Genomic DNA, 72,089 nt, shown 5'->3' on the forward strand with positions numbered 1-72,089 from the left:
GGAAATGGAACCATCCTAGATGTCCCTGAACTGATAAGTGGATAATGAAGATGTGGTACATCTACACAATGGAGTTCTACTCAGCAGTAAAGAAAAATGAAATTTGTAGGAAAGTGGATGGATCTGGAAAGGATCATACTTAGTGAGGTAATTCAGGCCCAGAAACTTCCTTTGCTTATTTCAACCCATGTTAGCCCATTAGGACTTTCTTGTGTTTTGTGATCTTGACACATTGGAGGGACACTGGCTAGGTAGAGTATCACTGAGTTTGACTGCCCTTATGCTTTCTCTCATATTTAGACCACAGTGGTACTTTTGGCAAGATTGAAATAGATATGATAAAATTTTCTCTGTACAATGACAGGGAGTGGATATGCCTTCTTTTCTGGCAAGATTAACCTTGATCACTTGGTTAAAATCACTTTGTATGGACAGGGATTTCTTTTGTAAGCTGTAAATATCTTGAAAAGGTGTCTGAGATTATTAAATACTATTTTTCCTTTTTTTTTTCCTTTTGAATGCACTGATTTCATCATGTGCATTCGTTGCATGTTTTGCTGGCAATAATTATTGGGTTCTAATAATGGCTATTCAATTTCCCTTATTCCTTTTACCAGTAATATTATTATTGTAATAAGAGAGACATATCTGTTCTCTGTTTTTTTCCAGTTATGGGATTGTGAATGCTTTTAATGAACATTTATTTTATACTGTGTTTATAATTAAATATGTTTGATCCATAACTGTTTATTTTACTGAAATTGTTTCAGTCTTAGCTATTGGAAATGTATCTGTTTTAGGTCTTCTGCCCTTTTGACTTGTTCCATCCTTTCTGAGTCCTTCTGTAGTCGCAGTACCAGAAGGTGCCTCTCTTGACATATAAGCAGAAGCTATCATGGCCATTGAGAACAGAACACATGTCATGTTTTTATCTTTTATATAAATGCCAAAACCAGGAAAAGAGTATCCTCTGAGACCACATGAGAATAATTAATGTCAACAAATATCTTTACTTCAATAGCTTATCAAGAATTTTCTGATGGTTAAGCTAAGCTAGTCATATTGAAGAACCTAAATGTTCCAATACTATGTATAAACGTGATGGTTCTATAAGTATTGGCCACTGGAGTAATTTATTAGCTCCATTCCCCCTCCTGATTTGGTGAGGTATATGGAGAGAGCATCCAGTATCCAGTAATGTATATTTTGGTATATAAATTGAATAAAGAGAATTTTACTCACTTGATGCTACTCACTACCACTCCTTAGTTCTCCTGGATCAAGAAGTTTGAGTTCAAGCCAAATAAAATGCTATTTCCAGAAGTCTGTTCAGTGGACTTGTTGGCTCTGTTACACATTTTGGGAGAATTAGAAAAACATATCCATTCTGCAGAAGGGAGGATTTAGTGTAATTAGCCTGTAGTCTGTATCTTCTAAGACAGAGGTCAGCAAGCTACAACCCATGGGCCAAATCTAGTCAGTTGCCTGGTTTTTTACAGCCCACAAGGTGTTTGTTACATTTTCAAATGGTCATATTTTACAGCTATATAAGTCCCTAAATAATATCCACAATTTTTATTCTTGGCCCTCAAAGCTTAGTATATAGTGCTTGGCTGTTACACAAGACTCTGTTGGTCTCTGTTCAAGAAACCATCCCTTCTTGCTTTGTGCAAACCATTTACTTTGATCGAAGTAGTTTTTTTCTACTTTACCCATTTAACTCATGCCTACTTCCCCATTATCTATAAACTCAGGATTTCTGGTTCTTTTCTTGACCTCATGCACAGAGGCAGAGGTCTCTCATCTATAACCACCTTTATTGTGCACTTACAGTGTAATGGCTCACCTCTTTTCAAATTTAGTAGCACTAGCTGGAAAGAGCCAATTGTATGCATCTTCCCAACTTCCTAGTTACCACATACTATCTTAATTTTAACCACAGTAGAAATTGCTATGGACACCAATAAGAACTCTAAAGCAAGGTATACCCCTTCTCTTAGAGAATGTAGAATTTAAAACCTTACTAGCACAACATTACTTAGCACAGTGTGTTTTGCTTGTTTGAGTTGGGTGGTGTGTATGTGTGTGTATGTATGTGTGTTTAATTTCTCTTACCCTGAAAAAAGACCTTCAAATACTAAAGGAATGAGTCTAGGTTTTACTCATCTTTGGACTCTATTGTACCTTATATAGAATGGGTAAATCATACTTTTGGATTTATTAAGAAACTAACTATGAAGTAGATGTTGAACACCTGGGTCTAAGCAACCCTTTTCTGAATTTTCTAGCTCAAAGGAACATAAAGTTAGTGATATAAGCTAATGTGTATAAAAACTGTTACTTAAGGGCTGGAGAGATGGCTTAGCGGTTAAGCGCTTGCCTGTGAAGCCTAAGGACCCCGGTTCGAGGCTCAGTTCCCCAGGTCCCATGTTAGCCAGATGCACAAGGGGGCGCACGCATCTGGAGTTCGTTTGCAGAGACTGGAAGCCCTGGCGCGCCCATTCTTTCTCTCCCTCTATCTGTCTTTCTCTCTGTGTCTGTCGCTCTCAAATAAATAAATAAATAAATAATAAATTTTTAAAATATTTAAAAAAAAAACTGTTACTTAAGATAACCAACCTTCAGAGCCTCAACAAAATTGAATGAAAAAGTGAGGGAAGAAGAAGTGGAATAAGATGATAAAAAAAAACTACCCAGATGTTGGGATTCTTATGAATCATAAGTTCCATACTAAGTCTTCAGGTTTGTTGCTTTTATCCACAGCTTGTACTGCTCTCCTGTGAGCCAAGGACTGCACCAAGCTTGATCAGAGAGAGCACCATCTTCATATCTGTTATGTCTATATTTTCCCTATTCTTATGCTGACCTCTCCCATTTAGTTTCATCCTCTATTACTTAATTTAGGCAAATAAGCTGGGAGTGAGGATGGCAGAGCATTAGTGTAAAAACTAAGTCCATATCTTCTCCACAAATATTGCTGAAATAATTGGGAATTGGGTGAAAAGAGGTAAGGGAAATGTGTGTGTGTTTTTTTTTTTTTCACAACCAAACATGAAGCAATGTGTTTATATTCTGGAACATTATAATCGAAATTTTAATTTCTGACTAATGTGCCCTTAGTTTATGCAAAACAAAACATACCAAGATGTATCCTATATTACTCAGGGTATTGTGTGGCTTTATGTAGTCCCATGATTTCTAATAAACTGAACATTTTCAAAAAGCAAAATGATTTCTCCAAAATGCTACTCAGTCCCTTTGTAGCTCCAAGAGACTTCTGGGACTTTGGTTCTTGAGTCCTGTGACTATAAACATAATTTCAATCCTGAAGTGGATTCTTCCCATTTCTTACCAATTAAAGTAACATTTGCTTGGTATAATGTGGTACATTCAGATTAAAGTGTAGTACATAGTTTAGATCTAAAGTTGAAAAGTAACAATGGTTATTAGAGAGTCCAGAGGAAAAAGGCTGTCTGTACAACTTAGCAGCTCTGAGAAAGCTTGGAAGAACTGAGGCTAGAGATGAGGGTGCCTGTAGACATCTGAAGTAAGCACTGGGATGTTTCTCTATGTCTTGTAACCACTGAATCCTTTTCAATCTATACAGAGTCCTATCGATATAGAAAACATTATGGAATTTGAAATTCTTGATATACAAAAGCAATAGTTTGTGGTAAGTGATGAATTTTCATTGCCACATGCATTCAAATGAATAATGGCCAGTATGTGGAGTGTGTTTGTTTAAAGAACTTACTGAACTTCACAAAAAGCAGCTGGAAGATGAATTGTGCAAAGTTAAATGAAATTGCTTTCCAGTTTTAAATGGAGAATCTTTTGTGTAGTCCCAATACTCATAAGTGCAACTAAAGCTGTTTCACAAGTGCAGTCCCAAATCTTCAAGTAGTTCTATAGTCCGATCTGTCTCAAAGCAAAATACAGACAGTCCAAATGATGGAGTTGCCAAAGCAAGGGGGTTGTATTTGGCTCCTGAGTTTGAAGGACAATCTAGCTACTGTGAAAAGCCTGGGAATTTAACTTCTGTTATAATTGGATCAGATCTTTCCAGCAGCTCCTTCAAGGGGATATTAGTTTCATATGGAACCTGCAGTTCTTCCAATTTGAGGCTTTGATCATACAAATAAATGTTGAAACGATTCTGATTCTGTCATGCACATAGAATTGGAGACTAGATTTATATTTAACTGTGTGAAAGGCACATGGGTATGGGCAAGTAACCAAATGGTTCATCTACTGGAAGGCACTAGGTTGGCCTGAAAATGACAAAATGATGGACCAACATTGAGATTTCAGGAAATTTGCTTTTATTACTTAAATTAATAGCCACCCTGTATTATCATAAAATGTGAAGTTGCTACTGAGCTGTGAAAGATCAAGCTGCAGATATCTTGAGGAAATGTTTTGTGGTGTTAACAGCCTCTTGGAGATATCTGTCTCCTCATCATTCACTCTGTGGTTAGGGCCCACGCATCTGAAAAGTGTGTGGAATCCTCTTTCAACATGTTTTATATGTGATGACTGTGCTGCAAACATCAACATCCCATTCAAGAACAACTCACGATTTAAAATGATGTTTTGTTTTCATACATAATGCATATCTTTTTTAAAAAATACTTTTAAGATTACAGAAAAGTTATAAAACTCATATATTTTCCATATACAATGCTACTATTTTGTCCAATAGTTAACGTCTTATGTCAGTGAGATAAAAAAAAAAAAACTGGATGCATGACTATCAAAAGCCAATTTTATTAATTATATCATTTTAGGATTTGGCTTATGTGTTTTCTTTTTTCTGGCTTACCATTCAGTATGCTACACTACATTCAGAATTCATGTTTCTTAGGCTCCTCTTTAATCTGATTTCTCAAATTATTCTTATAATAGCCTTAACAGTTTTGAGGAATTCTAATAAGGTGTTTGGTAGACTGTCCATATCTTTGAGGTTATATGATGGTTTCCTTATGAATAGGATAGGAGGACATACCCTACCTAGTAAAGTAGTACATGGTAAACTTCTTTGCTGTAAGCTTTCCCTTCTTCCCTTTCCTGTTCTGAAGTCTACAGGAGGTCAGGCTCCACATGAAAATGTGTACTAGTCTGGGAGTTATGATATCTGACCTTGAGTAAAGGGTATCTGTGTAAATGGAATTGTTTGAATTATTTAGCAATTTTTACATGCAATATTAGTCCATTTTTCCTATTTATTTTTTGACTCATTTATTTATATGACTACAGAGTGTAAATATTTTGCAGCCCAATATGTTATCTGTTGTGTTACTAAAATTACTTTAGCTTTGGACAATGGGAACTCTTGGTTTATGTACCTCTTTGACTCCCCACCTACACACACACACACACACACACACACACACACACTCACTCACACACGCATGCATGCATGCATGCACAAACACACAACATGCTATTTTGTTCCAATTGCTTTCTTTGTGACACTACAAAATCATCCACACTCATCTCTATATTCCTAGACCCAGTTCTAGAATTATCCATAGCATGGACAATGGACATTCAGTTTCAAAATCAAACTTCAATGAAAATTTCATCAATCAGTTGGTGCATTTTAGTCTCTATTGGTCATCTGTATAATCCATGTTTATAATAAAAAAAAATTGTCTGGCTAAGTGATTTAAAAAATCTGTCTGGTTAACAGATTGTAGTTTAGAAAAATAATCTGGTTAACAGATTTATTTGGAAATTGTTTTTTACTTGATGACTTTTGAAATCATAAAGTTCTATGTCTAACCCCAATCAGTTCTGTTCAGATCTGAAGAGTAATTTGAGTATTACAATAAAAATCTGGTGTAATCATGAGTCTAAAGGTGGAAAATTCAATTATTCTATGAAACAACTGGGAATATGCTTCCCTGACACAAAGAGCTAGCTCTTCACAAGTTATAAATATATATGTAGTAGATAATGTAGCAACCTAGGAGGGTACTACTTAGTGTCCTAAATCTATTACCAACTTTAAACCACAAACCTAAAAGTGATACTGTGATATCTAACCTAAGGAGATAGTCTCAGAAACACCCTACAGAATGCTAAAGAAATATAGAGTGATATCATAGTTAAAATTCATCTCTATTTTTTAGTTTTTAATTTTTATTCTTATTTTTAATAAGCTTACTTAAGTAGCAATACCATATTTTATTTAGCATTTGCATGAATACCATATATATGCCAAGCATCATTCTCACTTCCACTTCAATATCTCCTGAGTTTTCCATTGTCTTCTTAACTCCCAGAAGGCCTGTTTTTTTCCTGTTTCATTGCTTCCTTTCTAGGTTCTAATTTCCTCACCTTTGCCTACAATAATTCCAATATACATAAATACACATTTAACAGTTAGAAGCTATAATCTGCCTAAAAGAGAGAACATATGTAGCATTATTTTTCTGAGCTCGAGTTAACTCAATATAGTATTTTTCTAGCCCCATAAATCTTACTGCAAATTTCATAAATTCATTTTAATTTACAGCTGAATAAAATTCCACTGTGTATATGTATCACATTCTCATTATCCATTAATCTGTTGAAGAATATTTAAGCTATTCCATTTCCTAGCAATTTTGAAAAGAGCAGTGATAAACATGGATGTGCAAGTAGCTATGTAAAATCCTTTTAGTATATGCTCATTTCTTTAAAATAAGAAACCATTATTTTGGAAAAAAAGATGGAGGGGGAAGAAACCATAAACAGTGTCCTTTGCTAACTTATTGTCAATGATACCCTATGCAGTTTTTTCCATAAAATTTAACACTAGTAATTAATTTCTAGTTGTATCATGGTGATGAACTATCTCTTAAAATGAATTTTGTCATAGCAGTTACTTGGTATTTATTAAGCTAATTTATTCTATATTTTAATCATTTTCTTTTAAGGTAAACTCCTATCCTTTTGGAATTATGTCACATTCAACATTGCTTTGTCATGGAGGCTGCAACATTATTATAAAGCTCTAGTTCTGGCCCCTCTTTATCCCTTTAAATAGTTTTCAAAGAATGGTATGTCAACTAAATGTTAGTCAATGTTTTCTTTGCAACAAAGGGTATACCTTTTTATTTTTTATTTATGTGTTTGCAAGCGGGGAGAAAGAGAGAGGAAGAGGAGCGAGAATGAGAATGGGCACACCTGGGCAGCTAGCCACTACAAAGGAACTACAGATTCATGCACCACTTTGTGTGCCTGCATATGTGGGTACTGGAGAATCAAACCTGGGTCATTAGGCCTTGCAGGCAAGTGCTTTCACCACTGAGCCATCTCTCCAGCCCAGCTGTACCTTTTATTTTAACACTTAGAATTATTTCTTTTCATTATGTGTATAGTTTTAAGAAAATTCCTAACTCCTAAAAGATAATATAGCAGCTTGAACCTAAGAAAAAACTTTACTTTTAGACAATGCCTTAGAATGTTTAATAGAATGAAACTAGTTGACTGACTAAAATCTATGGCATACTTATAGGTGTCTATTGACAACATTTTAAAAAATATTATTTATTTATTTGAGAGACAGGGAGAGAGGGAAGAGAGAGAGAGAGTGGGTATGTAAGAGAGAGAGAGGGAGAAAGAGAGAGAGAGAGAAAGGGCACCCCAGGGCCTCCAGACACTGCAAATGATTGTGTCAAACAATATGATGTTCTCCAATCGTTATGTTACCTAACTTAAGAAACTAAAACTGAAATGAAATGAACTTATAAACTAACTCGTGGTGTTAGAAAGTAAAAAAGAATGTTTTTAGCTTTTACACTAAGTCAAAACTTTGACTGAAATTTACACATTTGTGACATCTATGTTCTGTATGCTTAACTGAAGATTTCTTTTTTATTAAAAACATATTTCATATGGATACATCATGTGTTGGTACCTTCTTTTCCCTTGTCCCTGCCCCTATTCCGCAAGGGGTGCTCCTCAGTGGAGTTGCTGGTATTCACCATGGGGTTGTGGGGTATGAATTGTGGGAGCAACAGTCAGTTATTGGGGGGAGGCAATGCCTCTGGACATGACATCCCAACCTGTGGCTCTTACAATCTTTCTGCTCCCTCTTCCACAAAATTCTCTGAACCTTGGTGGGTATTTTAAGTCTACTTCAGTGATGAGCTTTTACAAGTCTATGAATTTCTGCTTTGGTACGTGTTGAGTATCCTCAGGGTCTGTCTCCTTCATCTTGTTGCTGCTTATCATGCTCAGCATGGAAGGTGCACTCTTGTTCATCTCTCCACTTCCTCTATGGTTTTGCCTGGGTCTTGACTGAGATGCAAGGGGTGATTTATCTCCTCAGGTCTTCTTAGCTTTCTGCAAGTATGCACCATCTGGAGCAGGGCAATTTCTTTAAGTTTTTTTTTTTAATTTTATTTATGAGAGAGAGAAAGAGATGTAGAGAGAGTAATGAGACAGATATATTGAGATAATGGATGTGCCAAGGCCTCTACCCACTGCAAATGAACTTCAGATGCATACCACTTTGTGTATCTGGCTCACAAGGGTACTGGGGAATTGAACCTGGGCCCTTACGTGTCACAGACAAGTGCTTTAACTGTTAAATTATCTCTCCAGCCCAAGGATCAATTCTTTAAAGCAATTCCATCTCTCCATGCACATATATATTGCTGTTTCTCTTTTGTATCTGTCTCCCTACATGAGTATCACAAAGCTGCATGTATGTGTGTGAATTCTATTTAGCCTGATTCTTTGGAGAACTTTGACTAATGAGGAGTTATACATATGCCTTCTCTCACTACTGAGGGAAACTAGAACAGTAATTATCAGTAACATTATGTATAACTAGGGTTAATATCTTGGTTTCTAATTGTCATTCTATAAAAGACCCAAGTTTCCTTGAAAAAAATGATGGTTATGATATTATGGGAAGTATGAGAAAAAATGGAATGTTTGTGGTGATTGAATTTTTTAATTATGGACACAATTAGCATGGAAACATCATGTGTTGGTACCCACTTTTCCCTCATCCCTGCCCCCATTACATTGGGGTAGCTCCATAGGGGTTACAGGTATTCCCCATGGGGTTGTAGTTTATACATTGTGGGAGCAGCTGGCAGTTATTTTGGGGATGGATGGAGGGAATGCCTGTGAGCATGATGTCTCAACTTGTGGCTCTTACAATCTTTCAGCCCTTTCTTCTAAAAAATTCATGAAGTCATGGTGGGTAAGTTTTAAGTCTACTTCAGTGATGAGCTCTTAGGAGCCTCTGGATCTCTGCTTTGGTAGGTGTTGAGTATCCTCAGCATCTGTCTCCATCACCCTGGTGCTGATTGTCAGGCTCACCATGGAAGCTGCATTCTGCTCATCTCCCAAACTCCAGTCTGAGGTTTAATACATTGCATAGATACAGTGAACAACTTGAAATTCTACCATGGTCAGATTTAGGATAATTTGAGCACCCATTAAATAACATCTAGAAGCCAGGCATGGTGGTGCATGGGTTTAATCCCAGCACTCCTGAGGCAAGAGGTAGGAGGATTGGGGTGAGTTCAAGTTCAGCCTGAGACAAAATAGTGAATTCCAGGTCAGTGAGACCCTACTTCAAAAACCAAAAACAAAATCTAAAAAATAAAATACCTACTGGTTCTCGTTAAGAAAAACATTGCCAGCACTTGGGAGGCAGAGGTAGGAGGATCGCCATGAGTTTGAGGCCACCCTGAGACTCCATAGTGAATTCCAGGTCAGCATGAGCTAGAGTGAGACCCTACCTCGAAAATAAAAAAAAAAAAAAAGAATGAATAAATAAGGATAGGGCAGTTCTTCCATAAAGAGCCTCAATAAATGAATGCAGAAGGAATCAGGCTAATATGAAATCATAATTGTCACAGTAACAAATGTTGAAGGCTCGAATCCATGGTTACTAAAGAAACAGTAATAAAAATTCCATTTGCATAGTTGCAAAGTATTGGCTTATAAGATATTTATCAATTGCAGATAAAAAAAAACACTGAGACAGCAGCAGTGAAATTATAAAAATCTGATAAATGCTGCTATTGCCAAATATGGGACACATAGGTAGTGGATGTTTAAAGTGTCCTGATATACCAAGAAGATACAGAAAAGTTTCTGTGGCATTTCTAGCAATGATGTATAAGCAAGTGTTAACTAAACATATTAAGGTATAATTTAGACAAGTACTTCTGTTAGTTTTTCCATGTGCATGAATAATTTTTACTAAGTTTATCACCAGCCAAGAATATTCTTATCTAATTTCCCTGGTAAATACAAATACAGTTAATACTTGGTTCCTAACCCTTCACCTCAGGCAATAACTAAAATATATAAGTGGAATCATCTCTTATGTTGTCTTCTGTGTTTAGGTTTTTATATTTATAATTAAAATTTTTAGATCTCCTAAATTTTATATTTTTTTTCATTTATTGCATAGAGTATATTTTATTATCTATTCCCCAATTGAAAGGCATTTGTCTTATTTTATCACATATATATCATATATACTGATATTGACATGCAATTATATACATGCAAGTCTTTTCATGACAAGAACTTTTCACTTTCTAGTGTAGAATCCAATAAATGGCATTGCCATATTATATAGTAAATAGATGTTTGAAATAACCTACCAATTTGTGTGCCAAAGTTCATAACACATTTTAAATCCCACCAACAATGTCTGTAGTTTCCAGTTGTTGCATACTCTTACTGATCATTGATATTGTCAATTGGCAACTTTCCTTTTCTTGTGTGTTTGTGTGTGGGGGTATTATTGTGTTGTGTGTGTTAGAGATGTGGTATGGTGTAGTATGGAGCCCATATGCTCACCTATGATGGCTGGAACAGTAGGTCAGATATCAGACTTCATCACTCTTGCTTTCACCTGTTTGTTTGTTTGTTTGTTTGTTTGTTTGTTTGTTTGTTTTGTGTGTGTGTGTGTGTGTGTGTGTGTGTGTGTGTGTGTGTTGAGGTAGAGTCTCATTCTAGCTCATGATGACCTGGAATTTATTATTTAGTCTCAGTGTGGCCTCAAACACGACAATCCTCCTATCGCTGCCTCCTGAGTGCTGGGATTAAAGGTGTGTGCCACCATGCCCGGCCCTTTTTACCTTGTTCTCTTTCTTTCTTCCCTTCCTTCCTTCCTTCCTTCCTTCCTTCCTTCCTTCCTTCCTTCCTTCCTTCCTTCCTTCCTTCCTTCCTTCCTTCCTTCCTTTCTTTCTTTCTTTCTTTCTTTCTTTCTTTCTTTCTTTCTTTCTTTCTTCCTTTCTGTGTGTGTATGTGTGTGCCGGAGTCTTACTGATTCTGGAGGTCATAGAGTACCAACAATTCTTGGGTCTCTGTCGTCATTTAATCACTGAGCCATCTGTCTAGCCCACAGCCATCATTTTATGACAAGATATACAAAATCACTGATTCCAAACTGTGAGTCTTTTGAGTTTTCCACAGTCAGAACTCAATTCAAGGCTCAGCCCTGCTAATTTATGTTACATGGATAAGCTAATTAATCTTGTGGACTTTCACTATTTCTCCAGGAAAATTCTTTGATTATAACTAAAATCTCTCATCTCAAAGATCCTCATCTCTGCTCCATTATACTCTTGTGTTTTTAGGAGTTCTTAGCTTAGCTATGTGTATGCATATACCCTGTTATAATAGTGTGTCTAGTGTTTGACAGTTGAGTAAAAACTCAGTTTTTAATTGCTACACTCACCAGGTGATTATACTTATGTTCAGTTACCTATATTTAAAAAATAATTTATATCTAAATATTGTAAGAAAAACAATTAATAATGAGCATTTACTAGGTGTCCTGCTAAGTTTTTCAAAAAGATAGTCATTTAATTTTCATTATAACTCTAGGAAATAGCTACTGTTTGCTCTCTATCTGAGAGCTGAGGACTCTGAGGTTTAAAGAGATTGTTCACCCGAGGAGGCTAGGGGTTTTGGTTTTCATGATCCAACCCCAGGACTCTTTATTCCCTCTGATATACTGTCAGTGCCAATATTACCTGGCTAGTACCCTAATCCATAGTTTATCTAGTCTTTTGTCTTGGAGCATTGATTGTTGTCATGAGTATTTTATCAGTTATTATAAAATAAAAGATTGTCCTTACACATTGTCTCCCATGAATGTTTAGACCCAAACCTGTTACTTTGTTTCACCACCATATTGGTGTTCACTTAACAACAAATCTAGATCTTTTATTTGTGATTTATCCACTGCCCCACCACCTACCTTCACTGGACCCCTTATCCCCAAGAGAAAACAAATACTGAAGTGAAGAGATCCAAGGAATTAAAGTGGCTTGAAAATAATCCATTTTATTGATAGCATAATTGAAACTCTTAGGACAAGGTAATCTTCTGGATAGTATTGCAAAACATTATATGATTTCCAGGGAAAAATGCTTACTGTATTTTTTGGTAACAAGTAAAGGAAACATAAATTCACATCCAGGTTAAGTAGATTGCCTTTTGAAGATTTTATATGTGGTGCATCTGTTCAGTGTCACCAGACTTCCACAGCAAATATGGCTGTGCATTCCTTCATAAAGAACTTACATCAGGCTCACTGGAGTAGATTTACATCATCAACCCCCACAAAGCATTAATCACTGTTTGAGGTCATTTTGAGTTAGCAAAGTGAGTTTGAAAAAAGAAAAGAAAATGATTGTCAAAACTGCCTCCAAGCCACATCATTTTGTTAGCTTTCAGATGGTAGAGAAGCAATTTTTGAAAATTGACAAAATAAGTTTTTTGGAAGACAGAGTCTGAAGATGGAGAATCAGACAGGAATGTGGCCATTTCTTAACACACCTACAAACTGAGGAAAAGTAAATCACACTTGAAAGCAAGTAAACAGATTTATCAGCCTGGTTCCAATTTTGAGAGGTTTCTAATGTTCCAATATTGAGAGATTTCAAATGTCTGAATGAAATACTGACAAGACCATCAACTCATGGCTGGGCTGATGTGTCATTTTGTCAAGCTTTAGGAAAAGTCTGAGGAGACAGATACTCATTTGAAGTTTGGCCAACTTCAAAAGAACTGTGTTTTTAGATTTTACCTTTGTAGATGTTAAACAACTGCCTAGAGTTCTTGGTAACTGGTGAATAGCTTATTAAATATCTTTTATGATATCTTTTTTTTAAATCTTTTTTTTTATCTTTTTTTGCCAGGTTGAGAACCCCAATATTAATCAGGATTCACCCATTGTCAAATGCTTTGGCACTTACTAACTGAAAGGCTTAGAGACCTGAACTACACAGCAACCTGGGCTTAAAAGATGTAGTTAGTAAGCCATTTAAAACATCTAAGAATTTTAAGCCCAAAGGACACAGACTCCTCAAGCATTTATTTTAGACTTCTGTTGGTGAGTAATGGGTGATATGTGGTGTGATTATGGGCTTGTGACTTCTTTAAAGAAATAGTTTCGGGGCTGGAGAGATGGCTTAGTGGTTAAGCGCTTGCCTGTGGAGCCTAAGGACCCTGGTTCGAGGCTCAATTCCCCAGGACCCACGTTAGCCAGATGCATAAGGGGGTGCATGCATCTGGAGTTCATTTGCAGTGGCTGGAAGCCCTGGAGCGCCCATTCTCTCTCTCTCTCTGCCTCTTTCTCTCTCTCTGTTGCTCTCAAATAAATAAATAAAATAAACAAAAAAAAAAATTTAAAAAAGAAATAGTTTCTAGAATCTTGTACAAAAGCCTTTTTTATCTTATACATATCAGAGTGGGTTATCTCACAGTTTCTGGAAAACCTAGTTGGTATATTAATACAATATTCCAAGTATATTTGTATATTAAAGAAGTTTTCATAATAACCATACTGTAATAAATAGGTCTCAAAAAATCAGAAAGAAAACAGTGAGTACAGCCCATGATGTAGGCATAGGGAAAGACTTCCTGAATATGACCATAGTAGCACAGGAAATTAGATTAACACTCAACCACTGGGACCTCCTGAAACTAAAAAATTACTGTACAGACAATCAAAGTATCAACAGAGTCAATAGGCAACCCACAGAATGGGTGGAAATCTCCACCAGCTGTGCCTCTGACAAAGGTCTAATATCTAAAATTTACAATGAACTCAAAACACTAAGCAATAAAAAAAAAATCAAACAACCCACTCAAGAAATGGGGTAGAGACTTGAACAGATAATTCTCAAGGAAGAAATACAAATGAAATATTCATTCATCTTTAACCATCAGAGAAATGAAAATCAAACAACTCTGAGATTCTATCTCATGCCAGTCAGAATGACATTTATCAAAAAGTCCAATGACATTCTCTCTCTGTGTACTTCTTCCTCTCTCTGTCTCTCTCTCTCTCTCTCTTTCACATGAATAAAATACTTTAAGTAAATGAAGGGCTGGAGAGATTACATAATGGATAAGGCACTTGCCTGTGAAGCCTAAAGACCCAGGCTCAATTCCCCAACACCCACATAAACCAGATGCACAAGGTGGCACATGCATCTGGAGTTTGTTTGCTGTGCCTAGAGGCCCTGATATGCCCATTCTCTCACTCTCTATCTTCCTCTTACTATCTCTTTCTTTCTTTCAAATTAATTAATTAATGAATTAAATAACAAAATAGGTTTTTAAAATCAAATGACAATAATGCTGGTGAGACTATAGGGAAAGAGAAACCCTTATACACTGCTGGTGGGAGTGAAAAATTGTATAGCCACTATGGAAATCTGTATGGATACTCCTGAAAAAGTTGAAAATAAAGATGCCATTTGACCCAGCAATACGAGTTCTGGACATAGACCCTAAAGACTCCAGTCTTAACTACAGAGATACTTGCTCAGTCATGTTTGTGGCTGTTCGATTCATAATAGCTAGAAATGGAATCAGACCAGATGTCTGTCAACTGATGACTGGATCATAAAGATGTGGTACAGATACACAATGGAATTCTGATCAGTGGTAAGGAAAAATAAAACAATAAAATTTATAGGTAAATGGATAGTTGGAAAAAAAAGTAAAACCATTCTAAGCAAGGTCACACAAGCCCAGGAAGACAAATGTTGCATACAGTCTCTCACTTTCATTTCTTTTTCTTTTCTTTTCTTTCTTTTTTTTTTTTTCTTTTTTTTTGAGGTAGGTTCTCACTCTAGCCCAGGCTGACCTGGAATTCACTACGTAGTCTCATGGTGGCCTTGAACTCACAGCTATCCTCCTACATCTGCCTCCTGAATACTGGAATAAAAGGCATGCACCACCATACCGGCCTCACCTTCATTTCTTAACTAGGATCAGTTACACATGAGTGGAAATGGTAATCAGCACCAGAAATATGGGCATACAACTAGAATAAAGCCAGTAGAGAGAGAGACTAAGTAGAAAGGAAAAGAGGAGCTACCTGAAAAGTTAGGGCAGGGTAGAATAATGGGGTAAGGGATCTAGAGAGACAGAGGATAGGGAGGGTGAGGAAGGAATTGCACAAAAGTTAAGACAATATGAATCAGACCCATAAAAATCCTAATTCCGACTAACATCTACAAGGTGCAACCACAAATAAAGGGAGAGAGGGGCAGTCCAGACAGAAGGTGGAAAAAGCTTAATCTTCTTGAAACCATGGACTCTGGCCAGGAATTCCTAGGCCCAGAATTGGGTGCTACCCCCCCCCCCAACACACACACAGTGAGCTGTTGGCCAGGGAGACCCAAAACAATGTAGGCCATTGCCAAAACACTTCATTACCTTCCAAAGCTAAAAGTTAAGACCATATTGCTGAAGACACCACAGGCTGCTGTCAGAGGACACTGCATTACCATGATGGAAACTAAAGAGAAACTAGATTCCCCCCCTGACTAGCCCCCATAGTGCTCAAAAGCACTATGTAAATGGCTAGAAGAAAATGGATGGTCACCAACAGCATAAATAAGCAGGGGACCCTGAAGGCTGTGAAATCAACCAGCAAGACAAGAAGTACACACTTGTGCTTTGAGGGTAACCAACTGTTCTCTGATTGGACATGAAGCCTGCTAAGTGGGAGAAAATGCATATCTGGTACTAGAAACCAAGTCAGAATCCGATAGTCAGGAAACACAAACTTCAGAGAGAAGGTCTCACTGCTCTCTGTAGAAGAAGAGTGGGCGTGCACACCAAAAATCTCTCAAACTAAGGACAATTGGCGAAACAAGCAAGGGTGATGTTTTCCTGTGAACCGGATACCAGCACAAAGGGGAAGGAGACCGACACAGAGAAAAATCAACTCCTACCAAATCAGAGAGCCAGAGCCTCAGAGGCCCCCAACACCTCAGCACTGAAGCAGACCAAAAATGAACCTAACATGGCTCAGGGAAATTTTGCGGAAGAGGGGGCGGAAAGAATGTCAGAGTCACATGTTGGGTCATGATTTGCAGAGACAATTATCATACCAATAACTGTGGGCTAACTCCACAATGCACGACCCATTTACATCAACAAGGAGGGTCCAATGGGAGGGGGTAGATCATAGATGAGCCTAAACAATGGTACCAAACTGCCTGTATTTGCTGAAAAGAAAACTAATAAATTAAATTTTAAAAAATCTCTCAAATAGTTTTGCATACCCCTTTTAACCTGAGCTACTCGCACTCTTGATGATTTATTTTATAGATGACAGAGGAAAATGGAGGAGAGTTGAAATCCTTTGATAAGATAAGAAGATAAATGACTGCCCACCACAAGATTTTCCACGTTTTCCACATCTTCCAGTGGCACCATGAACACTGCCCTTACTGTAAACCTGACAACCAGGGTTCACAGGAAAGTACTTAACAGCTAAGCCATCTCTCCAGGACCCTGTCAATGTTTTCAAAGATAAGCCTAAGGGCCCTGGTTTGAGGCTCGATTCCCCAGGACCCAGTTAGCCAGATGCACAAGGGGGCGCACGCGTCTGGAGTTCATTCGCAGTGGCTGGAGGCCCTGGCACGCCAATACTTTCTCTCTCTCTCTCTCTCTCTATCTGCCTCTTTCTCTCTCTGTCTGTTGCTCTCAAATAAATAAAAATAAGCAAAAAAATATAATAATATATATATAAATATACATAGTTATATATATTATACACACACACACACACACACACACACTCACGCATGTACTTGCTCATGTATACTGGCTGCCTATATAGTTAGGTAATTAGGTTTGGTACCTGGTAAACCTATCAATTGGAAAAGAGTAAACATACTACTAGGCATAGAATTAGTTACACAACTAAATCAGTAGTGGATCCCATAAGCCACAGGGCAACACTAGACAGATGCACAACATCACTTACCTAGTATATATGAGCGCCAAGAGGAAATGATCCATACAGAAAGCTCCCATATGTAATGCCGAACTCCGTATATAAGATAGGAATATCATTCCTTCTCCTCCTTTCTTCCTTTTTGATCCAGTTGTGCTTCCATGGAAAAGCTATCAAAGTGAAAGTAATATGACTACTTTTCCCTATCATAAATATTTAGCTACATATCAGCTATATTTATAACAGTGTATAAGGGAAATATGTGGGGTGAAACAATATAGTTATCTATTCAAGAAATCCATCTACTTACGTTTAACTTGCATGTGGTCTAGAAAACTAACCCAATTTCTCACTGGTCCATGACCTGCTTTCCTAACTAGAAATATGAATAGCTGCTAAAATCTATGTTTTTAGGGGCTGGAGAGATGGCTTAGCGGTTAAGCGATTGCCTGTGAAGCCGAAGGACCCGGGTTCGAGGCTCAATTCTCCAGGACCCACGTTAGCCAGATGCACAAGGGGGCGCACTTGTCTGGAGTTCGTTTGCAGTGGCTGGAAGCCCTGGCGCGCCCATTCTCTGTCTCTCTCTCTCTCTTTACCTATCTGCCTCTTTCTCTCTGTGTCACTCTCAAATAAATAAATAAAAATGAACAAAAAATTCTTCATGAACATTTAAGGAATGAATTAATAAATACTTCTTTGCTTTCTTACTATTATATACATTTTTTACACTATTCCTATCATGTAAAGTAATATTAGATCTATGGCTTTTTTACAATAGGGAAAAGTCAGACTCCTGCAATACCCCTCAAATGGCATCCTTTCTTTTCCCTCAGTTTTTGTTCCTTATTCCTCTTCTTCAATTTTTTATTTGATTCAATCTTGTTTGCTGTTTAAACCTATATAGCTTGTACCTTTTCTTCAGGATATTGACTCTGCTAGTCTTCATTAAATAAATATTACAAACGCATTCATGATTGCATATTTCTTTTTTATAATAAACCATTGTCTGAGAGACTATAATATTCTAGCAGTAGAAGCTATCCTAAATTTGTTTTGGGAATTTAATTTATGCCCAATAAATGTTTCCTTGTGAAAATTAAAAAAAAAAATGAACAAAAAAAATAAAAATAAAAAAAATCTATGTTTTTAGAAGATGGGCTATTTCTGCACAGTTGTTTAAGTATTGTATGTATGTACAGAATTTTTAAAGTCCAATTATATGATGCCACTTTATTTTCATATCATCTTCATAAAAATATGACACAGAATTTAAAATTCATTGAAAATTAAGCAAAGTCATTTTAACACTGCACTTTTAAAAGTCTCAGATATCCTGAAAAAATATATTACTGATTTACTAATAGCTTTTATAAAACCTCACTACAAAGATGTACATTAATTATGAAAAATATACCAAAGTTTTGTAAGTATTAAAATGTAAAAATATGTAGGATTTATAATCATGGAAATAGGATAGTTTTTTTTTTCTTTATACACTGCAAGTTTTTACTAGACATGCTATTAAATCATACTGATTCATAAATATATTAATACCACCCACTCACACTATAACAATACTTTATTATTCTGGGTGGTCAGTTATACAAAATCTTGGGAAATGGGGTACCAAGACAGAAAATCATTGTGCTTTCTACTATCCAAACTTGTTCTTGGAACAAACTTGCTTTGAACACTTTAATAATGCTGAGGTTCATGAACCTTCTCTGTGTCACTTCAGGAACCCATCCAGATCTGAATTTCACCATCTTTCACAAAATAAAAGGTGGGGATATGGTCAGGTTTCCTGAGGCCAGTTCCCAGACTGTTAAGGTTATGTCAATAATAGAGTTGACTGTAAGAATGAGCCATCCTTTTATTAAAATAGAAGGGAAAGGTATTCAACTAAATGGAAAGGTTTGCTTTGAACATTTTCTCTGTGTTCTGTAGAGACCTGGAGCTACTTCAATCACCACACCCAATCCCACAAGGATTTTCATTGACATGCCTGATAATATTGTTTTAAATTTAGTAGGGAAGGCCTCCCACTTTTAACGGTTTCTATAGAGTATTATTGAGCTCTTGGGGAATTTTACTTCCAAAGAAAACATGGAATTCCTTTCTGAAATATTTATTTCTCTAGGACTCTAAACAAAGTGTCTGGAATAAAGAGAGAGAATATGAGTAAGGAGGAAGAATGACAGAAAGACAGAGACAGACAGACAGAGAAGGGAAGAGTGAGAAATGCAGGTTCTCAGGAAGTGATCACTTTCCATTACAATTTGTTTGGTTACTACACTGTTACCTGTCAGAAAAACAGTAAGGCTATTTGGGCAATTTTAAGGTTTGTCATGGAAATTTCACATGTGCGTTGGCATTCCATTGCTAGTAGTCATGGAACTTTTGCACATTTGTATTAGCCCAAGAATGTATTTGACACTTGACAAGTGAAATTGTAAGACACATAAAAAATTTTTCTAGTGGGAATGAAAAAATCTACTGATCATTCCAAATATATTTAGAAATGCACTCATCTCAAACTCTCTAAAACTGAGAGAGTAAATAGCTTTTTTCAACAAATCCCTGAGCCTAAAAGGACCTTTCTTCTTGAACTTCCTGCTTGCTTCTCATGTCCATGTTGAAGCCCCAAGCATCTCACTTTGAGTCATGATGTTACTTGTTCTGATAGTAATTTCCCAGCTGCATCTACATGTGTTGCTATGTTGTACCATGAGTTGCGATATCCTCAACTCTGCCATTTTGATAAGTAATAAGCTACTTCCATGTCTACCCTTACTGAAAGGATCAAATTTTCTCCATTTCTTTGGATATCCTTCTTTAGTGTGAACCTTTATTTTTGTATACTTTTAGGAAATGTACACCCATTTTGTTTTCTTCTTATATATCCAATATATACATTCAAATGACTTCATGTGTCCCACATTCTTGCTTACATTTTACAGAGATCATCAGCCAGGAATGGAAGTTAGGTGATGTAAATGAAACTCATGCAAATGAAGAATGAGAACCAAGTCCTGATACCTTTCCTGCCTGCTGTCACTCTCTAAGCAGCCTGCTCATGGATCCAGGTAACCCTTGGGCCTTCAACCCCAGATTGAAAACACCTGCCAGAGGAATTATCAAGCAGTCTTGGAACACTTAGTCAAATTCACAGGGACTGCATCTGGGGCTGGTGATCCTTACCGCTTTCATAGCTTTAATGGTTTCTAGCACCTCTGCAGATCAAAGTTCTCCCCATAATCCATTCTTTCCATCATGGCACATTTACCCATTTTATATCAAAATATATAATCTTTACCATCTGGTTTTGTAGGGGCATATAAATCTTTATCAAACTAGATTAACATTTAAGTAACTTTTTTCAGCTGTACTTGCATGTATTTCTTCTCTATGGATAAATGTAAAAAACATTGTTCCCTCTCCTGTCATATACTTTAAATTTAGAAACAGGCTTCCTGGGATTTTTCAGGCTGTGGCACGTTTTTATATGCATCCTTTTCCTCTAATTTAGAGGCACAAAGAAAATCTGAAGGTTTTTTAAATTTAAATTTTATTTCTTTTTCTATGTAAGAACTTTACATATATATGTATATATATATATGAAACCATTAAAATACATATCAAACAACTTTGGTTATAATTTTGCACATTCATAAATATATGTCAAAAATGATGAAAACATGATTGGATTTATAATTTTTGTATTGGGTATAGTGCCTGGTTCATGGTAGGTATTCAGCAAATTATGCTAGCAATATAATAATATGCTTATGACTACTCAAAAAAGTGAAGAATTTTTCTATAGTAAAATGAAAGTTGTAACTCAGCTAATAGTGGTAGAACTGCAAATAACAGATGACCAAAATTTTACATATATACCAAATACTATGTAATTGTCTTATTCAAATAAACAAATGCATTATTCTAGCTGCTATCATTATTGAACTCCTATAAAACATTATGTATATTTGTATATTTTCAGGTTTTGTCTCAATGAAACATTGTTGGTATTCTCTTACCTTTGCACACCCAATGTACCACATTCCCTTATGTGCACAGTGTAGAGCTTATTGTTTTAATCCTTTGCATTTCTTTATCATGCACACCATCTGGATCATTAATAAATAGCACATTACTCATGAAAGGCACATGATGTTTAATTAAATCTTAAGATGTTTATACAATCATTTCTTCTCAGTGGCTATATATTCTAGAGCCAAATATATTTTCAACAGCATTGGTCATTCCAAAAGTATAGATGAAATTCTTATAATTACTGTTAGTTAGGGTTTCCCAGAGGTATGGGATAAGTTCAGATAGATAGAAAATAGATGATAGATAGATAGATAGACATACAGACAAATTACTGTTAGTCAGGGTTCTCTAGGGATATGGAATCAATTTATATGTCAGATAGATAATAGATGGATAGATAGATAGATGAAAGATTATAGATCGATATACATACAGACAGATGATAGATATATAGGTAATAGATAATAGATGATAGATTATAATAATGATTTGGATAATAGAATTATGGAGACTGAGTAGAAGATATGGTCTCTAAACTGGAGCCGAGAAGACCAATCATATTCTCCCAGTCCAGATTCAAAAGTCTAAGATCTAGGACAACCAGGAGCATAAGTCCAAGGCCAAGTCTAAAGACTCATGAACCAGGAGCATCAACGATTTAATGCAAAAGAAGACGGATGTTTCTTCCCTCTCCTAGAGAGCACCTTCACCTTTCCTCCAATATTTTCTGGCATCAAACACATTGGTGAGTTGGGTGATGGTCCTCCCACATTGAGGAAGATTATCTTTTTTACTCATTTTGACAATATTACTGTCTTCCAAAAACACCTTTAGACACACCGGGAAACATTTTATCAGAAGATCTGGGTATGGTTTAACATGATAAAGTAGACACATAAAATGATCATTACAGCACACAGTAAACAGTTTATAATCCTTGGGTTGGAGAAATAATTTAGCAGTTAAGGTGCTTGCCTGTGAAGCCTAAGGGCCCAGGTTAGATTCTCCAGGTCCCACCTAGGCCAGATGCACCTGGTGGAGCATGTGTCTGGAGTTCGTTTGCAGTGGTTAGAGGCCCTGGTGTGCACATTCTCACTCTTTCTCTCTTCCTCCCACCCCTCTCTCTATCTCTAATAAATAAAAGTAAATCTTTTTTTTTTAAAGTTTATAACCCTCATAAAATATCCAACACCAGAAAACAAGCAAAGACTTAGGAAAGACTTCTAAATGACATCCTCTTATAAAAAAGATTTAAGAAGTTGGTAGATGGCCTTTTTCTTTATGTTAAATAGGTACTGGTACCCAAATCTTAGTATTAAAAATAACACCTAAATCATATTCTTATCCACAAATAAATAAATGTGACTTTCTAGAGCAAAGGCCCAACCTTTTCCAAAAAGTATTCATGAATTCTAAATACACCTCGTTTCTTCCTCTATGATGACACATGCTACTGGGAACTAGGAGGAATGAGCTAATTTTAAGATACAGACCTGAAACAGAGGATTGTATTTCTAATAATTACATTATTTTTTTTTCTAGTGAACTTCAAACTGAGAAGTATTTTAAGAGCAAATTTCAAGGAAGTGATAAAGGAATTTACAGAGAGAAAACAAAAGACATATCTAAGCATAAGAACATGTGAGTGCACTAATTTTTGTTAAAATTATAGTTCTTTAAAGCTTTGGAATGTTCCCTTTGAATTATATTTACTTTGAAAAATCAAAGCAAAATATTTGTACTTTCACCATTACATTTGAAAATGCAAAGGTGTCTAAAATAAAAAATATATATATACAGGGGGCAGAGTGATGGTTTAGCATTTCAGGTGCTTGCCTGTGAAGCCAAATGACCCAGGTTTAATTCCCCAGTACCCATATAAGCCAGATACACAAGATGGTGTATGTGTCTGGATTTTGTTTGCAGTGGCTGAAGGCCCTGGCACTTTCATTCTTATCCATCTGTCATCTATCTGCCTGCCTATCTGTCTGCCTATCTATCTATCTAATCTATCATCTATCTATCTAACTATCTCTTTCACTCTTTTATTTTTAAGTGAGTAAACAAATAAAAATATTTTGAAAGAAACCTAGGATGATAATGTTTCATTGTTTGAATTGGTCCAGGCTAGTAGATGCAAAATAAAGTAGATGCAACATTGTATTAGGAATCCAAAGTGTTGTGTTGTAGTTGATTAAATATTTAGAACTACACTAAAATTATGATCAGAAGCAGTATGTTTAATTACTCTAGGGCTCACGTAAAATGAAGGGATTGGATTATATGACTTCTAACACTCCTTTTTTTTTTTTTCCTTGTTTTATAGCTTTATTGGCGTCCAAGTCTGGGTGGCCAGATGGAATGGGAGGGATCGTGGACTTAGGTGGACGGCAAGAAACATAGTTTTGTTTTTGTTTTTGTTTTTGTTTTTCCAGGTAGGATCTCACTCTAGCCCAGGCTGACCTAGAATTCATTATGTAGTCTCAGGCTGGCTTTAAACTCAGTGATCCTCCTACCTAGACTTCCACACCCATCTCTTTCTTCTCCCCTTCTCCCAGATAGGGTCTCCTACCTCTACCATCCAACTGCTGGGATTAAAGGCATGCGCCACCAAGCTCTTTGTTTGTTTTTCAAGGTAAGGTCTCCCTCTATCAAAGGTTGAGCTCGAATTACTCTTAGGGTGGCCTTAAACTCTCAAGTGATCCTCCTACCTCTGCCTGTTGTGGGCTGGGATTAAAGGTGGGCACCACCACACCCTGCTTCCTATTTTTTGTTTTTTCGAGGTAGGGTCTCATTCTAGCCCTGGCTGATCTGGAATTCACTATGTAGTCTCAAAGTGGCCTCAAACTCAGGGCAATCCTCCTACCTCTGCCTCCCGAGTGCTGGGATTAAAGGCATGCGCCACCACGCTCAGCAAAACACAACTTTGAGAATATTTGCATGTGGGTGTGTACCTGTTTGTGTTTTATGGGAGAGACAGGTTTCCTTGCTGCTAGAAACAAATCCCTGTCCAACTTTATATGGGTGACTGGGGGACTGAATGTAAGCCAGCAGGCTTTGCAAGGAAGCACCTTTAACAGCTCAGCCTCTCCCCAGCCCTACACAGCTTCAAGGTCAAAGATCTCCCTGTAAGCAATTGGGAACTCCAGGAAAGACTCTGGGTCCAATGCCAATGGGGACAAAGTGACCCTATTCCTACAAAGTTCAGGACAACTTCTGAGACAGATGTAGCTGTGGCAAAGAACTCTACCTTAGAACTGAACTAAGGCAGGTTCTTTTCTCCAACAGGAGACATGACTGCGCAGAGACTGTATAGACTCAAGCAAGGCCACGTTGGCCCGCTACAAGCCCTTTGGGCAGGGACACTTCCAATCAATGACTACTGCCAGTAGCTTGAGCTGGTATGCCCCACAAGAGGTAACAGAGGGTAGTCACTTGAGAAGCTTCACAGAAAGCCGGATGTGAACGTCACACAGGAAAATGTCCATGAGGTCACGGCCTACCTCCCTGGCAATCTGGGAGATCAGATGGCCCTTCTGACCAATCAGGATCCTCACATGAGATTCTTTGGGCACCAGAAGGTTTTGTTGAATCACCAGCTCCCCGCTTGGTCCTTCCTCCCATATCACTGTCTTCTGCTGCACACTATAGGGCACCTCCTCAGGCAGGTATTCTAGGAGCTTCTCCCGGATTTTGTTGGCACAGATCTCTTCAGGTGTCTGGCTAGTGAGGACGTTGCTGTGGAACTCCCAGGCCCCTGGCTGGGCCTGTGACAAGAGGTATTGCTTTAGTACTTTCACATCCTCCTGGTTTAGGGCTGATAACATGAAGCTCTCTTGGAAGTGGGGCCAACCAGTTCTTTGAGGTTTTCCTACAGACTGTGTATTCGGGTCCTTAGCTGCGGGGCTGGAGCAGTGGTTGCCAGGGTATGAGCGGAAGGCCTGCCTCATATTGAGCTTCTTGCCATTGACTACACCTTCAGTGAGAGCTGTTGTGAGCTCCAGGAGAACTGACTTCTGCTTCAGGCAGTCCACCTTGTTCAAGACAAGGATGCTAGGGACCTGGGAAAACTGAGTCAAGCACTGGAGTACCTGGGGGCTGAGCCGGCCTCAAGTCCAATCCACAAGAACAACAACAAGATCAGCAGATTTCATGCTCTTCCAAGGATCTTCTAACAAAGGGAGCTCCAGATGGTGCCTCTTCTGTTTAATAGGACTGGTGATTCCAGGTGTGTCAAGTAGAATCACCTGGGTCTCCTTCTCTGTGATAACTCCCAGAGCTTGGCAGCCAGTAGTGTGTACCTTCTTGGAAACAAGAAACAGCTCGGTGTATTGACACGGAGGGGAAGCTAGGAGGAGGCGAACTGTCGTAACACTTCTTTTTTAATGATTTATTTATTTATTTAAGAGAAGGGAGACAGATTGAGAGAAAGAGGCACATAGAGGAAGTGAATGCCCCAGGGCTTCCAGTTGCAACTGCAAATGAATTCTAGATACTCATACAACCTTGTGCATCTGGCTTACATGGGTACTGGGGGATCAAACCTAGATATTTAGGCTTTGCAGGCAAATGCCTTAACCATGAAACCATCTTTCTAGCACCCTAGCAATTCTTTATATATGAAAATTCTATAGCCCAAGACAGAAAATATTTAGATAATATCCACTCCACCCAAAAAATACACATGAAACACTGGTACCACCCCAACAACTTCTAGCAACTGCTGAGCAGGAGCCTGGAATTCATCCTCATGAGGCTGAGTGAGATGAGATGTCCTAATGCCCTCACTGTGGTGATGGCAGGAAATCCAAACAGCATGGTGAAACTGCCATCCCCACCTGCCACAAATGAACCCTCAACCTAAGACAAGTGTAAATGGAGAATAGACCTGATCATTCACACCTACCCAATAAGGAAGTTCTTCCGCCTCTACAGGTTAGGGCATCAGAGGACACCAAGTGGAGTCCTAACCCCTATGCTGGAATATTAAAGGACTGTTTCTTTTTGCATTGGTGGGAGATGTGTGGGCAATGTGAGCTGTACTGCCAGCTCATAGTAAGAATGTCTTTCCTTTCCTGCCACAACAGTGTTAGTGAAGTGTTTAGTGCTATAGCAAGCAGCATGACAATCTTATAATTAATGGAAAAATCATTCAAAACATATGAACAGATGTTAGAGTGATCTGACAAGTATTTAAAGAAGCTATCATTTAAAAAAAAACTTCTCAATGGAACAGAAAATAAAAGGAATCACATTGGGAAACTTAATACTAAAAAAAAAAAAAAAAGAAGAAATAATTGAAAACAAGAGGCATGTGAACAGGCTCAACAGAATGGAGGGTACAGAAGAAAAATAACTATAATTAAAATTAACCAATAAAAGCAGCATAGACCAGGTCAATTAAGCATAAATGTGAACATCATGGTCCAGTGGGATTACAGTGAAAGATTTAATGCCATTTAGAGTCTCAAAGAAGAAAAAGAGGGCAGAGATTGTAAAAGTACACAAAGGAGCAATGACTAAAATTTTCCCAAATAAAGAAGAAAGAAGAAGAATATGATTTATGTAAAAATATAAGTAAATGATGCCAGTTTTTTTTCTTAACTTGTCAGAATTATTTTTGACATATAAAGCAAAAATGGCAGTTGTAAAACATAGTTGTAAATACATAGTTGGGAACTATTTAAGACAATTATATTATAAATGATCAAGATATAAAAAGATAATATTTTTATACTTAAACTAGGAAAGTGAGGACATCCATAAAATATGATGTTATAGGCATATTATTGCATTTACCTAAATCAATCACTAAATAATTGTATATGGAGATACACTCAAAGCAGTATGGATAAATAAAAATATAATTCTAATTAGTATTAGGGACCCACAGATGTGCATGAAAAGAAAACAGAAATGGGGCTGGAGAGCTGGCTTAGCAGTGAAGACACTTGCCTGCAAAACCAAAGGATCAATTCACAAGTACCCATGGAGGACAGATGCACAAGCTGGCGCATGCATCTGGAGTTCTTTGCAGCAGCTGGAAGCCCTGGTATACCCATTCTCCAACCCCCTCCTTTTTTCTCTCTCTCAAATAAATAATTTTTAAAAGATAACAGGAATTAAACCCAAAGAAAGAAACAAAACCAAAATGGTAAACCAAAGTTCAAATATATTAGTAATCACACTAAATGTGAATTATTTAAACATAGCAATTAAAGAGTGATATTGAATTTTAAACACCCAACTGTTATGTGTGGAGAATAAAGTAAGTTCAAATATAATGTAGATGAGGTGAAAGTAAAATATGAGAAATGGGGCTGGAGAGGTGGCTTAGCAGTTAAGCGCTTGCCTGTGAAGCCTAAGGACTCAGGTTCAAGGCTTGATTCCCCAGGAGCCACATTAGCCAGATGCACAAAGGGGTGCACACGTCTGGAATTCATTTGCAATGGCTGGAAGCCCTGGTGCTCCCATTCTCTCTCTCTCTCTCTCTCTCTCTCTCTCTCTCTCTCTCTCTCTTTCTCCCTTTCTCTCTCTCCCTCCCTCCCTCCCTCCCTCTCCCTCTTTCTCTCTGTGTCACTTTCAAATAAATAAATAAAAATAAAAATAAGTGAGAAATGATATATCATGGAAATATTAATAAAGGGGAAGCAAGAGTGGCTGTATTAGTGTCAGATAGACTTTAGAACAAAATAATTACCAGAGACAATAAGAGGTATTTTATAGTTACATAAGTTTCAATCTACAAAGAAAACATAGCAATCCTAAATATACAGTAGAACATAAAAATCAAATCATGTTTCCACGATGGACACATAGATTATTTAATGAATGCTCCTAAGAGATGAATATTTATTCTTGTAATAACATTTGTGTACACCAAATTACTTGTGGGGGGTGAACTAAGCTTCAAAATTTCAATTAAACAAATGCTGGAAAGCACTACATGAGCTACTGGGGGAAAGTGACCAGCAATATTGGTCAGAAGCAACCCGCCTGACAAGATGTACACACCAGTGCGATGGTGGCTCATTGCCTGGGTGGGTAGCCAAAGGCTTTCTGACTGGCTAAGAGACCCACTCAGTGGAAAGGAACTCATTTCTGGAACTGGGAACCAGGTCTGAATACTATGGAGACAAAGATTATGTTCTCCAATGTGAAGCTCCCAATAGTCTTCAGCTGAAAGAGGGGCTACATCCATGAAACTCTCTCTAAACAATACGTATTCAATTTAATCTATGCTGACTTTACTCTCCATTGGAGAATCTGTTATTCTTTTTCAGAAAGTAGTGAGACCCAAGGAGATAAAACATCCTGCACATCTCAGTCAAGGCCCAGGAGAAACCACAGAGGAAATAGGGGAATGAGCAAGAGCACTGCTTCCATGGTGAGCCTGACAAGCAGCGCCAGGGTGAAGGACACAGATGCTGAGCATGCTCAACACCTACCAAAGCAGAGGTACAGAAGTTCCAGTAAGCTCATCACTGAAGTAGACTTAAAACACACCCAACATGGCTCGGGGAACTTTGTGGAAGAGGGGCCGGAAAGATTGTAGGAGTCACAAGTTGGGATATCATGGCCAGAGGCACTGCCTCCAACTAATAACTGACTGCTGCTCACAAAACACATAACCCACAACCCCATGGGGAATACCAGCAACCCCACTGAAGAGGGTCCCCTGCAGAATAGGGGAAGGGAGGAGGAAAAAGATGGTACCAACACATGATGTATCCACTCAAAATATGTCCTTAATAATAAAACAAAGAAAATATAAACTAAAGGTAAGAAAGAAGAAGAAAAGTATTTGGTACATCAGCTCCTCTTAATTCCTAATTTTCTATAAGTTCTAGCTATGGTGTTTGTGATGGGTTTTGGCATTCCTGTGTTGCTACTAAGCACAGAGAGAAATCTAAACAGCTGTTTACAATGAAATCAATAAAATAAGGTCTACTTGATTTACTGCTTATTGTTATCGGACTAAAGAGAGGAATAAATTAAAACCATTCTCTTGCAAAAAACAGTCATAATAGATAGGAAACAATCTCGCTTTGGGTTCAAAAGCATTGTTTTTGCAAATGGCAGTGAATCCCTGGGAGATGCAAGACTCAGGAAGATGACACCAAGAAGGGGCAGTCGAGCGCCTAACACAGGAAATGTCATCCCTGTCACAGCTGCCAGGCTGCAGGGTCTCTTGCAGAGGGATGGCTGCGTGAAAACTGGTGCTCTCACGGCAAAGCAGACAAGCTTCTCTATGGAGATGCAGTGGATACTAGCAGAGCAAACAGTCATCAAAGTGCTGGAAATAAGGGGCTGTTGAGAGCTCAATGTTTAAATGAAACATCTCCATCATGCCCTCCAAGGCTCAGGGTACATGAGGAAGACATAATGGAAAGAATGTAAAAGCCACAGGGTGGTAAGGAGTACGATCAGGATAGCAGGATCATATGCTCCAGACATAAATGGAGCCATGCATTAATGACCTCGTCGTAGAGGTACTTACCCGTACCAAATCCACACAATATTTGAGTCCTCAAAATCTTGACGTAGAGCATGGAGGAAGACAAAAAGAGGATCCCAAAATAGGAGGACCATTTGGAAAGAGGTGGGATCTTAGTGGAATGAGATGGGGGGGGGGAGACCAGTAGGAGGGGAATGGGATCAAATTATAATTACGTTTTAAATTTATCAATTAAAATATATGACAAAGATAATAAAAATAGAAGTTCCTTGTGATTAAGTAATTCAAATTCTGGTATATATCCCAAGAAATTGAAAGTAAGTTCTCAGAAAGGGAATTTTACACCCATGCTCATAGCGGCATTATTCACAGCAATAAAAACACAGAAAAAAGGCAAGTGTACACTGGCAAATAAATGGACAATCACAACTTAGTATATCCATGAAATGGAATAATACTTAGCCTCATAAAGGTATTGTATATTACAACACTGCTGAACCTTGAGAACATTATGTGAGTTGAAAAATCCAGTTAGAAAAAGACAACAGCTGCATGATTCAACTTATGCAGTGTACTGAGAATAGTCAAAAATCATTGAGCCAGGAAGTCGAATGGTGTCTGCAGGCACTAGAGAGAGAATAGACAGTTATTGTTCAATGGCTACAAAAGATCAGTTTTATAAGATGATATACATTTGAAGGTAAATAATGGTTACAGTCACATAATACTAGTCAGATTTCTATTGATGTGACAAAATACCTAAAGAAAAATAACTTTAAAAAGATATATTTTGGCTTTTGCTTTCAATCCATGGTCAGCTGGACCCATGGTCTCCTGGACCCATTGTTTCTGGCCTGTCATAAGGCAAAGTATTATAACAGAAAGACAGGTGGCCATAGAACAGAGAGGTTGACGGAATGGAGCTAGAGACAAGGGGAAAGAGGATACCAACACATGATGCAGCTGTATGAAATGTATTGTTAATAATAATAATAATAATAATAATAATAATAGAAAAAGAAGAACATTTCTTGAGAAGTAAAAAAAGAATGAAAGAGATATATTACAGCAAGCCCTCATCAAGTGAATAGAAATAACCTCTCCCTTTTCTTCTGAACATTGCTACATTGGAGAGCAAGCTTTCAATGCATAAGCCTGAGGGACATTCTAGACCCAAACCACAACATATAGCATTATAAATGTATTCAGTTACATGTAACTATATTTAAAATAGGCATGATGTCAAGTGCTGTCTATTTTATGATAATATAAGTACGGGATATTAAAAATGATAAGCAAACCTTACATAGTACTTAATGATGTTTATCTCCAGGAAAAAAAGAGAAGAAAGTGTAAGATAATATCTTTAATAATATCATTCTTTATTAATTTTTCTCATTTCCCTTCATCATTTGAACTCTATCAAATAATATTGTTTGGGAATGCTTATGATGATCATTCTTTTCTTCTACCTAATAAACATAATATATAGAGCCCCCTAAGTAAAGAGTACCTATACATTATTATTAATTATATCAGTTAATGTTTTATTGCTTGCACAAAACCCCTGACTAGGAGCAAGTTATGAAAAGGAAATGGTTTAATTATGGTGGGGAAAGCATCAGGAGCAAGGGCTGGCATCACACAGTCACAATCCACATGGAGGAAGTAGAGACACTCAATGCAGCAAGCCGGGCTGGGCTTAATACCCCAAGGCCAATGACAGACTTCTTTCAGCAAGGCTCCATCTCCTTAAGGTTCCACAGCATTTGCAAAGAGCACTACCAATTGGGTATTAAGTATTCTAATGCACGAAGTTACAGAAGACATTTTACATTCATGTTACCACAGTGGCATACACAGAGAGGCATATATCATCAGCCACTTTACTTGCTTTTGCCCCCCACCCCCTCCTCTCCTTCACTCCCACTTTCCTTTTTAATATCCATACTGACTTTGCAACTTATCTATAAAATGTCTTGCTGGTGTCACATGAGGCTTTCACAGCACATAAGGTTTTTCTCCATCATGACTTTCTCATTTCAAAGACCTTTTAGAACATGTAAAATAAACATCAGATCACAGAACAGCACAATAAACAAATGTGTCTAGGATGTCAAATCAGGTGCTGTTGATGGCATTTGGGTCTTATTCATACTCTGTTTATTGCTACACCTTAGGGATTCAATATCACGGCCTGAATGTTCATGGAAAGAAGGGTCTTTGTACACCTGGATTTTTCTTTTCATTTTGAGATAGGCTATAGATGTTTTATTGTTTAAAATAACTAAAGCAAAATAAAATCACTCTAGCAGGGTGATATATTACATGTTTGTAAAGTATTAGATTCATACTTAAGCAATTTATCATTCCTGTATAAGTGCTAAGACAGTGTACAGAGACACTTTCATTGTGAATTCTTTTTTTTTTTTAATTTTTCTACTCTTTAGATTCATCCCCATTCTGATTTGTAATTAAATAAGTTACTTCTTGACATATATAATTACTCTTGTCTGAAATGTGAGAAAGAATTTCTTTCAAGAAGAATCACATTTATCTCAACTACTGAGTCATTAAGTTTCATTTATGTTGCCAAATGCACATTACCCCATATTCAATATGATATGCTGAATCCAGAAACTTCAGCATGCCAAAAATATCATCTCCTCTCTCCACACTCTTCCTCGAGGGATAAAGGCATTCCTGCTCACTCACCTCAGCTCTGATTGATGTGCCTGCTATTTCCATCCCAGCCACCTCCATGATATGCCAATCATACCACATTTGGCTGGAAAGCTTGAGGCTTTTGTGTTTGTACAGCCAAATATCCAGAGACAATTTTCACTCCACCCAACACTTCTGGATTTTGATTTTGGCATTATTTTCCACACAGACTTCCAGAAGTGAAAGGCTGTTTTCCCAAATCCCCCGGCCACCTGGCTCTTCCTATTTATTTATATTTTGCATTTTCCCGGAGCAGTCAAGTGAGGAGGGGACAGCAGAGCACTCTGGTGGTGCACTGAGTTTCACACTGCATGCACACTGCCTGCGTGATGACTAGAGCCTTTATTTACTGACAGGCTTTTATAATTTTGCGTTTCCTCTAGGCTACTTCAGCAGAGCTTTTCTTTATTTGTGTCAGTGGTGAGGGATGATAGAGTGATGAGTGTTTAGATGCTGTAGCCTTTATCAAGTGAATAGAAATAAGCTTGAATATTTTGAAGAAATTACATTGAAGCTATGGATATATTCCCCTGAAAATTCTGAGCAGTTCAACTGAGGGGCACTTATGGGATGGATACAAAATATCTCCCTTGGGCTAATGTATTTGAACACTTGATTTTTAGCTGATGGTTCTGTTTTGATAGGTTATGAAATCTTTAGAAGGTGGTGCCTCACTGGAGGAAGTGGTCACTGTAGGGGTGGACTTTGAGCATTATATCTTCACCCTGGTTTGAGTCTAGTCTCTCTGCTTCCTGATTCCAACAAAATGTAATAAACAGTCACCTCATACTTCTGCTGCCACAAAAGTATACTGATTATGCCTCCCCTGCCATATGCCCTTGTACCATGGGCCAAAACAAACTTCTCCCCTGCACTCACCCTCCATTAATTTGTTTCTATCAGGTATTTGATCATAGTGACAAGGAAAGTAACCAATACAAAAAATTAGTACTGAGAAGTGGAATTGATGTAGTATTTTGGGACCCAAGAGAGGTCCCCCAGTATTTATGAACCCCAAGTTTTGGGTTCAGTCCTAACTTTAATAATTAATAAATATTGACTCAAGAATAATAATTTATGAATTATTAAATGTGTTTATGGAGAAGTCACAGTTTGTGACTTTTTTTAAAATTTTTATTTATTTGAGAGAGACAGACATAGAGAGAAAGACAGATAGAGGGAGAGAGACAGAATGGGCGCGCCAGGGCTTCCAGCCTCTGCAAACGAACTCCAGACGCGTGCTCCCCCTTGTGCATCTGGCTAACGTGGGACCTGGGGAACTGAGCCTCGAACCGGGGTCCTTAGGCTTCACAGGCAAGCACTTAACCGCTAAGCCATCTCTCCAGCCCATTTTGTGAAATTTATTAAGGGAAATTCGGATCTAGGAAGAAGGCAAGAGCAGCATCATAGGCCCATGGGAAGCAGGAAACATGCCCTCATGTGGAAAACACTGTATGCTCCTTGAGAGTCATTTTAGAGAAATTGAAGTTTTAAGGAATAAACACATGGAAGAGGGAACTTAGGTGCTTATATAGAGATATTTAGAAGAAACACCCTGAGTTTTCTCATTGAAGAAAGTTAATGGGGTGTTGACTTAAGGAAGAATAGCAGAGAGAAAATGTTCAGATGAGAAATGTGTAGTAAAAAGTGTTAAGCCCACGGTTACCCCAAGTTTAGAGTAATTACACAGTTAACAGGCCTAGAGTTAGAGAAAGCACCCACATGGTATTTCTAGAATGTAAGAAAAACACACACATGGTAGGTACACAGACCAGAGGAAAATCATACATGTAATTAAGGTGCAAATTTACCCCAAACTATAAAACAGAGGAAAGCAGAAAAATCATTCAAAACAAGAAATCTGTCCACCACCACTACCCACCTCCCACAGTCAGGATGAGTAAGAAGAAAGACACTCACATGTATCCAAGCAGAGAAGAGAGGGAATCCAGAGCAAATGGACAGGAAGATGGCTACAACCTTTGTAATGTAAAAAATAATGATTTTTTTTTTTCATCAGATTCAGGTATACAAGGGGAAGATCTGATTGGTTTAGAGATTTGGAGGTCAGACTCCAGAGCCATCCCACCTGGGCCATTTATTTAGGTAGTGTGCTAGACTAGGCAGCAGAGAGTGTTGTAGATCAGTCTCAATAAGGCATGAGTTCTATTCCTACCAAGAGTTCCATTCTTGTTCCAGGGTGAGGTGGCATGTGGGGTGGCATCTCCTGGTTCTCTTTGGACCTCTGATTCTAACTAAAACTGCCTAAAAGAAACTAGCTTTCTTCTATCCTCTTTCAGAATCTGTTCGGTTGCTAAAGAAACCTGACCATCAGTTTTGTAAGCCTTTGGGAATAGCATACAAGAGAAATTTATAAGTTTGGAGTTGTGTGTGAAAGCAGCCCTAGAATTGTATAAGCATAGTTTAGTAGACCATTTTTATGGGAGTGAGGAATACTGATGCAAGAGGGAGCTCCCAAATATACAAACTCCCAATTTTGTGTCCTTATCTTATATTTAACAAGGAATTGATAAAACCAACTCAAGAAGGAAAGCTATAAATTATTGAGTTTATTTATGGAGAAATCATAAGTGATGAGGTTTATTTAAGGGGAACTGGGAACTAGGAAAAGGCTGGAGCAGATTCACAAGCATGTAGAAGACAGGATCTAGAAGCCCATTGAGAGATATTTAGAATAAATAGGCACTCTTGTAAGAAAGTTAAGAGAACAAGTGGTGATCGTGTAAGAAAGAAGAGCAGAGAGTAAGTACCAAAGCAGACTAGGAAATTCAGATGAGAAGTAGGTACTAAAGAGATTTACACCCACAGTTACCCCAACTTTATAGAAATTATACATGTAAGAGGCCCAGAGTTTAGAGGTAGATTAAGAGTTTAGAGAAAATACACATGGTAGACTCAAAGATCAAAAGAAAATCATACATGTAATCAAAATGAGAAGGTACCACAAAGCATAATGCAAAGAGAAAGCATGCTCAGAGCCAGGTGTGGTGGCACATGCATTTAATTCCAGCAGAGGCAGGAAGATCACCTTTAGTTCAAGGCCAGCCTGAGACTACATAGTGAATTCCAGGTCAGCCTGGGCTAGAGGGAGACCCTACTTCAAAAATAATAATAATAATTAAAAGCCATATAGAAAACTACTCAAGACAAGTAGTGCTCTGCTCTCCAGACTGGGTAGGGGAAAGCCAGACTTACATGTATCCAGAAAGAGATCACAGGGCAGAGGGAAAACAGAGATCTGCATGGACAAGCCTTAATAGTCAATTAAAAATGGACTCTTTAATCAGATTCAGGCATGCAAGAGGAAGATCTGATTGATTGGTTTGTGGGTTTAGGGTGGCCCAGGATGGGCAATGATCTGATTGGTTCATGGATTCTGGGGTTGACCCAGAGAGATTGAGCAGAGTAAGAAACAAAAAAAATCTTGTTGGTCCCTGGTAGCCATCTTGGATAAACATAATCAGACACAAGCAAGTTTCAGTTGTGCTAGGGTGGACAGAATGGCATCTTCTTGTTCCTTCTGTCCCTAACTCAATGCCTAAGAGAAGCTAGCTTTCTCCTGGTTCTCTTTCAAGACCGGAATGCCAATATCAATGTGGACAGTGAAGTCCAAGCTTATGATACTTCAGAGGAGGGAAAAGATCACTGGGAATTGGACTAGATGCAATTCTTAAATGAGATATATTCCTTCCTGGGTGAAATGTCTGCACATTAGCCCATTAATTAATAGCATAGGAGGTTGTATTTAATTTTTGTAGTTCTTTATACATTCTACATGTTATAACCATTACTGAAATATAGGTAGCAAGGATTTTCTCCCATTATGTAAAAGTGTCTATTTGCTACGCTGATAGTTTCTTTTCCTTTGCACATACTTTTTAATTTCATGTAATCTCTTGTCAATTCGTGAAATTCCTGTGCTATTGGAATACTTGTCAGAAAGTTTTGCCTATGCATTTATCTTGAAATTTTTTCTGTTATCCTCTAGCAATTTTATTAGCTCAGATTTCACATAAACTTCTAGTATATGTGGGATTGATTTTTGTGTAAGGTGCAAAATAAGGCTCTAATTTCATTTTTCAGTGTGTTGAAGTTTTCAAACATCATTTGTTAAACAGGCCATCTTTTCTGCAATATCTGTTTTTGACAGCTTTGTCAAAATTTAGGTGGCTGGGGGCTGCAGAGATGGCTCAGCAGTTAAGGCACTTGCTTGAAGCCTAAGGACCCAGGTTCAATTCCCCAGTATGTCAAATGTGCATTGTGGTAAATGCATCTGGAGTCCATTTGCAGTTGCTAGAGGACCTGGTGTACCCATTCTCTCTCTTTCTAATCAATCAATTAAAAAATAAAATATTTTTAAAAATTAAGTGGCTACAGTGTGGATTTATATCTGTGTCTTGTGTTTTATTCTGTTAGTCTACATGTCTACTTCTTACCAGTTCCATTTGATATTTGTCACTGTAGCTCTATAGTATAAGATCAGTTATTGTCAGCTTCAGCATTGTTCTTTCTGATTAGGATTGCTTTGAACATTTGAAGTCTTTTATATTTCCATATGAATTTTAGAATTGTTCTTTGAGTGTATGTAGCAGACAGATTCAGGTTCACTGAGATAAACTTTCAGACCAGGCACAGTTATGGAGGAAGGAATATTTATTGAAGCTTACAGATCCAGGGGAAGTTCCATAAATGGCAAAAGAATCTGGCCTGCCTTCACAGGCCCAAGCAGACAGAGAGAAAAGCACAAGCCAAAAGTCAAAAGCCACAGCACACTTCAGGAACTCCCGATAGGCACACTTTGCATATCTTTAGATTGAAATCTGAAACCCACCAATACACTTTAAGATAGACCCAGTGACACTACCTCCATCTAGGTGGCTAAAGATACAAACTACACACAAATAAACAACTGAATATATTGGGGGCCATCTATTCTATTCAAACCACCACATTCCGCCCCTGGCCCCCAATAGATTTATTACCATCACATATTGTAAATTGTACTCAGTTCAATTTCAAAGGTCCCCACAGTCTTGACCAATTTAAGATATTAAGACCTGTAAAATCAAACAAGTTAAACATTTCTAACACATAAAGGCACAGAGTAAACATTTTCAACTGGTATAATGCATAGCAAGGAGAGACTAAAACAATGCAAACTCAACCACCATCAAACAAACATCAAACTTCTGCAGTTCAAGTCCAATACAACAAAGACTGACAGTCTCCAGATTTTCCGGTTCCACCCCTCCAGCTGGGCACTGTAGCCAGGGAACACTTCCATCTCAGGCTAACAGTGCACTTTATGGTAGCACTTGCATAGTCCTGGTATATCCAAAACATCTTGAGGTCTTCATGCAAACCACAGTCCATCTTCCGAAGGCTCTTTCAGCCTATCAGGACATCATGCCCTGCCTCATGCTGCATCTCAGCAGCAGCTCCTGGAACCGTGTGAAATTCATGACCACTCCTCACATCTTCCAAGGGCTCTTTCAGCCTATCAGGGCATTAGGCCCTACCTCATGCCGCATCTCAGATTCAGCTCCTGGAGCATGTGCAATTCACAGCTACTCCTCACATTTTTCATGCTTCTGAAACCAATACCAGGTGTGTAGGACACAGTCATATTCTTAATTCACAGATAAAATAAATCATAACCTTGAAAAGCAGGTTCCTTCTCCAGTCAACTCTTTCCAACAGTGTTTGCATTTCTATGGTAGTCTTTCCTCAGGCATCCTTTCCATGGTAAAGCAATTTGACCATCTTCCTTTAAGATTGCTAATGTGTTTGACAATAGCAGATTCAGTTAGCTAAAACCAGTCTCAGTGCCTGTAATTTTAACTTGCTTGAAGTTTTCCAGTTTAAAATCTTAAAATCTCTCAGTCCAATATCTTTGGCCAAGCACATCAGTCCATTACAAATTTAACCTTGATCAAACTCTCTGGGCCTGGGCGGCAGGATGCAGCCAGCCCTTATGGTAGTAGCCCAATTTCAACAAAGTCCTCGATAGTCTTTCCTTCTCCAAAGAAAGCTCAGAAGCCAAGCCTCGAAGTTCAATATTGTCTGCACTTAGAATTCTCAAACTCTCATCAGAATAGTCCATAAAACTTGGCTTATCACTCCAGAAGGCATCTTAAGTTGCAAGCACCAAATCCATGCCTAGTCCTCCAAAACAAAGGTTCCAAAAGATCAACATCCATATGGTCAGGTTCATCTCAGTCCACTCCTTGGTACCAAGCTCTATAGCAGACAGATTCAGGTTCACTGATATAAACTTCCAGACCAGGTACAGTTATGGAGGAAGGGATATTTATTGAAGCTTACAGATCCAGGGAAAGTTCCATAAATGGAGAAGAAGCTGGCCTGCCTTTACAGGCCCAAGCAGACAGAGAAAAAAGCACAAGCCAAAAGTCAAAAGCCACAGCACACTTCAGGAACTCCTTCTAAGCACACTTTGCATATCTTTAGATTGAAATCTGAAATCCACCACCACACCTTAAGATCAACCCAGTGACACTGCCTCCTGCTAGGTGGCTAAAGATACAAACTACAAACAAATAAACAACTGAATATATTGGGGGCCATCTATTCTATTCAAACAACCACAGTGTAGTAAAAAATGCAACTGGAATTTTGATGGAGACTGAACTGAATCTATAGACCAATTTTTGCATGTAGCCATTTTTTTAATTGAAAGCAACCTCTTCATCATCTAATGTTATCTCCATTTTTTTTAATCTGTGCCATCAACAAGTATGTTCTTTTCCTATTTGATGAGAATGTTCTGTAAATATCTCTAAATCAAATGGATGAATGGCATTATTTTTGTCTGTAGTGTATGGGCTGGCTTCTAGTTTAGAAGATTTATCTAAAGATGAGAGTAGAATAATAAACCTTCTCATTGTCATTGCACTAGAATCTATTTGACTTTTCATTCCTCATAGCATTTGTTATGAAACTTGGAGCTTCAATATTTGATGCATAAAATTTATAATTTTTATATTTTCTTGGTTAAGTTTTAGTTCTAGTAATATCTGCTGCTTTTCTTTATCTCTTCTGACTAGAGTTTTGAGTTACAATCTATTTTATCAGATACAAGACCAATTATGCTACTTGTTTGTTACTTTCATGAGCTTGGTAGTTGATTTTCATCCTTTGATCCTCACTATCTGGATATCTTTGCCAGTTAAATGCATTTATTGGACAAAGTATTTGGGTATTGTTTTATTTTTCTCTAAATTCACACATTTGCTCTGCCTTTTAATTGGCAAGATGAGGCTATAATCATTTAAAGTTATTGAAATAGATTGCCTTTCATTACTTTCTTGGTTATTGTTCTGGTTGGTTGATTTATAAGTACATTCTTTTTTTTTTTCTGCTTCTATTAGGGTTGTCCATCTATTTCTCTCATGCAACATATTCCCTACTGTGTTTTTACTTTTCTTCTTCCTCTGTGTTTATTATTTCTTTAAGCATTTTTTGTAGTTCTAGCTTGGTTGTCAGAGATTTCTTTAATTTGTACTTATCTTAAATGCTCTTATTTTTCATTAATTTTAAGAGCTAACTGTGCTGGGTGTAATCATCTAAGTTAAGTTATTTATGTTCAGACTTAAGACACTCCATCCCTTCCTGATTTTTAGATTTGATGATGAAAGATCTAATGTTATTTTTCTATTTCTATCTTTCTATGTGTGTTGATGTTTTTTTTTTCCTTATAACTTTTAATGCTGTTTCTTTGCATTTGAAATCTTTATTATTTATTTATTTCTCGGTTGTTTCCTACCTCAACCTCCTAAATACTTGGATTAAAAGTGTATGCCACCACATGCCATTTGGTTTTTATTTTTGACACCTTGAATATGATATATTGGACAGAGGCTCTTCTCTGATCATGTCTGTTTATGCTTCTAGATACATTTTTTTTTATTTGGATGTCTACTTATTTCTCTCGGTAATGCTCTGCCATAATTTCTTGAATGATGTATGCACTTGTGGAGTATAAAGTGTAGTCCTAAGGAGTAAAGAATGTGCAGGACAGGTTGGAATCCGAGTGTACCAGTTGTTCAAAAGAAGAGTAGTGCAGAGATCACAATAGAAAACTGGGTAGAGAAATAGAACAATCCTAAAAAAACAACTGTGCAATGTATAAGCAAAGCCAGCAATAAGTATATATGCAAGAGGAGAGATCTGAAAGAAAAGTTATCAAAAGACACGAAATACTAAAAATGAGTGCTGGGAATCACACTCAGAGCCTCATGTTTGCACAGCAAGCTATCTTCCCAGCTCCCAGATCAGCTACTGTGTGGACTGAGTTTCTGATCCCTCTTGTGTGTGCGGAACTATGAAGACAGCTCCTTGTTTGCACTCTCAGCTCGGCTTGACTCCTCTTGGTTCTGTGTTTTGTGAGTATACCTTCTCATTGCTGGGACAAAGCACAAGCAAAAAAAAAAAAAAAAAAAAAAAAGGTTATAGAAGGAAAGGATTTATTTCAGGCTTAGTTTTGAGGGAAAGTTTCGTCACAGCGGAGAAGGCTTTAAACTAAATTTTCAATAGATTTATTCTTTCATTTCCAAAATTGGAGTTTAGTCCTTTTTCTGTCATCTTCACTGCAGAAGTATTCAAATCTCCATGATTTTGAGTTTCTCCATCAAGTAACAGAACATTTTATATATTTTGTTAACATTCTTTTTAGATCCTGAATTGAGTTCATTGTTTTGTTTATTTACTGATTTGAGCCCTCTTTGTGGCCAAGGACCCTTTTGAAAAGTGTGGTAGTTTGGCTGGATAGATGGCTCAAAAGTTAAATATGTTTCCTGCACAAGCATGAGGGCCTGACTCGACCTAGGACTGCCTGATTTACATTCTCCAGAACCCACATAAACAACTGGGCATGGCCACACATGGCTGTAACCATAGTCCTATGGAGTTGAAGGCCAGAGAATCACTGCCTCCCAAACAGCAAGATCTGAAATCAATCAGAGATTTTATTGTGAATAATGATGGAGGAATCCTACATTCTCTTCCAGTAGCCACAGGTGGGCCCACATGGTAACACAGAGATACTGCATTAGCACATGCATGTGCATGCAACACACACACACAATCACAATGTAGGTATTTGAAATATTTTTCTGGCATCTTGACTATCTCCTTATATCTTGTTTCTAGTATTGAGGAGTTTTGGAGGTTTTATAGTGGATGGTTGCTTCATATTTTTTTGTTGTGTTTTGCATATCTGTTGGAATTTTTCTTCCCGCCCACTTTCTCATGCTGTTTTATTATATGGGAGCCTTTCTTGTGAATTGTCTTCACATGGATGTATGTTTCTTAGTGCTATGGGCGGGGGGGGGGGGAGGAGGGGGAGGAGACTGCAGTAACATATGTAACAATTCATCATCAACCTAAGTGTTAACTTATGGTGAAGACACATGTACACTTCCCCTGTGTCCCTGACAAGGTTCAGACATAATCACAATAGACTAGTGGTTGGATAAAATATAATTTTCTTTGGAGTACAGGGTACAAATATTGAAGCAGTGATATGATAAAGGGATGGGAAAGCAGAAAAGAGGGAAGAAAGTAAGCATGGAAATGCATATGAGAAGTAGAGAAACTAGTATAAGTTTAAAAATATTGCAGATATAGAGAAAGGGAAGTAATAAAAGCCTCTCCCAATGAAATGCAAATTAAAACCAAGGTAACAGAGTACAGAACTGTAAACAAAAAAATAAACAAAATCATATACCAGGTGTGGTACCACACACCCTTAATCCCTGCACTTGGGAGGCAGAGTTAGTATGATCACAGTGAGTTCAAGGCCAGCCTGAGACCAGAGTGGGTTCCAGGTCAGTCTAGGCTAGAGTGATACCTTATCTCAAAGCTCAAAAAAAAAAAAAAAAAAAAAAAGGAAGACCATTAAATAGAAAGTGTTATGCTGTCAGGAATTCTTTCTCAATGGGATGATTCAGGTTTTCCTCCCCTAGGATTGTCTTTTGTATCAATTTGCAGGTGGGTTGCTGATAGTCTTCACACTTCAAATAAGTTCTCACTTATTCCTTTTAGATGAGAAGGTTTTGTGACTGAATTTAAAGGTATTATTATTATTATTATTTATTATTATTATTATTTGTCAGAATTCCCTGATCTAAGGCCACCCTCTGACAAGATACAACAATGTCTCTGGCGTTTGGGGCATCTGTATGCAAAAGGGTTGTCTGTAACAGAGGCTCTGATGGAAAGTGGAAGGTCTATCCCCAAGTTTTCCAGGGTTGCACCGTCAGCATACTGTAACCGGTATCACAGCGCACTTCTGTTACCCTGTCTAGCTCTCCCAAGCAATGGTGGGGGTTCACCTACTGCACTCAGCTGTGAATCCCATGGCATACTTTGGCCTCTCTCTAGCTTCTGCTCTGCTCTGACTCACTGCATGCATATCTTGTCCAAACTCTGGCTGCAGTTTCTGAAGTGTGGACCTTGTCCAGCTTCTGGGGCAGGGCTTCGTCTGACATCACTTTGTGAGCAGCTACAAAGGCAGTGACCAGTGAGAATGGCATTTTGCACTGGGATGCTGCTGGTGCTTAGCTATTTCTTTATGGAGAAATTCCTATCTCAGCTGATTTCTACTTTCTTTTGCTCTCTTTTTATGTGAAAAGGAGATATTGACTTGTATTTTGACTTTTTAAAAATCTGATCTCATATGCAGTCTCTAATCTACTATTTTACCCAGAACTTTCCACGTAAACCTCAGTGTATACATTCTTATTAGTATCTCACAATTGCTGTCATTTACTTTGGGGGGAGAGTCCGTTTTTTTTATTTTAAGCCTTTAAGCCTTAAACAACCTCCTAAGCTCCCCAAATTGCCTTTTCATACGAGTCAATGGTGTTATAGCACCACCTGTGGTTAAACAACATGAAAAATAATCTGGGTTTGGCTCCGTTAACCTCAACCAACAATTACACAGAAGAAGGAATTGATTAGAAGGCTAACCATACAGTTCAGAAATCAGGCTCTCTCTCATCACACAGGCGTGTATTTGAACTTCAGCATGGATGTTATTCTAGCTGTGAGGTTACCCCTCTTAGACTGTTTTCTTAGCTATAAGATGTTGGAAATCGAGCTCCCTCTCTCACTGTAATTTTACCCTCCCCACACATCACTGCTCAGATTGTTGTAAAGCCTTAATAAAAATGAAATGCTCAGTGCAACGATGGACAAGAATAGATCATTAGTAAAATACTGGCCAACACATGAACTTCTGAAACACAATGATACTTATGGCTGGATTTTCCCTACCAATTTAGCAATGTCTCAGTGATCACATGGTACTCATCCATGCCATTGCTGCAGATGGCTGAGGTAGGCACTTGCTTCCCTGGCTCTCTGGCCACACTGCACCTAGAAACTCAGACCTTCCCCCTTGCCCCCCAGCTCTTCCAACACTTGTGTAAAGCCTTATTTTATGGTTTGTTTTTGTATTTTTTTTAATTGAGTGGCTCTGTTTTTCTGACTGATCCCTGGATAATATGGCTTGCTGAGTTCAGGTTTAAAAACTATCAGAGGGCTGGAGAGATGGCTTAGCGGTTAAGCACTTGCCTGTGAAGCCTAAGGACCCCGGTTCGAGGCTCGGTTCCCCAGGTCCCACGTTAGCCAGATGCACAAGGGGGCGCACGCATCTGGAGTTTGTTTGCAGAGGCTGGAAGCCCTGCCGTGCCCATCCTCTCTCTCTCCCTCTGTCTGTCTTTCTCCCTGTGTCTGTCACTCTCAGATAACTAAATAAAAAAATGAACAAAAAAATATTTTAGAAACTATCAGAAAGTGGAATTCAGCTGGATGTGGCAGCGTCTGCCTTTAATCCTTGTACTTCATGGGCAGAAGTAGGAGGATCTCAGTGAGGCCACCCTGAGACTAGATAGTGAATTCCAGGTCAGCCTGGGCTAGAGTGAGAACCTTCCTTGAAAAACCACAAAAGGGGGGGTGGGTGGAGAAAGACAGTGGAATTCCTCTGAATCAGGGCAGGTCTTTTTGTCCTCAGTAGAGGCACTCTCTTTATACATTATTTGATGAATACTGGGCTCTTGCACTACGGTGCAGCAACAAGGGTGGTGCTTTTCACATAATAGGAATGCAGTAAACATTTGTTGAAGGCAGCACGCATATGTGGCTGCTTCTGTTTACCCAACTATACATGCTCCTACTTCTAAAGTATGCCCTTTCCTTGTCTCTCTCACTCCACTACATGTTTGAACAAGACCCCAAGTCCTTTATATTCTACTCTTCTGTTCAAATTTCATTGTTCCTGGTCACAGCTGACCAATTACAATTTCTCTTATGTTTTCCTAGTGGTAAACAACAGAAGTGCCCTTTGCTGTATTGCGATAGCACATTTATCATATGGTTCTTATTCAGATGCTGATCTGGGAGAATTAAGCTGATAAGAAATAATAGTCATGAAAGCTGTTGACAGAAACTTGTCATCTTTCAAGTGCCCTGCTTACAGTGTCATTTATAGTCCTCTACGTACAATGCCACTTCTTTCTTTTATAAGTAAATTAGAATTGAATTAGTCAATGCCCATATGTGTAGTGGCATACATGTGGAAACAAATCTCGGGGAATATCTGTGAAGGACTATTTATATTAGGTTAACTGGGGTGAGAGGACCCACCTTAATTGTAGATGACACCATTCCCTGAGCTGGGGTCCCAGATGGAATAAAATGGAGAAAGTGAGTGGAGCAGCAGCATCCACCCCTCAGTGCTCTTACCCAGTGATGTGAATGTGGCCAGCTTCCTGAAGCCCCTGCTACCATCCTTCCTTATCACTATGGGCTGAAACCTCAGACTGTATGCCAAAATAAACCCCTCCCTCCTTAAGTTGCTTTCTGTCAGGTATTTGGACGCAGCACGAGAAAGTAACTAGTACAGAAAATTGGCACCAACAGCAGGATTATTGTGATAAAGCTGGCCATGAACGTGGTTCACAGGCCTTTGGAACTGGTTTGTGAGAGGAATGTAAATGTGTTTGGAATTTGGGTAAGAAAAAGCATTGAGTACTGCAAATAGAGGTAAATGGGCCATTTTGGTGGGACTATAGATAGTGGGAGGCCTTGCTCGTGAAGTTTTACAGGGAACAAGTACTTTACCAGGAACTGTGCTACAGACCATTCCGGCTATATTCTGGCAAAGGACATCGCTATATTCTGCCAGTGTCCTGAGAGCTTGAGTGAGAGTGAATTTGAAGGAAATCGACCAATCTGTTTGGCAGCAAAATTCTCAAGTCAGCATAACTTTGAGGCTGGTGCCCAGAAATCCAATGCAGTTGTTAAATAAGTTGGTACCATTGAAGAAAAACCTCTGCACTGCACCAGGACCACAGGAAAGGGGCCCTGAGGTGAAAGTTCAGCCACGAGAGGCTATATCATGGGAAGATCCAAATTTGAAGCAAGAAAGCCTAAACTGAGTGTGTTCCCTGCTAAAATACAACAGTCTGTGGAAGTGTTTTGCCAAGGTCAGCCTGGAATGCACACAGTAGTTTCCATACTTGTGGCCCAAGACCAGGCCCCATCCCAAGTTGGTAGAACTTGGTAATGTCATCCACATGGTAATGGTTTTGGAGGCATTAAAAAAAATGTAAGATTTAAGCTTGTTTATGTGGTGTATTACATTGACAGATTTTCGTATGTTGAACCACCCTTGTGTTCCTGGGATAAATCCCACTTGGTCAAGGTGGATAATGCTTTTGATGTGTTGTTGGATTCGGTTTGCGAGAATTTTGTTGAGGATCTTTGCGTCTATGTTCATTAGGGAAATAGGCCGATAGTTTTCTTTTCTTGTGGCGTCTCTGCCTGGTTTTGGGATTAGGGTGATACTAGCTTCATAGAAGGAGTTGGGTAGTTTTCCCTGTTCTTCAATTGTGTGGCACAGTTTTAGGAAGATTGGTTTGAGTTCTTCCATGAAGGTTTGATAAAATTCGGCTGGGAATCCATCTGGTCCTGGACTCTTCTTTTTTGGGAGGTTTTTTATTACTTTTTCAATCTCCATGAGCGTGATGGGTTCATTGAGGTGGTTGATCTGCTCTGAGTTTAGCTTTGGTAGATGATATGCATCCAGGAATTTATCCATCTCCTCCACATTTTCCAGTTTTGTGGAGTAGAGGTTTTTGAAATAAGTCCTGATGATTCTGCCGATTTCACTGATGTCTGTTGTAATCTCTCCTTTTTCATTTTGAATTTTGTTAATTTGGAGTCTCTCCTTTTTTTGCTTGGTCAAATTGGCCAGAGGTTTGTCAATCTTGTTTATTTTTTCAAAGAACCAGCTCTTTGTTTTGTCAATTGCCTTAATTGTTTCCTTGGTTTCCAATTCATTAATTTCTGCTCTGATTTTAATTATTTCCTTCCTTCTGGAGCTCTTTGGGTTGGATTTTTCTTGTTTTTCCAATGCCTTTAGGTGGATGGTTAAGCTATTGATTTGGGATTTTTCTGTCTTTTTTATGAAGGCATTGAGTGCTATGAATTTTCCCCTGAGGACTGCCTTCATTGTGTCCCACAAGTTTTGGTATGATGTGTTCTCATTGTCATTCAATTCCAGGAATTTTGCAATTTCATTTTTTATTTCATCCACTATCCATTTATTGTTTAAGAGTGTGCTATTCAGTTTCCAGTTGCCGTTTGGGCTCTTGTTGGTTTTTTTGTTGTTGATTTCTAGGAATATAGCATTATGATCTGATATCATGCAGGGAATTATGTCGATTTAGGTGGTTGTGGAACATTTCACAATGGGTCTAGAGAGCTTCTAACTCTATGCCATGCAAGGAGGACGTGACAGGCCACTGCATGAAGCGATGAAGGTTAATCTTAGACTGCAATGTCGACTCCAGGATGGTGGAAGGGCCCGAACTATAAAATATGTGCCAAGTGCTACTGGCAGCAGAGGACTTTCCGAGGTCTTTGGATCCCAGATGATTCCATCACTACCCCAGACACTGGAAAGAGAGCTACAAGATTTGGAGTTTGCTCTGCTGGGTTTCAGTTTTGCTTTGCTCTTATCATTCCTTGCAATGCTTCCAATCTTCCCGTTGGTATTAGGAATGTTTGCTGTGTGCTGCTAACATGTTGGAAGAATGTGCCTTATTTTTGTTTTGGTGTGTGTGTGTGTGTGTGTGTGTGTGTGTGTGTGTGTGTGTTTGTGTGTGTGTGTGTGTAACAGAAGCTAAGACCTTGGCTGACTTGTACTTGGACTTTTGATTGGTGTTTGGAACTGTTAAACATTATGGAGACTTTAAAAGTTGGATAGAAAGTAATGGGATGGCCATGAGACTCTGAGGAAAGGAATGGAAGGTTATGATTTTTAAAGTATGATGTTTATCAAGTTGGCAGGGGGTATACATGACAGTTAAACTTTGGTTGCTAACTTGCCAGGATTTAGAGCATCACAGGAAAACAAACCTCTGGGAATGTCTGTGAAGCATGTTATAGATTAGATTAATTGAGGTAGAAATACCCACCTTCACTATGGATGGTGCCATTTAATGGGTTGGTTACTAGATAGAATCAAAAGAAGTAATCATTGCTGGTGAGAAGGTTCAACAATTAAGGCACTTGCCTACAAAGCCAAAAGACCCAAGTTCATTTCCCCAGTATCCATGTAAAGCCAGATGCATAAAATAGCACATGCATCTGGAGTTCTTTTACAGTAGCTAGAGGCTCTGGCAAGCCCATTCTTTCTCTGCCTCTTTCTCTTTCTCTCTCTCTCTGTCTCTCTCTCTCAAATAAATAAAAATAAAATACTTTTTTTAGACAAACAAGAAAATGGGCTGGAGAGATTGCTTAGTGATTAAAAAACTTGACTGTAAAACACAAGGACCCAGGTTTGGTTCACTAGTACTACTGTAAGCCAGATGTTCCAGATGGCACAGATATCTGGAGCTCATTTGTTGTGACTAGAGGTCCTGCTTTTCTCACTCCCAATCTCTCTCTTCCTCTTGTCTCATTAAACAAATAAATAAAATATTCTAAAAGAGGAAGAAATCAAGCTGAGCATCAGTCTTCATCTCTCTGTTTCTTCACTGTGGATGGATGTGACCAGCTGCCTAAAGCCTCCAGACCATCCCTGCCATGGTGCACTAGAAACTCAAATGTAAACTGAAATAACCTTTCCTTACTTAAGCTGGTTCTTGTCAAGCATTTGGTCACAGTGATATAAAAGTAACTGGTACAACAGGGTCCTTCATCACAGTTATAAAAGTGGTAAGTAATTTCTGATGAGAGCAGAATCTTCAGTGGAACCAGTTACAAACTGTACACAGACCACCAGTGATACAGTTTTCATGAGGTACTACACACACTGGGGTGAGCTTTCCAGTGATTTGGTTGCCCTAAATTCACCTAGGCGCCTAAAAGTAACCCCAATGAATTCATTGGTTCACAAGCTAGTGAAAGTTATTGGTTTATTTGGTTTGTTGAGCTATCAGTGCTATGTAAGTAGATGTTTGCCATTATTCCCCAGGAAAATCCATACAATGTTACTTCATATAACATTGTAAATATCTATTTGAGTTGTGTTGAAAAATTTCTAGGTAGAGTTTTGTATCTTTCAGGAATACTAACTGTGTTTCTTCTTATGTTCCTACCCTTTCTTATAAGTATGCCTTGTCACTATTGGCTGGCAGATTTATTTACTATAGAAGAGGTCAGTATTATTATAGGAAGACCAGAAGATGACCATAAATTCTGGACAGGACTCTGAGTTCTCGGATTGAGCTACAAATCATTTGTTACTCTTTGCTGTCCTCATCCCTCAAGTTGTGACATTCCTTTCCTACAGCACCTCTCCCCAAGATCATCATGTATTGTTGCTTCCTTTCTCCATATATGTTGGCACATGAACGTGTAGTCTCTGCCAAATAGGTTTTGTCAAGATAGGACAACTTGTTTCATTTATATGAATGTTAATACGTTTGCTCAAATCTGATTATTTTTGAAACATGGCTTTGAACATTATATTCTGTGACAGACATAGATAGGTTCAATTTGCACCGGTTCAATTGACTAGAAACTTCCAAGAAACTTAACTGACTCTCAGAATGAAAAAACAAATGGATTAGCATCTAAGAATTTTTTCCAGTATTAGAATGGATTTAGTTTTATGTCACTGAGGGGTAAAGTGAACTGAGGGGAAGCTCAGATTCTTGTCCAGGTCATACCTCTCATACCTGCTGATACTAAATAAAATTTTTCTTCCAATGATTCCAAATCACTACTTCATATAGAATGTTCAAAAGTAACTGATTAACAATTGATTCTAATTCTAAATTTTTCTCTTAAGTATTCAACTGACATGCCTCAGTACCTACTGTGTCTCAGACCCTACAGACCCTACACATGGCACAGGTCAAAGACAGGAAAAGAATCTAGTGCTTGATCTGAGTTGGTGCACATGGTGGTGGTATGTGTGAGAGCAATTCCGTAGAATAATCTTGCAGGGAGACGAGTGGGATAAGCAGGAAAGACAGCTCTTACTTTGGGACTACAACGTTATGGCACCTGATATAAACAAATGACCCAGGAAGGGTTTTCTGGAGAATGTGATATAGTTAAGACAGAGTTTCCCAGAATGAACAGGAAAAGAATGGCCAGTCTAGAGGTGAAGCAGGCTACACCCAAGCAAGAGAGAGAAAGAGAGAGAGAGAGGAGAGAGAGAGAGAGAGAGAGAGAGGAAGGAGTCTCAACATTATGAGTTATAAGAACAGAGAGTGGCTCGGCATGGCTGAAAGTAAAGGCTTTACATAAGAATTCCTCATTGATAAAATAAAAAGAACCCACAATAGTGAAAATTAGTTTTGGAAAAAGTAGGTGTGACAATAATATAAAGGCTGCAAGAATTGCACCAATCCCAGAAGGAAGCAAAATGAGACAGAAAAGCATGAAAGTAGCTTGACCTTTGGTTGCTAGGAGACAGATGAAGGTCTCTCTGCGGTCCCATCGGCACAAATCAAGTCAGCCAAGGTGCAAGTCACCTGAAGAAACAGTCATAAGTCACTGTGTGCGTTTATTTTCCCTACCACAATCCAGGAGGAGGCCCAAATCCATTCAGAATCTGTGGCTTTGCCTGCATGAGTGATAGCAGGTCGTTTTCAGTGGGCCAAGTCCAGAATCATATTTATTCAGGGTTGAAAGGTAGTTGGGGAATGAAATTGGTTGACTTCCAGAATTATGAAATGAAACATTTGGCTACAAAATTCATCAAATTAACAAATGTTTTTTGAGGTCTGTTGTGGTAGCTGCATTTTGCATCAAGCCATCATTGGGACATTCGGATTTTCAGTTCATCCTATATCTCTTTGCCTGAGTTGATGAAAATCATTAATGTCAGAATACATATATTACTTATTGTGTGTTGGGAGATTCCCAGTTCTTTCCTTGAACCCCAACAGAAACTGTTATCAGGTAATCATGAAGATTTGCTTATAACACTGCTTTCTCACCATGTAGGCAATCTTCTAATTCTTTAAAATTATTTTACTTTATTTATGGGAGAGAAAGACAGAGAGAAAGTGATATATATGTGTATGTGTGTGTGTGTGTATACACACACACACACACACACACACACACACACCCTTACAGAGAGAGAGAGAAAGAGAGAGAATGGCATATCAACACCTTTAGCTACTGCAAATGAACTCCAGATCTATGTGCCACCTTGTGCTTACATGGCTCCTAGGGAATTTAACTTGGGTTCTTTGACTTCACAGGCCAGTGCTTTTCCAATAAACCATCTTTCTATGACCCCTCTAATTTTTATAAACAAAATTATCCAATTATTAAATATTAATACACCCCCTGGAATTTCTCTTCACTTAAATCCCATCAGTTTCTTTTGTCAGCTGAAATAGAAACTAGCTGCCCAGTTAGACTCTAAATAGATTATATTCTCTTAACTCTGGATTGTATGAATATTCTATAATGCCTGATAAAATGGATTGGGACCACCCAACTCTGCCACAATCTCCAAGTTGAAGAAGAATATATCAAGTTATTTTTATTTCTCTATTGTCAGTATCCTATTATAAATTCTAAAGCATACTATAAAACATGATTTTGAACAAAAGCCATGAATTAACATTTTGCAATAGCAAAAGCAACTTTTAGTTTTAGTATATTACAAGACTTGGAATAAATACATAGTTTTTCATCCCAGACCTGGAAACAACTATATACTTTATCTTGAACAAGTCAAACTTCTGTATTCCTCAAATTCTTCCTGTGAAAAATAACTTTAAAAACTATTTATTTGCAAGCAAAAACAAATAGACAAAGAGAGAATGTATGTGCCAGGGCCTGTACCCTCTGCAAACTCCAGATGCATGTGCCACTTTGTGCATCTGTTTTTACATGGGTATTGGGGAATCAAACCCGGGTTGTTTGGCTTTGGTGAACTTCTTAACCGCTGAACCATTCTCCACCCTGTAAAATAACTTCTACTTAGCAGCTGACATCTATGAAATCATTCCTATGTCTTCTGAATGTTTAAACAAATATAATGAATTGAAGGCCATCCTTCAAGGAAAACTCTAGAGAATCAAAAGTGTATATCACCATGAAGTTGTGACACCAAAATTTTTGAATACATTTGATAACCATCCTAGAAATGATAGCCACTGCTATCACAATAGAATGTTCATCAACATCTGTATGTTCAGGTTATATTTGACTCTGAGATATATCAGATACATTGGACAAACATGGTTCTGGCTGAACTTCTGGTAGCACAACAGATAAAGCAAGAAAATGTTTTCCCACATGAAACTGTTCCGACAAAGGAAATATTTATCAGGCTTTTCCTTCAGCATGATTCATAATGTGTAATACTGTGTAAACTTCCAGGTGGAGAAATAATAACTGAGAACAAAATGGAAAAGTAAGTCAGTCATTGCCACCTGCAGTTGGAACAATGACATAATAACACTACTTTTTAAAGGCAAATCAAATAGAAATTCAATGAAAAAAAATCAATGAAGCCATCAAGTAGTAGGTACTTGTTAGATGAGATGTTAGATGATGGGGAGAAGAGGAATAAGAGAAAATTCAACACCTTTGTGCATATGTTCTCAAAGTAACATACGTAGGTATGATTGCAAACTCTGATCCCAGAAATTTGTCACCACTTTTGTTTTTAGTTATTATTATTATCTCTCTCTCTGTATATATACATGTATATATGTGTATATATATATATATATATATATATATACATGTATATATGTATATATGTATATATATGTGTGTATATATGTATACACTATATACATATATATACATATATACATACATATATATATTCATATGTGTGTGTGTATATATATATACATATATATATATATATATATGTATATATATATATACAGAGAGAGAGATATTACGTGTGGTATAGTGTGATGTGTGTTGTCTTTATGTGTGGTATAAGCACATGTGTGTGCAAATGCCCACACACCTTGTGTATGCATGGAGAGGCAAAAAAAAAAAAAAAGATTTTGGGTACCCTACCTTAATTCCAGAGCTGCTACCACAACTACCTCAACTACATTCACCCCCAGAAGCCCAGTAAAGCCTGGCTCTATTGCTGAGCTGGGTAAATTGCCTGTCAGTAGAACACTTCAGCCATTTTCCCGTATCCATTCCCTACACCGAGTTATAGACAGACCAATACCATGCTCAGTCAGTTATTTCCATGTATTCGAAGGGAACTGAACTGAAGATATCTGAGTGCCTTCCATGCTGCCATGCTTAAAAAGCAAGTGCTCTTAACCACTAAGCCATCTTCCCAGACTCTTGTATTGTAATTTTTAAATGATTTTTTTAAATTAGCATACCAAAATGAGTTGCATCATCAGATTTCCATACATCAGGAACTGGAGAGATAGCTCTGTTGTTAAATGTACTTGCTTGCAAAGTCTAATGGCCTGGGTTTCTACCCCCAGTACCCACATAAGGCCAGAAGCACAAGGTGATGCTTGCTTCTGGAGTTGGTATGCAGTGGCAAAAGGCCCTGACATTTCTCTCTCTGTCTCTCTTTTTCTCTTTCCTATTCTTCCTCTCTCTCTCTCTCTCTCGTTGCAAATAAATGAATATTTAAAAAAAATATTTCATAGATGTTGTTGCAGTTACCTTCTCATTTCTAGGACAAACATCTGACCAAAAGCAGCTGATGGAAGAAAATACTTATTTTGCTTATAGTCTCAAGAAGAAGTTGCATGATGGTGGAGGACAGTGTGGCATGAGCAGCAGCTGGACCCCACCAACTTGTCACAGCAGGTGAAAATAGTAGGAGGAGAGTGAGAATGACTTTAGCAAAGGGAAGTTGGCTAAGCCTGTCCCCAACAACACATCTCCTCCAGCAATGCTCCACCTCCTAAACTGCCACCAGCTGGAAATCAAGCATTCATAACACATCAGCTTATAGGGGACATTTGATTCAAATATCTGATTCAAGCCACACACATTTGTATCACTTTGCTGATGTTCACACTTTTCTCACTCACCATTATCATGTCTTCCCCACCTCCATGCCTCCCACTGTTCCCTCCATTTTATTTAATAAGAAATGGTCTCAGTGAACAAAGGATGCAATGATTAACATTAATGGAAAATAAGTATATGAGCTGAATGTGGACTGAGTAACTACTGAGATCTTTCTAAAACCCTTTGTCTTTCCTGAGAGATTAATTTAAAAGCAAAGTTAAAACAATGATAAGGGAACTGCTGTATGTTCAGTTCTTTATAATTACAAAGAACATTTGTATATCTGATTGAATTTTATCCTTAAATGGTAATAAGAATAAAACTGTGTCAATATAATGTATACTGGCACAGTAAAATAGTTAAACTTTAAAAGAGAAAAAAATATTAAAAATGTATATAAAACCAAACAGTTCATTTATTGCCTGCTATATGTTAGCTGGATGTTGCAGTCAGGTTCACATTGCTGGCAGAAATCACCAGGCCAAGAGCTGCTTTTGGGCAAAAGGGGTTTATTTTGGCTTACAGACTTGAGAGAAAACTCCATGATGGCAGGGGAAAACGATGGCATGAGCAGAGGGTGGACATCACTTCCTAGCCAACATAAGGTAGACAATAACAACAGGAGAGTGTGCCAAACACTGGCTTGGGGAACTGGCTCAAACATTCATAAGCCTGCCCCTAACAATACACTGCTTCCAAGAGGGGTTAATTCCCAAATCTCTATCAGCTGGGAACCTAGCATTCAGAACAACTAAGTTTATAGGGGATGCCTGAATCAAACCACCACACTTCTTCAAACACTGACTACTCCCTATCTACCATTACTTTTTACTGAAACTATAGCTAGATGCAGAGTAATTTAAATACCATGTCTCTTGAGTTCCTAAGTCTCATTTGCTTGAGTTTGTATAAACTAAGAATTCTTTTAAAGTTTGTTGTCAATCTAATTTTAGTAGGTTATTTTTTAAAAAGTAAGTCTAGTGCAATACAAATTATTAGTACTCATAGATTATGTTTATTAATGACAGTAATCAAAGGGAATTTGTTTTAAATAGAGAGGGTCTTGCTATATAGCTATATAGTCCTGCTTTAGCCTTCAGGTATTATAGACACGTACCACAAAATTAGACTGGCTTAATTCCTACAATTAAGTATTCAAGGCTTACAATTTTGGAATCATCATAAATCTATAAGTTTCCATTCTGATTTGTTCAACCACTCTTTAAGCTTATTAATTATATTTGCCATAGAATTAAAGTTCACAAATTCTTAGTTAGAGTTAGTCAAGATTGCCTCTGTTCAAGTCCTTTCCCAAGTTTATTGTTATCTGAACTCTCAGATTATCTGACACACAGTTGAGGATTGTTTTGGTCAGGATTTCATAAGGTCATATTTAAATGAGGTATAATGATTCATACATTTGTTTCTGCCTTATTTTCCTACTTGTATTTTTCATTCTAGAAACTGGGGCACTTAGACTGAGACTGAGGAAATTATTTCCTGAGAACCCCTGTCTTTAATGTCACTTTAAAAAAATATTTTATTTATTTATTTATTTAAGAAAGAGAGAGAGAATGGACACACAAGGACCTTCAACCACTGCAAATGAACTCCAGACACTTATAACCATGTGCATCTGCCTTACGTGGGTATTAGGGAATTAAATCTGGGCCTTAACCATTAAGCAATCTCTCCAGCTTGATTTTTTTTTTGAAATTTTTGTTTTGTTTTTTATAGTAGGGTCTGGCTCTAACCCAGATGAACTTGGAATTCACTATGTAGTAGTCTCAGGCTGGCTTCGAACTCATAGCGATCCTCCTACCTCTGCCTACTAAATGCTGGGATTAAAGGTCTGGCTAATGTTGCTTTGGAATACTACTGTAAGCAAACTAGAATTATTTTCTTCACATATCCCTATAACTATTTCACTTCTTTGCTTAGATATTTTTAGACATTCTCTAATTGCCAAAATTCTCAATATTTGTTTGGGTCTAATATCCTTTTGGAAAACAATGTGGGATGATCCAAAAGGCAACATAGTACTGAGAAGAAGGGACAAAGAAGTGTCCAGCACTGAAACATCTCACACCTTCCAAGGCTCAGGGTCCATTGGGGAAGAGGTGGCAGAAAGAATGAATGTAAGAGCCAAAGGAATGGTACTACTCCTTATATACAACTGTCAAGACAGAAATTGGCCTCGATATCCAAGACCTCGCAGTGCCTAGCAATACCTGCACAAGACCCTGATAATAGGAAAAAAAGATTATGGCATCAAATTAAAAGAGAGACAATGGAGAAAGGAAGGGGACATGATGGAGAGCAGAGTTATGAAGGGGAAAGTCGGGGGGAGTACTATGGTTTGTTGTCTGGAAGTCTAGAAGTTGTCAATAAAATATATATGTATATAAAGAGAAAAAATCCATCTTATCTTCATATACATTCATATAGGTAGACCTCTCTGACTGAACAAAGATTCAAATCAGCATTCTTGAGTTTACTTTTCATTCCCCCTTTTACAACTTGACTTGTTAGAAAGATTTGCCTTCAGACCTCACTTTGCCACTTTCCACCAATATGAACGTGGGGTCATTGCAATTTGCAGTCGTTTACTTATTAGTAAAATGGTGAGAAAAAAAAATCTGTTATTGCTCTGCTACCAAAATCATTTATCGCATATACCTATAGTATGAAATAATGAGCTTGGCTGTGACCTATTTAGGTAGGTATATTATTGTATTAGTTATTTTTTATTTTTCTTGTTGCTATGACAAAATACATGACAGGAGCAGCTTAAGAAAGGAGATTTCTTTTTTTAGTTTGTTTGTATTTGTACTTTTTTTGACTCATAGTTTGAGAGTACAGTCCATCCTAGCAGGAAAAGTATGGGGACAGGAGCATGAAGCAAACAGTCACATTACATCCAGTCAGGCATCAAAGCAATGAATGCAGGATTCTCATACCAGTGAAGAATCATAGCACCAGAGACAGATGTGCCTTCCAGCAAGAAGCAAAGACGAGCAACTGAGCCTTTTCCTTGGGCATCTTTCTGCTGAGGTTGCCTTTGGAAATTTCCCCACACTCTGAGTGAGGGGCTTCTCTCCTCCATTCAATCTTTCCTGAAAATGGCCTTCCAGACCCACCCAGAGGTATGTCTCCTAGTTGATTCCAGATCTCATCAAGTTGGGAATCATGATTACCCATAACAATGAGGGGCTTTAAGTTTATTCACCAATCATTACTTCATTTTTGCCCCCTTATCCTTCTATTGCTCCATTTCTACTCTCAAGTAATTCTGCTACTTTCATATAGTCTCTCTGCAACAGTGAGACAGACATGTGGTTTAATTTCATTCTTTCTGGCTTATTTCACTTAGCATTTTGGTCTCTGTGTTCTTTCATTTTCTGCAAATGACCTATCTTTGTTATTCTTTACGTCTGACTGAAACTCCACTATAAATATTTTCTATCAATTCCTCTGCTGATGGACATCCATGCTGATTTGATATCTTGCCTATCATGAATAATATTTCAATAAACATTGAAGTACAAGCATGTATATGTGACTTAGATTCCTTTGAGTACATATCTGATAGTGATATGGCTAGATTAGATATTTTTAGTTGTCTTGAAGAACCATCAACTTTATTTCCACAGTAGTGATATGAATCATGTATACACATTCTTCCTCCACACATCCTCATCACAAGCACTTCTGAAAATAATTTTCAAGAAAAATTAAAATGCTTTGTATGAATGACCTTGGTAAAATGCAAAATACTACATGTCTGTATCTTCCCCCTATTAAGCCTTGCTCTCTATACTGAAGTCATGTTCAGTGGAATCCACCTTCATTTTGGCACATAATTCTCTTAAGTGACTAAAAGAATGCTTATGGGAACAGAGTCTTGAGTTCTTTCCAGTGCCTCATAGTTTATTGCCTTTATACATGGAGAATTTGGCTGGGTAGAAATCCATTTGGTTTATATTTTCTTTCCTTATGTGTCTTTAAAATGTTATTCTCTTTTCTAGTACTTCAGAATATTGCTATATAGATACCTTAGACCAACTGGTACTCCCCTCAACTGTAATGACCAAGAGTTCATTTTTTTTTTCTTTAACCTTCCTTGTATATCCACTTAAATAGTTTATTTTATATGAGTGTAAGGTCTTCTTGACTAATTGGCAATTTTAGTTATCTACTTTTCTCCATCACTTCAGAATATATATATAGGCTAAATTAAAATCCATTTTTAAAACAAATCAATAAATCTTTAATTAGGCTAATAAAAAAGACAATGCAAATTACAAATACTAGAAATGATATTCCTTCAAAGAAGCAAATTGCTAAAACTTATACATGGAGTAATAGCCAATATAAACAGCCAATATCAATTTGAAGTGATAAAAGCATTCATCTATTAAAGGGACTAGGTCAATAATAATAACCTGTTGAAAAAAAAAAGGCACTAAGGAAAGATGTGTTCACCAGTGAGTTCTAACAAACATTTATGGAAGGAAGTATGCCAACTCAATACAATCTTTGCCAGAACATAGAAGTAGAGGGCACACTTACTAATTCCTTCATAAAGGCAACATTACCATAATGCCAAAACAAAACAAAGATGTTGCAAGAGAAAAAGAATTATACTTGACAACCATCTGTGATTTATCCTGTGTATGAAATGTTGCTTTAGCATTTAAAAATAATTAATTATATCCATCACATCAACAAACTAAAGAAGAAAAATCATGTAATCATATCACTTGATGTAGAAAGAGAACTTGGCAAAAGTTGACCATGTATTCATGATAAATACTCTCAGTAATATAGAAATACAAAGAAATTTCATTAACATAACAATGAATACATACAAATATGAAGATTATAACATTCATAATAGTTAAAAATGTAAAAACCTTCCTAATGGAACAAGGCAAAAAATATCCTGACTCTGCACTTCTTTTCAACATTGTGCTGGATCTAGCTAATATAATAAGACAAAAACAGGAACCAAAAGGCATATATTCTTGGAAAAGAAATAAAACTGTCACTACACATGATACAATCATCTATGTCTAAAAATCTAATGAATTGAAACCAACAACATTTGGAACTAATAAGATATTGTAGCATGGATGTAGAATACAAGGTTAACATTAAAAAGCCAATCACTTTCATATATACCAGTAAAGAACAAGTCAAATTTAAAATTAAAAACATATTACCACTAAATAGTAGCACCTCTCAAAATTAGGTTAAATTGAAATATAAATAATATGTACAACCATGTAAGAAGAACCCTACAAAGCCCTAATGACAGAATTCAAAAAGAACTAATTAACAGAGAGATATTCTATACACATGAATTGAAAGACAATATTGTCAACAATATGTTACTTCAAATTTGATCTACAAATTCAATGTAACCCAAATTTTAGCATGTCATTTTATGTATGTCAAGCTCATATGCAGAAGCAAAGGCCCTAACATAGCTCACTCAATGCTGAAGCAGAAGAGCACAATTAGAAGACAGAGTCCACCTGATTTCATTAATGTGATACTAGTAAAAGGACAGAAAAAAATGACCAGTAGAAGAGAACAGTGAGCAGATGTTGACCTATCTAAACATCAGAGTATAATTTAACTTTAAGAAGACAAAGATGGCTGTAGAGACAGCGTAGTAGTTAAGGCTTGCTTACAAAGCCAAAGGAGCCAAGTTCGATTCCCCAGGATCCACATAAGCCAGTTGCATAAGGTGATGCATGCTTCTGGAGTTCATTTGCAGAGGCTAGAAGACTTGGTGTGCCCATTCTCTCTCTCTTTCTTTCTTTTACACACTCTCCCAAATAAATAAATAAATATTTCAAAAGTCAAAGAACCCTCCCCTCCAAATTCAAAGCAGTGAGAGAGAAGCAATGCATCATGCACAAGGGATTCTCAATATAACTCAGTCCATTTGCCACTAGAACCATGGATATCAGGAAACCCTGGGGTGACATTTTTAAATGCTGGAAGAAGGGAAAATGAAAAAAAAAGAAAAGAAAAATCATTGCACTAAATTTTCTATGCCTGATAAAACCTGTTCTTCAAAACTGATATAATAAAAGATAAAAGATAACTAGTATATTACTAGTAGACTTCTCCTATGGGAAGGACCAAAGGGGATCCTTCAAGATGAAATAAATGAACACTATATGCTAACATAAAGCTGAAGAGAAAAATAGCCAATGCCAATAAAGAATTCGTTATCTCAAGTGAATATAAAAGCCAATGTTATAGCTTACATTTGTAAGTGCATTATTAAAAACAAGAAAGATATGAATACCTAATACTATAATGAATAACCATTCTACTTCAAATGGAAACTTAGATCAATTACTTAATCATTGCTGGGACAAAATACCTGACCAGAGACAGTTTATGGAAGAAAGGGTTAATGTTTTGAAAGGAAGCCTCATTATGGTGGGGAAAACATGGCAAGAACAGACAGCCAGGCATCACATTTTGTTACATCAGCTGAGAGAAAGCTGTGAGTGAACTTCTATATGGCAGTAGCAAATAACTAGTCTGAGCACTGGCCCCAGAGCTGGGCAATATTATCCCAGAGCCTGACCCCAACAAGGCCTTCACCACCCAAAGGCTTGAGCAGTTAGGAATCATATATGAGGTTTAATCACAAATACACGAGGCTGTGTTTTTCACAGTCAAACTACCACAAGACCTACATATTAGAAAGTCATCTTGTGTTCATGGTATGCAAGACACATTGTTAAGATGGCTGTGTTTCCTCAAGTGGTCTATATGTTCAGTGCAATATCTATCAAATTTCTAATTGCCCTTTTTTGCTGAAATAGAAACAATGATCCTGAATTCACATGAAATTTCAAGGTACTATAAATAGATATGACAGTATTGAAAAAGGAAATTAGAGATGGCTCAAACTTCCTAATTTTAGAACTTACTACAAAGCTATAGTATTTGATACAATGAGGTATTGGCTCAAGTACATAAACATATGCAAATGTAGAAGTCAGAGTCCAAAGCTAAACACAAAATTCAGTGGGCAATTTATTTACAACAAAAGTTCCAAGACCATCCAGTGGGGAAAGAGCATCCCTTTGCCATTTATGCAAGGACAATTCAATAACCATACTAAATATTCTACTGTACTTTATTCATAAAAATGAACTCTAAATAAGACCAAAACCATAAAACTATTAGATGTACACATTACTCCATGCTAATTCTCAATTACCTTACAATCAGAAACAAAACAAAACAAAACAGAAAAAAAAAAAACCCTTTAACCTGACATCAATATTTAAAAGCAAAACAGGGGCTGGAGAGATGGCTTAGCAGCTAAGGTGCTTGCCTGTGAAGCCTAAGGATACATGTTCCATCTCCAGATCCCAAGTAAGCCAGATGCACAAAGGTGAGAAAAGAGCAAGGTTGCACATGCCCACTACGTGGCCCAAGCATCTGGAGTTTGATTATAGTAGCTGAGGCTCTGGCCTGACAATTCTCTCCCTTTCTCTCTGTCTCCCTCTCTCTTTCTCAAAAAACAAGATAAGAAATATATAACAAGCAAAACAGGGGGTGATCTGCTTGAGACTCCTCTCAATTTTTCAGCCTGGGAGCTCTTCTGCTTTATACTCTCTCTCTCTCTCTCTCTCTGTTTTTTTTTTTTTTTGGTTTTGGTTTTTCGTGGTAGGGTCTCACTCTAGCCCAGGCTGACCTGAATTAACTATGTAGTCTCAGGGTGGCCTCGAACTCACAGCAATCCTACCTCTGCCTCCCGAGTACCGGGATTAAAGGCAAGCACCACCACGCCCGGCTTTATACTCCGTCTTAAAATAAATCCTTCATACTTTAAAAAATAAGTGAATTGGGTCTGGGCATGGTGGCGCACATGTTTAATCACAGCACTAAGGAGGCAGAGGTGGGAGGATCACTGTGAGTATGAGGCCACCCTGAGGTTACGGAGTGAACTACAGGTCAGCCTGGGTAGAATGGAACCCTACCTCAAAAGACAAAACAGAAAGACCAAAAAAAAAAAAAATAAAAGTAAATTGGACTTTCCAAAAATGAAAACTTTTATGTTAAAGTACATTGTCAAAAAAACTGAAAGACAACTGACAGAATTAGAGAAAATACACACGCATAATAAGGCTGTAATACTCAGATATAGAAAGAACTGTCAAAAAAAGATAAATGATCTAATTAAGCCATATAGAAAGACATCTCTCCAAGGAAGATATACCAATGACCAATCACATATGAAAATTGTTCATCATTTGTCAATATAATGGATGCAGTTTTGTAACAAGTAAGATTAAAATATTAACAAAGGTATAGAAAGATTGGAGCCCTTTTCATTGATAGTGAGATCTCTAAATGATGCATCCACTGTACAGAAGAGCGAGCAGTTCCTCAAAGAACCCAACCATAGAATTACCATGACTCAGCAATCCCACTTTTACTGTTTTAGAAAAAGTATTTAAATCAAAGAGTCTGAGAGTTTCTTTTATACCAGTGTTCACTGCCACATTATTCATGACAGCCAAAAGCGTGGAAGTAATCCAAATATACACTTGGATGAGTGGGCAAACATGTGGTATACAGTATATGTGATACTATACAGCTTTCAGAAAGAATGAACTTTATGTACATACTACAACATGCATGAACTTTGAAAACATACTACATAAAAGAGGACAGTCACAAAAGATCATATTGGTTTGATGCTTTTTAAATCAAATATCCAGATTAGGTAAATCATTAAAAATATCCAATTTGTACTTACAGGGCAGTGGTAGGGGTGAAAAAAAATGTTCATTTATGGTGACAAAATTTGCAATTAAAGTACAGAGACAGTGTGGTTGCACAGCATTATGCTTCATATATTTTAAACCTATTACTTGTACATAAATTCACCTCAATAAAAATTTAGTTGCTGGCTAAAGACTTAAATGTTTCAGTTTTCACTGTTCAATATTTACAAAAGAACTCTCTGGTTCTAAAATAGCTTTATGACTTCATTCTCAAATCTGAACTTGTATGCACTGCTACCACAGCCCTGCCTCCACAACCAGACAGAGCTCTGGAAAGTCTTCATTATTTTATTACCTGCTTTGCCCACAGCTCACAGTGAAAGGTTTTGATGTACCTGAGGAAGTCAAAGCATTTTTGTCTGAGTTTCGTCCCAGAGCCCTGATGAGAACACCACTCTATACTATTTCCTCTTATGTTCTTCATCTCTGTCTGTAATTGGCATCCGTGTTTGCGTTACATCCATGTTCGTGCCCAATCGTAGCTCCTGACTTTAGTCTAGTGAGTGGCAAGGGTGGCCAGGCAGAGAGACGTCATGCAGAGATAATTTCAAAAACATCAAGTTCATGAAAATTCCCTCAAAAAGGCTTAAAGGACAAAACTTGTACCTGCTCTATATTAAAAGCAGTGCTGAGCACAGCAATACAGTTTATTGATGGTGTGTGTGTGGTTAGTGAATGTCAATTTGACAGGGTCTAGAATCATCTAGGGAAAAAGCTCTGGAATTTTAAGAGGAAGTTTCTAGATTGGGTTAACTCAGGTGGGAAGACCTACTCTAAAGCAACACCCTTGTATAGACTGGGGTCTTGGGCTAGCTGAGCACCAACATTCATCTCCCCCTGTGCTTCCTGACTGCAGATGGATATGGCCAGTTTCTTGATGGTCCTGTATTAAAGTTGCTTTTGTCATGCAAGTTGTCACAGAAACAAGACAAGTAATTCAAATATAAAGTGATTGCCTCACATGTGCAAGGCCCCACACTCAAACGCCAGTACTTTGTAACAAAACAAAAACTCTGCTAGACCTGGTAGCCCAGATCTAATATGTTAGCACTCAGGAGGGAGAGGTACAAGGATAGGAAGCATGAGCACATCTTGGGATGTATAGCAAGGGACTATCTCAAAAGTAAGCAGATAGATGATGATGATAGATAGATAGATAGATAGATAGATAGATAGATAGATAGATAGATAGATAGACAGACAGACAGACAGCCAGCCAGCTAGCTAGATAGACAGATAGGTAGACATGTGAATGTACATTGAGTAATTGATAAAAAAACACCTGTGCTCTTGCATCAGCAGGATATTATTTAATGTCAGTAAATGCACTCTGTTTTAGCAAATTCAGGTATTAACACAGTGCTTCTAAAGTGATTCAGGAAAACATGTATATTTTCAAAGTAACTCAGTAGAATTCAATGAAATCTTAAAAGAGATTATATACATTATTAATATATATGCAAACCATAAAATAATGGGATATTCCACGACTGTTATCTTTGAGGGGAAATTTACATAATTGGATGACATTTAAAAACCATTTCACAGCCCTGTATCATAAAAATCACCATGTGATTATAATAAATTTCTTTATTTTTTACTGCTGAGGACCTCAAAATGTTTGTATTTGCTAGTATTTATTAAAACAAGTATTAATTCCAGTGAGTCACATATTGGTTAATATTTCATTATACAATATTTTCTAACATTCACCAAAACATTATTTCTCTATTTCCTTAAAAAAAAACAGTTAATTCTGTTAGGAATACATGAATACACTAAAGAGTACAATCCATAGTTAAAACAATACTCCACCCAGTGGTTAACTATGGAAATGCATAGAAAATGAGCTCCTTTCTCTTTCTCTCTTTGAAAAATAAAAGCACTAAAATTTAATCATCACTAAAAATAAAATGTCCATCTAATTACGTGAAAAAATCTTTGAGACAAATAAAGCTTGAGTGGATGTTAGCAATACTAATATGCATTTTTTATTCAAAAGAATAGACTGAATTTAAAATAGAAAGGTTGGCTTAGTTTTATATAAAGTAAATGCAAGATAGAAACTTACTGAAATTTCTCAAGGGTCAAAATAAAATTTTAAATTAATATAAATGATTTTATATACCATGGAGTTAAATATACATGATAACAAAAGCATTTCTGGCAAGAAGAAAGACAATGTTTAAGAAAAAAAAATGATCCCAAAAAGTTACTTTTGAAATGATTATGGGTTTAATTTAAAATGTTATTTTTAATTATTATAAATTCTAGCAGACAAAGCTTACATTTTGAGGCTGTTTTTTTTTCTGAGAAGGACGGGGAGAGAGAATAAATGGGTATGCCAAGGCCTCCAGTCACTGCATCACTGCAAACCAGACAAGTGAGGCCCCGTGGGCATCTGGCTAACGTGGGTCCTGGAGAACTGAACCTGGGTCCTTTGGCTTGGCAGGCAAACACCTTAAGTGTTAAGCTACCCCTCCAGCCCAGGTTGTTTTTTTATTTTACTATCTCATATATTCCTAGATTTGTTTTAGATTGAGTTTTTAAGGGTATATTTTATATGATAATTATTTTATTTTTAGGGAAGAATACCCCCAGTATATATGTCTTAGTCAGTTTTCCATTGTTGTAAAAACTTAGATAAACTGATAAAGAAAATAACTTACTTTAGCTCAGTTTTGGAGGTTACAGTCCAGTACACATTGACTCTGTCACTTTGGGCCTGTGCTAAAAAAAATCATAGCAGGTTTGTGACAGAGAAAGACAGGAGAAAGAAAGAAAGAAAGAAAGAAAGAAAGAAAGAAAGAAAGAAAGAAAGAAAGAAAGAAAGAAAGAAAGAAAGAAAGAAAGAGGGAGGGAGGGAGGGAGGGAGGGAGGGAGGGAGGGAGGGAGGGAGGGAGGGAGGGAGGGAGGGAGACAGGAAGGAAGGAAGGAAGGAAGGAAGGAAGGAAGGAAGGAAGGAAGGAAGGAAGGAAGATGGATGGAAGGAAGGAAGGAAGAAGAAAGAAGGAAGGAGGAAGAAAAAAGGAGGGAGAGAAGAGAAAAGGAGGGGAGGAAAGAAAAGGGGATGGGAAGAGAGGAGAAAGATGGTAGTATCCTACCATCCTCTTCAGGCTCAGCCACCCTTTTAAAGTCCTGAAATGCCCCACCAGGCTCCATCTCTTAAAGGATTCCCCACCTGCTCATAGTCACATGCTAGGGACTGAGACTTTAACATATGGGCCTTTAGGGAAACATTGTATACCAAAGCTATATAAGTATTTAAATATGCACTGTATGGACAAGGTTTGCTTGGATGACAGAACAAAGACTGTCTGTTAAAAACTGCTATAGTAATATGTGCACTGACTAAACAATGGCTTATTTGTAGTTCCTGAATCTCTTTTTCATGAAGTTCCTACAGATAACGGTCTCCTACATCTTAAGTTAGACTCTTGAATTTTATTGCTATTGAATTTGAATGTCCTCTATCTATTCATAATACGTCTTCTTGGATATGCAATTTGAAAGTACAACTGATCATTATTTGCAGATTCCATGTTACATATTTACCTCATTACTTTTTTTTTAACTTACAAATCACAGATTTCAGAATTCCAGAGTGCACCAGACAGAATTAGTAACAAAAGTTTTATATGTAAGCATATTGTGTACAGACTGCAGATAATCAAATGAAATGACAAAATCCTGAAAGAGGCTGGATCTTTTGAATGACACTCTACTGAAAGAGGAATAATAATATTACAATATACTTCTTATCAAAATTATGCATGCATTAAGAAATGGCACTGGGGCTCAGGAGATTGCTCAATGGCTAAGGGCACTTGCTTGCAAAGCTTGACATCCCAGGTTCAATTCCCACGTAAAGCCAGCTGCAACAAGGGCACATGCATCTGGAGTTCATTTGCAGTGATCATAGGTCCTTATGTGGCCATTTCTCTCTTTCTCTATCTCCTTGCACATGTGTGTATATATATATATATATATATATATATATATATATATATATATATATATATGTATGTATGTATGTATGTATTTGTGTGTGAAGCAAGGTTTTATTGGGTAAGAAAGAAGAGAAAAAAGAAAGTCTGGAATATCAGGTCTGCACTCCAGATTCTCAGAGTGCAGCCCTGAACTGTTTGGAGTGTCACCTTTTATTTGAAATAATTACATGATTAAAAAAAGAAAAAAAAGGATGGGAGTTAAACCATAAATCACAATTTACATGGGACAGTTACAGCCATAAAAGTAAAAAAGGAACTGAAATACTTATACTTATTCCATTACTGGGCATTTATCCTAAATGCTCTATGCATCCCTACAGAGATATTTGCTCAACCATGTTTACAGCTAGCTGCTCAATTCATTATAGCTAAGAACTGGAATCTACCCAGGTGCCCATCATTGGATGAATGGATAACAAAGTTGTACATTTACACAATGGAGTTCTTCTTAGCAGTAAGAAAAAAAGTTATACAATGATATTTATAGAAAAGTGGACAGACTTGGAACAGATCATACCCAGGGAACTCACACAATCACAGGAAGACAAATGCTGCACTGTCTCACCTATGTGCGCTGTCTAACCTGGACCTGCTCGAATTGAGTTGATGACATACCTGATAGACAAGTCAAGGCCAACACCATAGGGATGGAAGGGTTTGGGGGAAAGGGAAGGGATGGGGAGGTGGTAAAAACAAACACAAAACTAAATCCGAAGTGAACTGGTACCACAGAAACCAGCATCCTTGGAGATAGACTAAACCTTCAAAAGGAGTAAGGGGGGAGGACCTGATAAAAGGACCCTGGAGGAGGTGGGATGAAGCCTAAGTTTAAAAACTTCTTTGGGGGGTCGCTGGCCTGTAACTCTGAGTACCAGAAACTGGTTGCTACCCATATTGAGCTATTGATCCGAGAGACCTACGAGGTCCCCAAATCAAGACAGCTTTCTGTCACAGCACTTGATTACCTGCCTGAGGCAAAAGCTAAGATCCTACTGATGAAGACACTATATGTTGCTGACACAGAGCATGGAAAGACCTGGCTGTAATCCAGAAGCAATCCAGTCCCCAGACAGTTAGCCCATCTAGTGCTGGAAAGTGCTACGTGAGCTACTGAGAGAAAATGGCCAGCAGCAGTCTGACACCAGGTGCACACTAGTGCAATAATAGCACAATAGCTTTCTGATTGGCTAAGAGATCCACTCAGTGTAAAGGAACCCATCCATATCTGGAATTGGTAACAAGATCTGAATCCTATGGAGACAAAGATTATGCTCTCCAGCATCAATCTCACTAATCTTTGACTAAAAGAGGGGTTACATACATCAAAGTCTCCCTAAATTGATAATGGTTATCCCATTTAAACTATGCTGACTTCATTCTCCACTGGAGAATCTGTTCTTTTTCAGAAGGTAATAAGATCAGAGGAGATAAACTACCCCTCACACTTAAGCCAAGCCACAGCTGAAACCACAAAGGAATTGGGGAGACCAGCATGAGCACTGTTTCCATGGTGAACCAGCACCAGGGTATAGGAGACAGACCCTGAAGATACTCACCACCTACCAAAGTAGAGATCCAGAGGCTTCTAAAAGCTTATCACTAAAGTAGACTTAAAACTCACCCACCAAGGCTCAAGGAAATGTGTTGAAGAGAGGGTGGAAAGATTATAAGAGCCACAGGTTGAGACATCATGCCCAGAGGCATTCCCTCTCCTCTAAAATAACTGACTGCCTCTCCCCCAACACATAACCCACAACCCCAGGGGGAATACCTGCAACCCCACTGAGGATCCCCAGTGGAATGGGGGCAGGGACAAGGGAAAAGAGGGTACCAACACATGATGTTTCCACACAAAATATGTTCTTAATAATAATAAGATTTAAAATAAAAATAAATGGTACTTAAATACTTAAAAGTGTGAGGAGAAAACACTGCCAACTTAATTGTGTATATCCAGCAGAAAAATATTTCAAAAGTACAGAAGTGTCTCAGGTAATTATAAATTTAAATAATTGTCAAACACCAATTTGTTCTGTAAGAATAGGCAGAAGAAATATAATAATGCCTATGAATAGTCAGAAAAAATAATTTATAGAGGTCAATAATAGATTTAAATAAAGGAACAAAGAATACTAGTAATAAATAAAATACTTAATTTTTATTTCTCAGTTTGTCTAAAAGATAATGACTTAGGTGAGAATATAATCAGAGCATTAAAGGACAAGAACATAAGTGAAATGCTTGACAATGAAACTTTTAAAATGTAAAGAATGAATAGTAAAATACTCATTAAAAAGGTGTAGCAGACAGCTTCAGGTTCACTGAGATGAACTTCCAGACCAGGCATGGTAAGGGAGGAAGTTTTCAGATCCAGAGGAAGTTCCATAATGCCAGAAGAAGCTGGCCTGCTTTCACAGAACCAAGGAGGCAGAGAGAGAGAGAGAGAGAGAGGTAAAAGCCAAATGCCAAAAGACACAACACACTTCAGGAACTCCAGCTAGGCACACTTTGCATATCTTTAGATCGAAATCTGAAAACCACCACCACACCTTGAGATCCACCCAGTGACATTGCCTCCAGCCAGGTGGCTGCAGATGCAAACTACAAACAAATAATAATAAAAAAAAACTGAGTATATTGGGGGGCCAGCTATTGAAACCATCACCATTTCTTTTCTTTATCTTTTTGTGGGGGGGGGGGGGTTAGAATTTTATGAAATTCGCTATGTAGACTCAGGGTGGCCTTGAACTCATGGTGATCCTCCTACCTCTGCCTTCAAGTACTGGGATTAAATGTATGAATCACCATGCCTGGCTTTGTTCCCAATTTTCCATGAGGGAACACAATTAAAGATCTTGAAACTTTAGGCAATACCAAAACCTTATACATTTTACTTTTACTCAATACATATATATCTGTAATAATAAAGCATAGTTGAGGATGCTGGCTCACACCTCTAATGCCAACACTTGGGAGGTTGAGGTAGAATTATTGCTATAAGCTTGAGGTCAGTGTGGGTTCAAGTGAGTTCCAGGTTAGCCTGGGCTACAGTGAAACCTTGCATCAGAAATGTTAAATTTGGGCTGGAGAGATGGCTTAGTGGTTAAGCACTTGCCTGTGAAGCCTAAGGATCCTGGTTCAAGGCTTGATTCCCCAGGACCCACGTTAGCCAGATGCACAAGGGGACGCATGCATCTGGAGTTCGTTTGTAGTGGCTGGAGGCCCTGAGATGCCCATTCTCTCTATTTCTCTTTACCTACCTCTATTTCTGTCTGTTGCTGTCAAATAAATGAATAAAAATGAATAAAAAATTATTTAAAATGTTAAATTTATCAGCTAGGCACAAGAATTTAACAATAACAATAAAATTCTTTGTGATAAGTTATTAATATGCATATACTTATTTCTGAAATTTCCCATTTAATATTTTCAGATCAAGGTTGACTCTGTATAGATCTGAGACTGAAAATGATGAGAGTGAGACCACTCTATTTTAATGTATGCATAGGATCATTTAAAGCTAGTATTACCAACACTACAGAAAATGCTTTTTAAACTACAGTTAATACACTTCAAAAAGGTAAAGATGGATTTATAAAAAATGAAAAATTAAAATTGGAAAAGTCACAAATGCAATGAATAATAAACCAATGAAATCACCAACTGACAGTTATTATCAAGTTGGATTTAAAAAGTTACACTATATGCTGTCTATAAGAAACTAGTTGTGAAAACACAGATAGTTTAAAAGAAGAATTATGATTCATTCTACCAGAGGAAAATCTGATAGAAATGAAAGAATTGGATAAATTCACTGTTAGAGTTGCCAGTGTCACTATTTCTTTGGTGCTAACTAATAGATCTAAAGGCACAAAATTAGTAAAAATATCAAACTGAAAAGTCCTATCTATCAACTTGGTATAAATAAGTTATAGAATAACCCATTAAACAACAGGACATATATTCTTGTCAAATTCACAAGGAACTATCACAAAATAGATGACATATGAGTAATTAGAAAATACACTTCTAAATATACAATGTGTATCAGGTATCAAAAGACAATAAAAATAGAAAAAAATAATTTGAATCAACAACTTTCAAAACCTTTAGGATATGGTGTATGCTGTATTTATAGGAAATTTAAAGTGCGTTACCTGTATTACAAAACAAGATTTCTAAGAAAAATAACATAAATTTTCACATTTCCTAATTAATTAAAGTATAAGTTAAGCCTAATTCAAATAAGTAAGTAACCTTAGAACAGAGATCAATATTGCTGATAATTAAGAAAAATAATATCTAGAGCTAATTTTGGAGAATAGCAATAAAATTAGTATACCAATAACCTATAAAAAAAAAAAAAACCCACAAATAGGCCAGGTGTGACGGTACATGCCTTTAATCCCAGCACTTTGGAAGCAGAAGTGGGAGGATTGTCATGAGCTTGAGGCCACCCTGAGACTACATAGTGAATTCTAGGTCAGCCTGAGCTAGAATGAGACCCTACCTCGGAAAACCAAAAAAAAAAAAAACAAAAAAAACCAAAAAACCAAATAATCAGTATCAGGATTAAATGAGGGGTCACTAGTATAGATATTATAGCTTTACAGTGATGATAAAATTATCTCTTATAGAATTTTGTCTATAAATTTGATAGTTTCTCTCTGTCTCTGACTCTTTTTCTCTCAAATAGATAAATGAAAGGAGGCTACACAGATGGTTCAGCAGTTAAGGTGCTTACCTGCAAAACCTAGAACCCAAATTCTATACCTCGGTACTCATGTCAAGTCAGATGCACCAGAAATTGCATCTGGATATTCATTTGTGTGCCAGAGGCCTTGGTGTGCCCCTTCTCTCTCTCAATCTGCCTTTTTCTGTCTAACTCTCTCTCAAATAAATAAATATATAAAAATTAATAAATTCGTGAGTTGGTGCTTTTTGTATTTTTTGGTTTTTTTTCTAAACAATGGTTTACTAGTTTTTTTTTTTTTTAATTTTATTTATTTATTTGAGAGCGACAGACACCGAGAAAAAGACAGATAGAGGGAGAGAGAAAATGGGCGCGCCAGGGCTTCCAGCCTCTGCAAATGAACTCCAGACGCGAGCGCCCCCTTGTGCATCTGGCTAACGTGGGACCTGGGGAACCGAGCCTCAAACCGGGGTCCTTAGGCTTCACAGGCAAGCGCTTAACCGCTAAGCCATCTCTCCAGCCCTATTTTTTGTTTTTTTTT

At 37.6% G+C, this 72,089-nt stretch overlaps 1 pseudogene; it reads right to left on the reverse strand.

Annotated features, from left to right (window-relative positions):
• Positions 1-24,522: 24,522 nt before the first annotated feature.
• On the reverse strand, positions 24,523-43,048 carry LOC101612139 (annotated as a pseudogene).
• Between the last annotated feature and the right edge of the window lie 29,041 nt (positions 43,049-72,089).

This window comes from Jaculus jaculus, chromosome 16 (genome assembly GCF_020740685.1).
Source record: "Jaculus jaculus isolate mJacJac1 chromosome 16, mJacJac1.mat.Y.cur, whole genome shotgun sequence".
Lineage (NCBI taxonomy): Eukaryota > Metazoa > Chordata > Mammalia > Rodentia > Dipodidae > Jaculus > Jaculus jaculus.